Raw genomic sequence first — 68,404 nt, forward strand, 5'->3', positions numbered from 1 at the left:
CCATTAATAGGATTGAGGATGTAATAATCTAGAATGATATTTTATTCCTACACTCTATGCATTGGTTGGTTTTGCAGGTTCTTAGTGCTCCACATTGCCTATAACGGTCAGTGAGGAGGAGATCCTCTCTCCTCGTATCCTAGTCCTTGTCTAGTTCTCTTCTATATGAAGTTCCCATTAACAATTCATGTATTTCACATTACGGAGCATTCTGACAGATTAAGAACCAATTTTCAGATTCTATTAGCCATATTTATCTTAGTTTAATATATCCTGACTAGATTTTGAGTTAGGGACAGGTTTGGTATTTAATTCCATAACGGCCTTTTACTTACCACAGATGTTTATGACTCTGCGGTGCCGGGTTCCTCCATTGTGTCTGCCTGGCAAACTTCCCTCTTGCATTGATGGAGAAGGATGGTCTCACAGAGGGAGCAGGATGGAGGGATGCTCCATGGATGGTGAATTCCCGCTTATCTCTCCTGGAATAGGGAACTGCCCAGCAATGATGGATCTGCCTCTCTCTTCTCCATGCCCAAAGCAAAGGGTCTTCTGCCATGATCTGGAATTAAACAGTATATAAATCAGAATAACATTATCACCATAGAATCTTCACGATAGACTGTATTGTTGTTTTATTTTTACTAACCAGATCACAGGTGGCCCGGTCCACCCAAGCTTTATATTCCATCCGGAGGAGCAACAGGCTGCGCTTACGAAACAATCCTTCCCTCTTCACAGTCCAATGCCATCCTAAGGCCCAGGGGTAGATCTCCCTACAATACCGGTCTTCTTCCTCCTCATGCTGGTTGGCTAAGAACCTGGCAGAAAAAAGATAAACCAAATAAATGATGTAATATAACAGTGTAGATCCGAGTAGTTATATAAAAAGCAGAGACCTGGAAGGAAGGGGAGACCTACTAAACGCTAGTATAAGTAAATTACCACATTACTACTGATCTGAGAGGGGGTGATCTAAAGAAACATCTCTTGAAAAGAGAATGTAAATGGATTTGGAGGCTTCAAACTGTACATCCCAAGGGCTTAAACGAAACTACTGGGTTCTCTGCATTTCTCTGATTGTCAGATTATTTTAGTGGTGTTGAATGTGTAAATATACATATACTTTTATATTGTTTGTACTATTATTTGTTGTTATGATTTTAATTTATATATTTTTCTTTATACAGACTAGATTCATACTATTAAATTTACTGTAACTTCTGGAATCTGATTTTCCCTATTTTGGGATCTTCATATTGTGCCAGGGTATCTCTTTACGTCCGTCAGTCAAATTCATCGAAGCAAATGCGATATATCGAGGAATCACTTGATGTTATGTGAATTACAGCCTGATATGTGTCCATATGTCTATGTGTCTATATTTATATATGTATGTTATTTGCGTTATCAGAATAACTGTATGATTGGTCATGGTTTGCACAGATATATATTCATACATATTAATATTTTAAGGTATTATACTTGGCACTTTTTAAAAAAAATCTTCAATTCTTTATTCATGTGTTTTTTATCTCACTTTTTCACTTGTCTTCACCTTTATAATTTTTATACACTTTTGTCACATTGATTTTTTCGTTAATATAATTGTTTCATTCATTTATTCATTCATTCATCAAGTATTTTCATCTTATTTATATTTTTACCATACACTGGTACTTTTTTGATTATTCTGATTATTTAAACTCACATATAATTTTTATATTCATTATATGGCAATATTCAGTGCTTTTGCTGTTTATATATATATATATATATATATATATATGTATAACTATACCCTTTTTTAGTTTTATTTTTGTTTTTGCATGCTCTTGAAGGGTGGATGCATTATGCAGCTTTAATCCTTGGTATCTCTGTGATGTACTGATCATCAATGAAACGTAACATTTACGCTTTGTTCTGATGGGTTCCACTTACCTGTTCTAGCGTCTGTGCTCTCTGCTCACTGTGCCGCTCTGTCATTGGTGCGTGGTGACCAGCCTCCGTCTTCGTCACTCGCGACGCGCCGTTTACTGGATACACTTGACCGAGTCAGCAGACTCGGTAACGCGTTTCCGGTCTCGGCCCCTCGCGACTGACTACTTCGGAGGTGTGGTCGCTTCACTCTCCAGGAAACAGCGGCCGGTAAGTATACAGTGAAGCCGATTAATTATGACAGAGTTTTTTCAGCTGACGCTTTGACATGCAATTGGTCTGATTCCATTCAAATAGTACTTGTCTGTTGTTTAGCACCACCCCCAGATGAAGGCATTTGCGTCGAAACACGCATTGGGGTGGACTCTGACTGTGTTCTCTGCCGTATCTACCATGGGTATGATCTATCCTGCTTGATATGTTGCGTTAAACTCTGCAGATAATTGTTTTTTTCCTTCAGCCTTTATTGACCATATATTTGCTTAAACCTATGTCAATGTTGTACATGGCTTATTAATATTATCATATACAATTACTGTGTTTATATAGCACTTTGCTGCACTTATATTGGGTCATTACATCATCTTTACGCCCCCTTCTGGGATGTATTTGCACTTGCACTTTCTTGAAGGTCTTCTATGAGTGCAAATATGTACTCTGTATTCATTCAGTAGTTACACAGTCTTTTGTCCCGTTTTTAACTGTGGTTTATGGATTCCTCATTTTAAGCTATTGTCTATTGTTCTTCATTATGTATTTCAATAAAGTATTTTTCTATTATTCATTATCCTTTGTGTGTTGTGAGCATCTATTTATTTTAGGTAATATATAGTCAGTTTTGATGCTTTTGAGTATACACCCTTAAATCAGCCCATATAGATTATAATACTTTCACTTTTCACACCTTATATGTTTGGGCCATATTGATTCATGCTGCTTTTTCGGTTAGGCAATGTGTTACAATGTCTGATAAAAGCCAAAGGGCCATGGTTGTCCAGCAAGCTCAGCAGCCCTTCATTCTCATTGTCAGGGGGGTTCTCAGCGACCAGACCAGCACATAGTGATAGCATATCCTAGCTATGTCATTGATTAATATGTGCACAGAACCCCTATAAATCACATCTTACATTCACACACAGAAATAGAAGAAAGACTCAGACACAGTATGGAAAGTGTAATAATGTGAAATGTATTATAGGTATGTGAATGTGTTATTGTTTTTACCTCCCATCACTCACAAAGAGGGTACAGCAACACTCAGTACAGGAAAACCCCCAGTGGAGGAAACCTGCAGGGAAGCCATGGCCGCTGTACTGCCCTTCCTCTGGGCATACTAAGGGAGGTAAACGCTATAAAATGTATGTACTGCAAGGTGTATGACTACCTAGTGACTGCATGTGACTACCTACAGTGATTGTGTGTGTCTATATGTTTGTATTGTATGTGTGTGTGTGTATGTATGTGTGTTTGTATGACTATGTACATGAATGTGTGACAGTGTCTGTATGTGCATGCGTGTGCCAATGAAAAGGATATCTCCGGTCTTCATCCATCGAGGCTTCTAGATCTTCTTGCTGTCAGGCAGTTGTTGTCCCCATCCTGGCAGTAGTACATCTTAGTTATAAATGGAGAAATAAAGAAAGTTGTTGTACATGTCCATTATAGGAACCAAAACGTCAATGTTACCAAACACTCAGAGAGAAGCGATATGTCGATACTTTATCCAGAAACGAATACTTGGTAGGTAAAATATGATCTGGAGCAATGTGACCGCCGCCAGTGACAACGGATACAATGTGCAGAGAACCAGTTATTGGTGTAGAATGACAGCGGATCTAGTGTTATAGCATAGAAAGTAGATCATGGAGATTATATGTTCTGAATCATATAGTGATGACATTTAATAGATACTGATATCTCTATCATTTCTCCGTGTTTCCATTACTAGGATTGAGGATGTAATAATCTAGAATGATATTTTATTCCTACACTCTATGCATTGGTTGCTTTTGCAGGTTCTTAGTGCTCCACATTGCCTATAACGGTCAGTGAGGAGGAGATCCTCTCTCCTCGTATCCTAGTCCTTGTCTAGTTCTCTTCTATATGAAGTTCTCATTAACAATTCATGTATTTCACATTACAGAGCATTCTGACAGATTAAGAAACAATTTTCAGATTCTATTAGCCATATTTATCTTAGTTTAATATATCCTGACTAGATTTTGAGTTAGGGACAGGTTTAGTATTTAAGATTTTACTTAAAGCTCTTCTTCCGGCCTTTTACTTACCACAGACGTTTATTACTCTGCGGTGCCGGGTTCCTCCATTGTGTCTGCCTGGCAAACTTCCCTCTTGCATGGATGGAGAAGGATGGTCTCACAAAGGGAGCAGGATGGAGGGATGCTCCATGGGCCATGGATGGTGAATTCCCGCTTATCTCTCCTGGAATAGGGAGCTGCAATGATGTATCTGCCTCTCTCTTTTCCATTTCCAGTGCAAAGGGTCTTCTGCCATGATCTGGAATTAAACAGTATATAAATCAGAATAACATCACCACAGAATCTTCATGATAGACTATATTGTTGTTTTATTTTTACTAACCAGATCACAGATGGCCCGGTCCACCCAAGGTTTATATCCCATCCGGAGGAGCAACAGGTTGCGCTTACGAAATAATCCTTCCGTCTTCGTAATCCAATGCCGTCCTAAGGCCCAGGGGTAGATCTCTCGACGATACCGTTCTTCTTCCTCCTCATGCTGGTTGGCTAAGAACCTGGCAGAAAAACGATAAACCAAATAAATGATGTAATATTTCAGAACAGTGTAGATCCGAGTAGTTGTATAAAAAGCAGAGACCTGGAAGGAAGGGGAGGCCTACTAAACGCTAGTATAAGTAAATGCCATGGAGGCCTCGGTACATTCCCCACATCTCCCTTTCATATAAATACATATTGGTTAAAATAAAAGAAACTCACAATGTTGGAAAGAAGTTCTTTCTATATTCCTTGGTACATAATCCGGCTCTCCTGAAGTACACAAGGACCATCGCCAGGAGATACTAGGGGGATGAGAAGGACACTTAGAGGCTGGTAGTAAATTTACTTCTGAATAATATTTTATTATATATGAGGTCAATATATTCCTGTGATTACTAATAAGGAAACAATGTAACTGCACTGTATGTGGTTATATAATGTCACCTGTTATAGATGCAGCAGGTCTATCACAGCAGCATAAGCCCTTTTATTTAACCCCTTAAAGACGCAGGCAGTTTTGTTCTTAAGGACGCAGCTTTTGTTTTTATCGTTCTTTCATCTGTGCATTTTTATAGCCATAACTTTTTTACTTTTTTATCGACATATTTATATCAGGTTGGGTTTTTTGCAGGGCGAGTTTTTTTTATGGCACCATTTTGAAGTACATATAGAGTATTGTATAACTTTAAAAAAGTTAGAGGGGGGCTGGTTAAAAAAAAGTATTTACGCCATTGTTTGGAGGTTTTAATGGCGTTCCCTCTGTGGTATAAATAACACATTAACTTTATTCTGCAGATCAGTAGGATTATTGTCAAATTTGATAGTTTACTTTATGCTTTACTACATTCCAAAATAAAAATACTATTGAAAAAACAAACAAATATGTTTATGTGTCGCTGCTTTCCAAGGCCCATAATATTTTTATTTTTCCATCAACAGAGCTGTAAGAGAGATTTTGTTTCAGGGTGGTTTGTAGCATTGGTACCATTTTAGGGTACGTGTGACTTTTTGATCACTTTTTATACCTTTTTTTGGGAGGTGAGATAAACAAAATCAGCAATTCTGGCATTGGTTGTAAGGTTTGTTTTTTACGCCGTTCACTGTGCAACACAGATAACATGACAATTTTATAGTTTGAAGAAACATAAAAAAGATAAAATACGCAGCGCCTCATTGTGCAGGTCACCTAGTAGCAGCGAGGTGCAGGATACAGATATAGTTGTGCTCACTTAAGCAGGTTGTGCAAGCAAAAGTCACAACCCTGGTGTGTGCAAAAGCAGATGTGCGTCAGCTGCAGCTAGATTCTGACTGGCAGGCACAGCGCGCCCCCGCTGGTAGCAGGAGCAAGGTGCAGTAAAATCGTAAACCTCTATAACAGCGCTGCTGACTAGAAATGAGACGGTAGTAGTATTGAATATTTATTTATTGTCGCCCACAATAGCCACAATAAATATTCTATACTACTGTCTCATTTCTAGTCAGCAGCGCTGCTATAGAGGTTCCAATTCTCCTACACTTTGCTGCTCCTTCAAATTTAATAGTTTCAATAGTTACAGATGCGGCAATACCAAATGTGTATTTTTTAAAAATATTTTGTCATAAAAATTATGTAAAACTGCGTTTATTGGCTTGGCATTTTTAATTTTCCAAAAATTGTATTGTTCTTTTTTAAACATTTTTAGTAATGCCACCGTTGGATTTGGCCATGTAATTGTTTGACCGCTTTTATAATACACTGAAATACTTCTGTATAGCAGTGTATTATTCGTGTCTGTGATCCTATTAGGCCCTGACTCTGGCAGGGTCTAATAAGCGTAGAAAGATGGTAGACCTAAAGAGTTTCATGGAGACACCACGACACCCCTTTATCTAACCGTTTAAACGCTGTGGCATCTAAAGAGTTAAACAGCAAGGATCAGAGCTAACGCCAATCCCGGCCGTTGCAGCAGGGTATTAGCATATGTTACAGCTGACACTCACTGCTACATTGCAGGTTTTGATCCCGGTCCCCTTCATTTATTGTGCTGTGCATTACCTACCAGCTGCCAGTGCCATAAATGTGTGGCACAAGATGGGAAGGGGTTAATTATGGTGGATATTGTGTAATCTGGCAGATTTTCTGTTTCTTCTCTCAATGTTATAATACCTTGTCCGAGATCTTCAAGCAGCTGTCCCTGGCAAGAAACAGCCTGATGTGTTTATCCTCTAGAAAAAGAACAGAAATATCATTATTTCAATTTGATCTATTTATTCAGTAAATTTCAGGATATTAGATGGAAATACAGTAAAGTAATAAAATATTAATCCTCTGGGACATAACATTGAAATAAGCAGCAGAGGAGGACAGTGAACCAGTTCTGTATTTCTACAGTAGCTTTCCTAGAAAACATAGAGATCACAAGTGGTGACTGTCACAGAGACGGGTGATATGTCATTTATCTACGTCCATGAGGGGTGATGGATAATAGGGCTTGGATATATAGTCCTGGTTAGAATGAATGATAGAGAAGACAGTAAAGTGTCAATAGATGGCAGGTCTGATTGTTACATAAGAGGAGTGACACAAGGCACAACCTGGGTATAAACTTCTGTGGGGGGTGAAGACACTAAAAACACCAAATAGTTCTCATATATTAAATAATATAAATACGTAATGGAGGAGGACGGCTTCATGTGATTAACCCCTTCAGGACTGAGCCTGTTTTGGCCTTCAGGACGAAGCCGATTTTTCAAATCTGACATGTGTCACTTTATGTGGTAATACCTCCGGAATGCTTTTACCTATCCAAGCGATTCTGAGATAGTTTTTTCGTGACATATTGTACTTTTTGTTAGTGAAAAAATTTGGTTGATAAATTTAATATTTATTTGTAAAAAACACCAAGATTTGGAGAAAATGTGCAAAAATTAGCATTTATCTCAATTTAAATGTATCTGCTTGTAAAACCGATAGTAATACCACACAAAATAGTTACTAGTTAACATCCCCCATATGTCTACTTTATGTTTTCATCATTTTTTGAACATTCTTTTATTTTTCTAGGACGTTACAAGACTTAGAACTTTAGCAGCAATTTCTCATATTTTCAAGAAAATTTCAAAAGGCGATTTTTACAAGGACCAATTCAGTTCTGAAGTGGCTTTGAGGGCCTTATATATTAGAAAGTCCCCATAAATCACCCCTTTTTGAAAACTGCACCCCTCAAAGTATTCAAAACAGCATTCAGAAAGTGTATTAACCCTTTAGGCGTTTCACAGGAATTAAAGCAAAGTAGAGGTGAAAGTTACAAATTTCATTTTTTTTTTACAAAATTCATTTGTAATACATTTTTTTCTATACCACAGGAGGTTTTACCCGAGAAATTTAACTTAGTATTTATTGCCCAGATTCTGCAGTTTTTAGAAATACCCCACATGTGGCCCTAGTGCGGTCATGGACTGAAACACAGGCCTCAGAAGCAAAGGAGCACCTAGTGGATTTTTTTTAGCATATATTTTAGGTACCATGTCAGGTTTGAAGAGGTCTTGTGGGGCCAAAACAATAAAGACCCCCAAAACTGACCTCATTTTGGAAACTACACCCCTCAGGGAATTTATCTAGGGGTATAATTAGCATTTTGAACCCACAGTTTTTTTGCTAAATTTATTTGAATTAGTTTGTGAAGATGAAAATCTACTTTTTTTCTGAAAAAACGTAGAAATTTTAAATTTTTTCAAGGAATAAAAGAGAAAAAACACCCCAACATATGTAAAGCAATTTCTCCTGATCATAGCAATACCCCATATGTGGTAATAAACGGCTGTTTAGACCCACAGCAGGACTCAGAAGGGAAGGAGCACCATTTGGATTTTGAAATTCTGATTTTGCTGGTATAGTTTTCAGTGCCATGTCGCGTTTGAATTTCACTGGAGGGAACAAAATAGTGGAAACCCCCGGAAAGTGACCCCATTTTGAAAACTACACTCATCAAGGAATTTTTCTAGGGGTAAAGTTAGCCTTTTGACCCCACGGTTGTTTTGCTGAATTCATTGGTATTATTCTGTAAAGGTAAAAATCGACTTTTTTTCTGAAAAAAGGTAGCCATTTTTAATTTTTACAAGGAATAAAGGAGAAAAAGCACCCCAACATTTGTAAAACAATTTCTCCCGATTACGGAAATATGCCATATGTGGTAATAAACTGCTGTTTGGACCCACAGCAAGGCTTAGAAGGGAAGGAGCGAAATTTGGCTTTTGGAGCTCAAATTTAGCTGAAATGGTTTTTGGGTGCCATGTCGCATTTGCAAAGCCCCTGAGAGGCCAAAACAGTGGAAACCCCCCAAAAGTGGAAATTACACCACTTAAAGAATCTATCTAGGGGTATAGTGAGCATTTAGACCCCACAAGTCTGTTGCAGGATTTATTAGAATTAGGCCGTGAAAATGAATATCAACATTTCTTCCACTAAAATGTTGCATTTTTTTCAATTTCACAAAGGATAAAGGGGGAAAAAGCACCCCAACATTTGTAAAGCAATTTCTCCCGAGTACGGCAATACCCCACGTCTGGTCATAAATGGTTTTTCATTAGAAAGTAATTAACCCTTTCTGGACTGATCCATTTTTTTTCTTTTCCTTTTTAGTTTTTTCCTCCCCGCGTTCCAAGAGCCACAACTTTTTTATTTTTCAGTCAATAGAGCAGTATGAGGGCTTATTTATTGAGGGACGAGCGGTCGTTTTTATTGGTACCATTTTTTGGTACATACAACTTTTTGAGCACTTTTTATTACATTTTTAGGTAGAGCGAAGGTGACCAAAAAAACAGCGATTTTGCTGGTTTAAATTCTTTATTTTTCACGTGAGACGCTCCATACATCACCCCCCATACTACGACATGCTATGTTGTGGTGCGCGAAGGGGTTAATGCGCAGCGCATGGTGCGGAGTGAAAATTAAAATTTTCCACTCATATGCCATTTTAGTGCACTATATGTTATGCCCAGTTTGTGCCACTGAAGACAAATACCTCATAAAATATTAACCGGGTTCTCCCGGGTATGGCGATGCCATATCTGTGGACGTAAACTGGTGTTTGGGCACGCTGCAGGGCTCAGAAGGGAGGGACGCCATTTGGCTTTTGGGGCGCAGATGTAGCTTGGTAGTTGTTCTGTTTGGGGTTTTACTGGTGTTTCAGTTTATAATGTGGGGGCATATGTTATCTGTGCGGGGTACATCAGGGTACATGTTATCTGTGCGGGGTACATCAGGGTATGATAAGAGGGTATAATAATGCAGTAAATAAATAATAATCCGCAGATATGTGGCCGGTGTCGCACTGATAAATGGTGTCGGATCTTATCTGCTTTTGGAACACTGCACATTTTGCATCGCCATATTCTGGGAGCCAGAAGTTTTTTATTTTTTCATCACCGGAGCTGTGTGAGGGTTTATTCTTTGCGGGACAATCTGTAGGTTTTCATTGGTACCATTTTGGGGTACCAGAAATTTTTTTGATCACGTTTTATTCCATTTTTTGGCAAGCCAGGTGACCAAAAACCATCAATTCTGACAAAGTTTTTTATTCGTTTTTTTTATGGCCTTCACCCTGGGCTATAAATGACCATTATACTTTATTCTGCGGGTCGATACGATTACAGCGATACCAGATGTATATAATTTTTTTTATGTTTTGCAGCGTTTGTGCAATAAAATCACTTATTTATAAAATAAATACATTTTTGTGTCACCCTATTCTGAGAGCCATAACGTTTTTATTTTTCAGTCAAAAAAGCGCTGTAAGGGCTTGTTTTTTTGCGGGACGGGATGTAGTTTGTATTGGTACCATTTTGGCGTACATGCGACTTTTTGATCACTTTTTATTGTATATTTTGGGAGGGTTGGTAACCAAAAAATTGTGATTCGGGCACAGTTTTTCGTTTATTTTTTTCACGGTGTTCACCGTGCGGGAAAAATAATATTATAGTTTTATAGTTGGGGTCGTTACGAACGCGGCGATACCAAATATGTGTACTTTTTTTAACGTGTTCATTTTTTTCCTATAATAAAAGACTTATTATAGGAAAAAAAGCATTCTTTGTTTATGTCACTTATAACTTTTATTTTTACACTTTTTAAAAACATTTTTATTATCTTATTTTAACTTTTTTTACTTGTCCCACTAGGGGACACTTAGACTTGCAGCTCTGATCGCTGCTGGAACACATTACACTACACACGTAGTGTAATGTGTTCTAACTGTCATTGTAACGTAACTGTCACACTGACAGGAAGCATCGGAGGACCGGCCGGAGGCTGATCCTCCGAGGCTTCCGTACATGGAAACCCGGAGGTCATTGTCTGGCCTCTGGTTGCCATGATAAGGATCGCCAGCCCCCGCAAATACATGTGGGGGGCTGCCGATCCGCTGTAAACCTCTTCGATGTGGTGATCGCAATCGACCACCGCATCAAAGGGGTTAATTGCCAATTTCAGCGGCGACAGGCCGCTGAACGGCAACGGGGAGAGCAGGGCTGACACCCTGCACAGTTAACCGCCGCTGCGGTGTAGCGCCGCGTGGCGGTTAACTGTTAAAGCGCGGACGTAACTGCACGCCCAAGTGCGCAATGTTACTGCTCACCTGGACGTACAGTTACGCCAAGGTGCGGGAAGGGGTTAACTTGGATAGTGTGTACATGGTTCAAGGCTGGAACCACTGGAGAGCAATGAGTCTTACCAAAGAGACTGAAGAAAGCAGCCATCTCCTCCTGCTGCTGGGTCAGGTCGTCCTTCCTCCTCTTCTGGGTCTCTTCGGCGGCTGCAGATGGTGAATTGTGGAAGAAGTGTAAGATATTACAGTAATAACAGTCCAATGTTAAAAATCACCAATACAGATAAATCAATGCTAATAATAAAAATACACAATGTCACCTACAGAAAAAGACATGTTCTACAATATCTAGGCCTGCAGTAAGATAAGAACATGTCTCTATGACCTGTCTATTGGATTACTTTTGTCAGCAATCTTGAGTTATAGTAAATGAACAGAAGCCACGATGCATATGTGAACAGAGCCTTATCTAGAGTTTTTCAATAACCCATTTAAAATGTTATGACTGTGAAATGTTACTTTGACCCCTTCCCGCTTTGGCCGCTTTTGACCTTCCTGACAGAGCCTCATTTTTCAAATCTGACGTGTCACTTTATGTGGTAATAACTTTGTAATGCTTTTACCTATCCAAGCGATTCTGAGATTGTTTTCTCATTACACATTGGACTTTAAGTTAGTGATAAAATTTGGTTCATACATTCAGTTAATTGTGAAAAACACTAATATGTAGTGATAAATTTCAAAAATTAGCATTTCTAAATTTAAATGTATCTGCTTGTAAAAAAGATAGTAATACCACACAAAATAGTTGCTAATTAACATTTCCCATATTTTTCTAGGAGGTTACAAGAATTTTTGTAGCATTTTGTCACATTTAAAAAAAAAAATTCAAAGGGATATTTTTACAGTTCAGTTGTAAAGTATCTTTGAGGGGCCCATACAAATATAAATCACCCCATTTTAAAAACAGTACCCCTCAAAGTATTCAAAACAGGGTTTAGAAAGTTTCTTAACCCTTTAGACCTCATGCACGCTTCCATCACCGTTTTATCGGCCGTTTTTGACGGATCCGTGTGTCCGTTTTTGTTTCCGTGTGCACTCCGTTTCCGTTCCGTGTTTCCGTTTTACACGGACGTTGTGCTTCAGTTTTGCTTCCGTTGTTCCGTTTAAAAAACGGATGTGAACTTCATTTGAACTTGTCACATGTCCCAGGAAACTCTGCTTGGCTTACTTCGGTTTTTTGGGATTTTTGGAGTGAAAATATGAGCTCCAAACCTGTTGACCGTGTCCTTTTTGCCTGGCTTCTTTATCGATCCTTTGGACAGCAATCTGCTAGGTTGGAAGAAGAACCGAGGAGGAGAAGGAGGTATTGGGTTCATCCCATTGTCTCCCAATGGACTTCTAAAGGGTATTTCCATACCCTCTACCATGACCTGTGACCCTGAAAAATTTGTCAATTTCTGTCGTATGTCAGTCAGCACATTTGATTGTCTGCTGGAGGCTATGTGTCCTGGAATCACTCTCCAGAACACATATATGAGGCGCTGTATTTCTCCTGAGGAACGACTGCTCGTCACCTTATGGTAAATGCTCCATTTAAAAAAGCCGCCATGTCCCCCTGATACATGTCCCTTATTTTAAATTATTTTTTGTTTAAAAATGTTTTTCAGATTTCTGGCAACTGGCAACTCCATTGCCTCTCTTCGAGTTTCTGCTGGGGAACAGCACCATATCTCGTATTATCCAGTTGACATGCGAGGCAATCTGGGGTATACTCAGGGAGACGGTGATGCCACAGCCAACAGCAGAAGATTGGCTACGAATTGCCGATGGCTTTCTGGAAACCACACAATTTCCAAACTGCGTTGGGGCACTTGATGGGAAGCACATTCGTGTGTGGAAGCCGCCTCACTCAGGGTCCCAATACTACAATTATAAGCAGTATTTCTCTGTAGTATTGTTGGCCTTGGCTGACAGCAACTACAGGTTTATAATTGTAGATATTGGGGCCTATGGGAGCACTTCGGATGCTCACATTTTCAGGGCTTCCCGAATGGGTGAACGGCTCCAATTCAATCAGCTCTCCCTCCCGAAACCCAGATCACTACCGGGATCATCAGAACCTCCAGCCCCATTTGTCATTGTGGCAGTGCAAATCCTTCGTCCTTCTCCCCACGTCATGCGCCCATTCCCTCGTAGAAGTTTGGACAACAGGAGGCGCATTTTCAATTACCGCCTAACACGTGCACGTCGGTTTGTCGAGTGCGCCTTTGGAATTTTAACACATAAATGGAGAGTGCTGATGTCCGCCATACAAATGGATGCAGACAATGTGACCCTGGTGACACAAGCGTGTGTCCTATTACACAACTTCACCAGGGTTCACGATACCTGTTTGGACACGGATATTGATCAATACGCCATTTCCGCATAGGTCCCTCTTGATCTGACGTCACATAGAAGACCTGGATCGGCTGGCCTGGCTATCCGTGACATTTATGCCGCATATTTCCTGACCCCAGAGGGAGCAGTTCCCTGGCAGCAGGACTCTATTTCTTCTGCTCGTTAAACATGTAATTTGCTAGAATGTTTTTTGTTATTATTTAGTCTGTTTTAAAGTTAATATCTGTTTCGTTAGTTAGTGTAGGGACTCACAAGGCAATGACGACCCTTGACGTGGGCTTGTGAGCTTACATATTTTTGCAAATGTAATTTTAGATTTTGGAACCTAAATTTCAAAAATTAACCGAAAATAGTATTTGGGCAAGGCCAAAAACTTTGTCTATGATAAAAATTTAATTTGCAAAAATATAAACAAATACCTCATTATGTGTGAAATTAGCTGTCTGCAGATTATCTTACCCAAAAATGCCACACAATTTTATCATACAAAGTTATAGAAAAGAATAAAATTTTTAGTCAAACTAAAAAAGTTTTATTCCTGAACAACAAAATCACCAACATGGTGAATAACAATATAAACATTACACACTGATTACAAGTGAAAAACCTCTGGTCCACTTGCTCCTGCAGGAGAGGTTGGCAGTCAAGCGGGGACATGTCTCTCCTGTGATTCAGGCCCATGATGGTGCCCTTGGTAGGGGTGACCCACGTTCCCCTGGTCGGTTTGGCCGCTTGATGGCAGGTAGCTTGGTCCACTACCTGCCTGGTATCTTTGCGTGCTACTCGAGGGGCCATAAAAATCTGGACGTGTGTGTAGGCCTCTGTCTTGTGAGAATAAAGATTGGGAGGAGTCCAAAGAGGGCCTAAAATGATGCTGTTGGATTTGTGGTTGGGATTCATGCCATCGCTGCGCACCAACATCTAACAGCTCATTGTTATGCAGCCGCCACAAGTCAACTGCCCTAAATATGGGCCTTGGATCATTTGGGGGCTTGGCCGCCTCGAGCATCGCTATAACTGCTCCCTGGACACGAAGACGCGTTCAGGGAGACATGTAAGATGTGGGGTGAGGCTGCGGATTAAGGTCTCCTCAGGGCTCTCTGCATTACTTTTTTTTAAGTAGTCTATAACGTGGGACTTCACAACAGCCCTATTGTCCCCTGCAACAGACCCGCATTTGCGCCTTGCACCCCGGGCAGTTACTTCACCAGAAGCCATCGTAGAACTGGTAGACGCCTGCATCGAGTCGTCTGTGAGACACATTGATTCGTTGGGAGTAGACTGTGCCTCCGGCTCCTCCTGTTCTTGGACATCGCTGTCCTCCTCCTGTGTGTCCTCCAGATTGTCAATTGTTCTTCGATGTTGTGAAGGAAAACAGAAATTTGTAGTACAATAAAATTTGTGTGTGGAAAGTATTACTTTTTGCATTATTAAAATATTATACCCACATAGTAGGCCATCTACTGTACATCAAATTGGTGGGTGTTGCGACTACATGAACCCATGACTATCAGCTGTCAGGAACAGGGCATAGTGCTCGGACCGACGGTTTTTATGACCACAACCGTGTATAACTGGTTTGGACGGTCATTTTCCGAAACTTGGAGGGAAGTTGTTATAAAAAAAAGGGTAAGCAGCTCTTGTACAAGAGCAGCTGTCACCAAAAAACTAAATATGCATACAATTTGAAATAACAATAATATGCCTATGTCATGTAGAATATTTTAGTGTGACATGAATATATTAACTTGAAATCAAGCATAAACAAATTTACTTACAGACGAAGTTCCATTACTTGTTTCAGTGCTGTTAATATATCAGTTGATATACTGAATTGGATGAATGTAGATATGGTGCAAGCTAAATAAAATAAAATAAATGTACACAAGGCCCCGGGACCAGATGGGTTACACCCTAGAGTTCCTAAGGAGCTTAGTTCAGTTATTTCTGTCCCCCTCTTCATAATATTTAGAGAGTCTCGAATGACTGGTATAGTGCCAAGGGACTGGCGCAGGGCAAATGTGGTGCCTATTTTCAAAAAGGGCTCTAGGTCTTCGCCGGGTAATTATAGACCAGTAAGCTTTACATCAATTGTGGGGAAAATGTTTGAGGGGCTATTGAGAGACTATATACAGAATTATGTGACAATAAATAGTATTATAAGTGACAGCCAGCACGGTTTTACAAAGGACAGAAGCTGTCAAACCAACCTGATTTGTTTTTATGAAGAGGTAAGCAGAAGCCTAGACATAGGGGCCGCTGTGGATATAGTGTTTTTTGACTTTGCAAAGGCATTTGACACTGTCCCTCATAGACATCTAATGGGTAAATTAAGGACTATAGGTTTAGAAAGTATAGTTTGTAATTGGATTGAGAATTGGCTCAAGGACCGTACCAAGAGAGTTGTGGTCAATGATTCCTACTCTGAATGGTCCCCAGTTATAAGTGGTGTACCCCAGGGTTCAGTGCTGGGACCACTATTATTCAACTTATTTATTAATGATATAGAGGATGGGATTAATAGCACTATTTCTATTTTTGCAGATGATACCAAGCTATGCAATATAGTTCAGACTATGGAAGATGTTTGTGAATTGAAGGCAGATTTAAACAAACTAAGTGTTTGGGCGTCCACTTGGCAAATGAAATTTAATGTAGATAAATGTAAAGTTATGCACCTGGGTACGAACAACCTGCATGCATCATATGTCCTAGGGGGAGCTACACTGGGGGAGTCACTTGTTGAGAAGGATCTGGGTGTACTTGTAAATCATAAACTAAATAACAGCATGCAGTGTCAATCAGCTGCTTCAAAGGCCATCAAAATATTGTCGTGTATCAAAAGAGGCATGGATTCGCGGGACAGGGATGTAATATTACCACTTTACAAAGCATTAGTGAGGCCTCATCTAGAATATGCAGTCCAGTTCTGGGCTCCAGTTCATAGAAAAGATGCCCTGGAGTTGGAAAAAATACAAAGAAGAGCAACGAAGCTAATAAGGGGCATGGAGAATCTAAGTTATGAGGAAAGATTAAAAGAACTAAACCTATTTAGCCTTGAAAAAAAGACAACTAAGGGGGGACATGATTAACTTATATAAATATATGAATGGCACATACAAAAAATATGGTGAAATCCTGTTCCATGTAAAACCCCCTCAAAAAACAAGGGGGCACTCCCTCCGTCTGGAAAAAGAAAGGTTCAACCTGCAGAGGCGACAAGCCTTCTTTACTGTGAGAACGGTGAATTTATGGAATAGCGTACTGCAGGAGTTGGTCACAGCAGGGACAGTAGATGGCTTTAAAAAAGGCTTAGATAATTTCCAAGAACAAAAAAATATTAGCTCCTATGTGTAGAAATTTTTTACTTCCCCTTTCCCATCCCACTTCCCCTTTCCCATCCCTTGGTTGAACTTGATGGACATGTGTCTTTTTTCAACCGTACAAACTATGTAAGGAACATAAGATGTTTCGTATAAATGTACGTTTTTTTTTTGGCTGCCCGCCTGACCACTTTTGGATTTCTTCAACTGCTCACGTCTGTATTGGTCCCGACAAGAATTCCAGAGAGTTTTCACCTCCTGGACTTTGAAATTAAAAAACAAAAAACAAAAATTAATATTGCACTAGAAATAATACTGAATACAACTGTGCAAGGAGGGGCGGGGCCGGATGTCTGCCTGAGTAGACGTGCTTCACAGCACTCCTGAGCTCCCTGACTCCTTATCCTGCTGATATCCTTGCCATCCTGCGTCCTAAGTTGGCCAAGCGGGCAGGACAAGTGCATCTCTCACCCCTGTATCCTTACCTGTCGGTAGTTTTGGGGTCTTGTGTCGTGGGGCCCTCCTGGAGAGAGAAGCTGGTCAGCCGGCGGCACTTCCGGTGGAGCACGAGGCGGGCGGAAGTGAAAGGCTGTCTGCAGGAGTCTAGTTCTGTGTCGGTCGCTGCTGCTGGAGGCTGGTGTTACTGATTGCTGGCGGCGGGACTGTGGACCAGCTGGGAGGCAGAGCTGTGCAGCGGTGTGTGGTGGATGTCCCATTGCAGGCAGGAGGATCCGTCTAAGGAGTGCTTCCCAGGTATTTCACTGGACTGAGCTAGCTGTGCAGGTTCACTACTCACCCTGCATTGGGCCTGGCACTGGGTCCCCGGGATACCTCGCACCCTTGGCTTGTGGACTTGCTCCGTTTGGTGTATCAGACACCCTGCCAGTTCCTACATACCCTGCATCCCTCCGTTTGCATCATGGGAGGCAGTAAGACTGGAAAGAAGGGGAAAACGAGGTCCACGCAGGGCAGTTATATTCCCCCATCAGATAAGGAATCCCTAGATGAGTTGGAGGATGGAGCCTCTGGCTCGGCCCTGGCCAAAATCAAGGCTAATGCAGTAAAGAGGCTGGAGCAATTTACTAGGCCTGAACACCCCCCTGCTTCTCCGGACCCATCTTTATCCCTGTTTGAGGGCTTGCTGAGTGCTCCAAGACCAATTTCACCACAGGACCTGACTGTTTCTTCCTCTCATGTGGATACGAAATTTGCTGAGTTAATGTCTGCAATTACCTCCTGTCAAGCCTTTGTTACTAAGGTTGATGAACTCCGTCAGGACTTTGTTATCCTGGCATGATGTGCAAAAAGTGCGGGAACGTACTGCAGAGGCAGAGCGCAGGATATCGGAGGTGGAGGATACTTTACACCCTATTCCAGCTCAGATCGCTGATTTGAGGAGACAGGTGGAGACCTCGGTCGAACGGGCTGATGATTTTGAGAACAGATTACGCCGGAACAACATCCGCATAGTGGGGCTGCCATAAAAGTCAGAGGTGTGAGGGTTTAGCATCAGGAGAGGTTGGTACAGCGGTTTCTTAGTAGCCAGAGATAGGGACACCGTGCATTAAAGTTCATAACAGGGCTTTGCCTGTGTTTTATTCTTGTCAAAGAAACAGCCTCTTGTACAACAAGGCAAAATACAAAATAAATCCTGCTCGTCTGAGCACTAACTAAACAAGATATTATCTAACTATACCAAGTGCCTTCCTACCAGGCACTGGACACAAAGTAACACAGGTCTTTACTCACATAGAATACAGGCTACTCCAGACTTAGTAGTCTCCGGTCTGAGTCAGGGGTGAGACTCACACACACTGTGTCTGCACCTTTTTATACACAGGCTGCAGTTGCAGCTAATTGAGCAGCAGCCTTGTCCTACAAACAGAGATGGACTAGGGATTGGGGAACCCGCCCTGCTCTTCCCCAATCCAACTCCAGACCCTTTTTCCGGCTTTTCCTTAAGCCGAGATTGGAAAGCTAGAGCTTTCTATTGCAAAAAATACTCATTCCCTGGAGCCTAGGATACATATGACAGGATTCTAGGGGAAATGTACCTTCCCTCGATGACTTTACCTGTCACTGTCTCACAGGTGGTACAGATGCTGTTTCTTTCCTGGAAAAGTGGCTGAAGGAAACCTTTGATGACACTGTGTTTTCAGCATTCTTCACAATTGAACGCGCTCATCGGGTACCTGCTAGGCTCGGGCCGCCGGGAGGCCCCCCTCGGCCTATGCTGGCACGGCTTTTGCATTTCAGGGATAGAGATAGGGGGGATGGCGGCGCCCAACCTTTACTTATATTATTTGGCTTCGCAGCTGGTACTGGCTCACTGGTGGATTGACATTGACTTAAGTAATGCGGCCACGGCGTTGGCTGGAGCACTCATGACCTCCTATGAGAGTCTTACCAACCTCTTATATAGGTTTAAATCTTCGTGTCGGGAGCCATTACCGTTTAAAACTATTGCAAATGCCTGGAAGAAGGCACAGTTCTTACTAAAAGATACTGCGGATTCTTCTGTTTCCCCTAGGACTCCGTTATGGAACAATCCATGGCTGCCTCACCTGGTGTCCCTGCCGGGAGCGATGATGTGGGCTGGGGTAGGGGTTCGATTTGTAGGCGAAATATACTCTGTGGACAGTGGGTTTGGCTCCTTCTCTGAGCTAGAGGAGAGGTTTGGGGTCTCGAGGAAGGCTTTTTATCATTATCTCCAGTTGAGACATGCCTGCTCGGCTCAGTTCGGATCTCTCACGCCAGCTTTGGAGTTTTCAGGATTGGAGGACCTGCTCGGCACCCCAGCCCTGTTGCTGTCCTCTGTAAAACGACCCTTTGATAAGGCGTACCTGGGGTGGAAGAGAGATATCCCTGATTTGTCGGAGGAGGAGTGGAGGGAGGTGGTGCTTTCCTTCTTTGATTCAGTAGTTAGTGCTCGAGATTTTTTAATACAATCGCGGTTTCTACACAGAATTTACTATACTCCGGTTAGACTTCAGAGAATTGGGGCCTCTGGGTCGGACAGCTGTTTTAAGTGTCAGTCAGATGTTGGCATGTACCTCCACTGTGTATGGTCCTGTCCTAGGATTTTACTATTCTGGTCAAGGGTTGTAGAGTTTCTGCATGATAACTTTGAGTTTCCCCGGGTTCTCTCCCCTCAGGTGTGCTTTTTGGGCATTATGAATGAGTTAGTACAAGGCTATTATGACAAAATCTTTTTCCGATTTGTTTTGTTCTGTGCGCAGAAGGTTATAATTATGGAATGGAAGGCCACGGTGTGTCCTAGTATAGAACTTTGGTTGCAATTGGTAAATAAGTATATACAATTATATCAGAAGTTATACATTAGCAGAGGAAATCCCCGGAATTGGTTACTTGTGACAATATAGACGTGGTAGTCGTTTGGTCGTAGGCAAATGATTCAGACGACATCTGAGTAGGGTGCGCCTTATCAAGATAAAGCAATATCAATATAGAGATTTTAAAGATGCACTCCTAATTTAATCCTCGGCTTATCTTATGCAGGTTTGTTATGTCCACCGTTTATTCACACTGCTTCCTGGTTACGTTCCCCTCGACATTACCATCTCTCTGACGATTATTTCATATGTTTCTTCTATTATGTCCTCTCCTAACCGTTTTGACTGTCATCTATTCGCTCTGCTTTCTAGCTATGTTCCTCCCGGTATTATCGTCTCTCTGACGATTACTGATAACTATGCTCGTTCCCTTTATGTCCTCTCCTAGCCACTATTCCATATCTACCGGTACTTTATGGTATGGTCTTGAGGGGCATTTTGCTGATGCCCCTCTGGTAATTGCTGTATGTAATTCTTTCATCATGTAATCATTTCATGCATTACTGTATTTTTCTCATAAGTATACCCTGGTGATTTCACCATAATACCATATATGCCTTAGTGATCTCAGTTAGCTATATATTGCTTATGTACATTGATCGCAAATTATGTTTATATTCTGGATTATCTCTATGGCTATGTATTGATGGTATTTTTTTTTTGTTTTATTATGAAATTTGGTATGTCTATGTTTGATGTATCAGCTATTCTAACTGAGATGTCAAGTTCTAGTTTCTAAGTACTTTACATGTATATATTCTATTTTTAGTTGAGATACATATTATATCCTTATTTTGTTCTTATTTTCTACAGCGATTGTGAGAAAGGCTCAGGTTGGGCCGAAACGTTCAGTTTATCGCTTGCTTTTCCACAAATTACTACATTTCGGAATAAATAAAGAATAATTTCTTTAAAATCCTATAAATCAAGTTTTCCTGGAGTGCCTTTTTTGTTTAGGTTTTTATATACATGAATTTTAGTGGAGTTAGGCAGTGAAAATAAAAATATTTTTCTAGTAAAATATAGTTTTAGCTGAGATTATTCAATTTTTACAATAGATATAGGAAAAAAAAGCACCCAAAATTTGTAAAGCAAACTCTTCTGAGCACGGCAATACCCCATATGTGGTCATAAACGGCTTTTTTTTTTGTTAACATGGCTTAGCTTAGAAGGGAAGGAGCACCATTTGGCTTTTGGAGCTCAAATTTTGCTAGAATGGTTTGCGGCGCCATGTCACATTTGTAAAGCTTCTGCGGGACCAAATCAATGGAAACCCCCAAAAGTGACCGCATTTGGAAAACTGCATGCCTCAAGGAATTTATTGAGGGGTATAGTGAGCATTTTGACCCCACAGGTTTTTTGCTGAATGGTTTGCAAAAGCAAAAAGCAAAATAATAAATTGTTTTTCTTTTCATCGGACAACCCCTTTAGGTACATTTTTATATTTGGGTATACTTTGGCTATGGTTCATTTATAGAGATGGGTTTTTGGCAAGAATGGCAAGAGCAAAAATATCCAAGAAAATTTTGGCACACTAAATGTAAACGAAATCATATACTTGAATGTCTTAAATGGGACAAATTAATAAAGAGTTTCAAAACGTGACTCTACGTTGATGATTTTAAAGCAGTCAATGATATACAAGGCTGGGTGTGATGGGCAATCTGGGCAATAATAACAACGGGTGTCATACCTCATTCCTATCTTGGTACATACACAACATCTTCTCTGGGGGTACTTTTTTCACTCAGTTGATGGAATTACTGCAATGAAATGTCGCTCAGTAAGTCTTTTGACAGATCCAGATTCTAATGGATGAGAGGGGCCAACATTTTCAAAAACAAGGTCTTCATTTACCTTTTCCTGGTAATCAAGAAAAGTATCTGAAGTTCCTGCCTTTTTGTATAACACAAACGAGTTTTTGTTTGGCATCCTGAAATAGGTAAATAACACATTTTTTGTACCAGGTATATGATTTTCTTAAAACCTGGTATGGCTGTAGAACCTGGTCAACAAGTTCTACCCCCCCCCCCTCCTATGTATTTGTTGTAATCTATGATTGGCACAGGTTTTTGCTTTGGGGTAGCAGAACCTAGATCTACAACATCCATTGTTGCATCAGTGTGGAACGACCTGAGGATAAAAATATCCTTCTTATCTTTGTATTTTAGGGCAAGCAGCTCTCCGCTGCGAACACCGCCTGACTGCCCCTTTTTGTACTTTTCATTGACCAATGATTGTGGAAACCCCTGCCGGTTTTTACGAATGGTCATAAAAGCCCCTTTGTTATGTTCAACCAAACTTTTAAACGGGGTATGCTTGTGTAGTAATTACCTACATACAGGTAATGGTGCATTTCTAGAAATGGGCTAATCAGCTCTCAAACAATTTTTCCACTTGTCCCTAGTGGATTTAGTTGGCTATCTTGTCCCTCATAAATGTGAAAAGCTAATGTGTACCCTGTTGCACTCACGCACATTTTATAGAGCTTTATTCCAAACCTTGCTGAATGGATTTAAGATGGATTAAATTGTTTGAAGTGCAGTCTCCCTTTAAATTTTATAAGGGACTAAAAGGGACAAGGGTGTAAACCTTAAAAATGTGTCTGTCTGTCAGCGCTTTGATGATGGGTCTGATTTTGTAGATTCGGTCATAATCTGGGGCACTTCTAGGGAGGCACTAGCTATTATCGTTGAAATGCCAAAATCTCATGAGCATATCATGACGGGTTCTAGAAAGAATGGCAGAAAAGGCAGGGATGGTTAGAACAGGACGGGTGGATCAGTAAGTCTGAATGCTCAAGTTTTTACCAAGCCCCATGCAAATGTGAGGCCTAAAATTTTTTTATTTCATGAATATCTGTTGGCCTCCATAAATTTTGCCTGGCATAATAGGATCGGGGATACTGATAGATGAATTGGGAAGCATATAAATTTGTTTGGAAAATAATATGTTCCAGCAAATCATTTTGTTATAAATAAGTTAAAAAAATTAATTGGTCCAAAACCTTCCACCTCCACATTTGTACCTGGGATGGCAGTAAATTCAGGGATGGCATTAAATTCAGGGATTTAGCCCTCCATCTAGTAAATGCTACTTCTAGTGGCAAACTTCCTTGTAGGATGGCATGCGCCACTTCAGCTAGGCATGTTGCTTGGACTTGGTATCGTGCCCTGATTTGGAGATGTTTCTCCCACAGCCTTCTCTACCTCTCCAGTACTGGTCCTTGACATTTTTGAGGATGGACCAGAATGACTGTTAGATTCTGAGCTGTCACTTTCGCTGAGAACAAAACCCTCAAAATTGTCATCGCCTTCTGACAAGACACTTTCTTCACTGTCAGAACATAAAAGGGCATAAGCCTCCTCTGCAGAATAAAATTGATGGCCCATTTTATGACATTTAGATTTTGTATACGTAAACGTATATAAACGTAAATGATTAAAATTGCTGAACTAACAATGTATATCAAATTAATTAATTAATTTAATTTGAATAAATTAATTGGCACAACAAATTGATTGATTACTAATATAACCGGTTTTAAAAATTAATTGTAAATTTATCAATTTATTTAATGAAGTTAATTTGAACGAACTGGTATAGTATATATATATATATATATATATATATATATATATATATATATATATATATACACACACTACCGTTCAAAAGTTTGGGGTCACCCAGACAATTTTGTGTTTTCCATGAAAACTCACACTTATATTTATATTTATCAAATGAGTTGCAAAATGACTAGAAAATATAGTCAAAACATTGACAAGGTTAGAAATAATGATTTTTATTTGAAATAATAATTTTCTCATTCAAACTTTGCTTTCGTCAAAGAATGCTCCATTTGCAGCAATTACAGCATTGCAGACCTATAATTTGGAGGTGTGATTTGGGTCATTGTCCTGTTGTAGGATGAAATTGGCTCCAATCAAGCGCTGTCCACAGGGTATGGCATGGCATTGCAGAATGGAGTGATAGCCTTCCTTATTCAAAATCCCCTTTACCTTGTACAAATATCCCACTTTACCAGCACCAAAGCAACCCCAGACCATCACATTACCTCCACGATGCTTGACAGATGGCGTCAGGCACTCTTCCAGCATCTTTTCAGTTGTTCTGCGTCTCACAAATGTTCTTCTGTGTGATCCAAACACCTCAAACTTCGATTCGTCTGTCCATAACACTTTTTTCCAATCTTCCTCTGTCCAATGTCTGTGTGCTTTTGCCCATATTAATCTTTTCCTTTTATTAGCCAGTCTCAGATATGGCTTTTTCTTTGCCACTCTGCCCTGAAGGCCAGCATCCCGGAGTCGCCTATTCAGTGTAGACGTTGACACTGGCGTTCTGCGGGTACTATTTAATGAAGCTGCCAGTTGAGGACATGTGAGGCGTCTATTTCTCAAACTAGAGACTCTAATGTACTTGTCTTGTTGCTCCGTTGTGCAGCGGGGCCTCCCACTTCTCTTTCTACTCTGGTTAGAGCCTATGTGTGCTGTCCTCTGATGGGAGTAGTACACACCGTTGTAGGAAATCTTCAGTTTCTTGGCAATTTCTCGCATGGAATAGCCTTCATTTCTAAGAACAAGAATAGACTGTCGAGTTTCACATGAAAGCTCTCTTTTTCTAGCCATTTTGAGAGTTTAATTGAACCCACAAATGTAATGCTCCAGATTCTCAACTAGCTCAAAGGAAGGTCAGTTTTATAGCTCCTCTAAACAGCAAAACTGTTTACAGCGGTGCTAACATAATTGTGGAAAGGTTTTCAAGTGTTTTCTAATCATCCATTAGCCTTCTAACACAGTTAGCAAACACAATGTACCATTAGAACACTGAAGTGATGGTTGCTGAAAATGGGCCTCTATACACCTATGTAGATATTGCATTAAAAACCAGACGTTTGCAGCTAGAATAGTCATTTAGCACATTAAAAATGCATAGAGTGTATTTTTGATTAATTTAATGTTATCTTCATTGAAAAAAAACTGTGCTTTTCTTTCAAAAATAAGGAAATTTCTAAGTGACCCTAAACTTTTGAACGGTAGTGTATATATATATATATATATATATATATATATATATATATATATATATATATATAATGGAGCTGAGTCATACATTACAGACTCAGAACTGAGTTCACGATGAGTTCACAAATTGGTGACATTCTTAGGAACGACTGGAATGTATTGAGTAGAGCTTTTTTTTAAATAGTTGAGTTCCAGGAGAGACCTATGATGGCCTATAGAAGGGGCAAAACAATCAAAAATAGTGTAGTCAAGGCTGATATTGGGACAAACCGAAAGAGCCAAACCTTCTTGGCCCCTCTGAAACAGGGTTGTTACCCATGTCTAGGATGTAACATCTGTAATAATATGATTAAGGGTAGCTCTTTTAATCATCCACAAACTGGTAGATTATTGAACATCAAGGGTTTCTTTACATGTCAGACATCATTTGTTATCTACCTGTTGAGCTGCCCTTCTGGTCTTCACTATGTGGGTGAGACCACAACGGAAGTGCGTCTCAGGATGAGAAATCATAAATCCAATATTAACACAATGAGACTGGATTTACCAGTGTCAAGACACTTTTTGGAAAAAAAACATGGTGTGTCGAAACTAAAATTTAGATAGATATTTGTGGTATTATTTGTAGTCCACCACATAGACAATAATAATTTTGAATGCGTTCTCCGTAATATTATGGCAAAAAAAGCGATAGATCCGGAGTGTATATAAAATATTACTTTTACTGGGTTTTGTTAAGATTTGTAATTTACGACATATGCACATAAAGACTTTTCATATGCCAAAGTTGCATGCTGTTTTTCATGTATTTTTCGTGATATGCATTTTCAACATGATTTTAAAGACAGCAAATAAGTCCACCTGTATAAGGTTTCTTAATCTGTATTGTTTAGTTGTTATTCACTTCAGGTGTAATGGCAGGGGGTAGGGAGACGGACAAGTGAGCCCTAATCTACCCGCCACTCTGTCCCTGCCTACTTGCAACGACCCGCCCTAGGCGACGGGGTACAAATGGGCGGCGGTCCCTGCGCTCAGTAAGTGCACGACAAACATACAAAGGAACACAAGCAAGGAAAAGGGGCCGTTGCTCACGGCAACACCGTGAGCAACCAGAGTGGTGAACGAGCCGAGTCAAGCCAGGAGTGTGCGAGGTACAAAACGAAAAGCAGAAGAGTAGTCGGTAAGCCAGGGTCTGTATGGAGCAGGATCAAAAATAGCAGGAGCTGTAGCTTGGCAAGGAAACCACAAGGAAAGAAACACAAGCAATAACAAGCACCGAGGGACAGGAAGTGCAGGCTTAAATAGACCGAGGGCGGGAGCTAGCTGAGTCTGGCCAGGTTACGATAGGCTCTCCCACTCCTAAGCCTGCCAGCCTGAATGGTGGAAGCAGGAGTCAGTCTCAGGGATGTATTCTCAGGTGCTGACTGATTAGTTCTGGGAGTTAACCCCGAAGCTGTGCCTGGCAGATCCTTTACAGTACCCCCCCTTTTATGAGGGGCCACCGGACCCTTTCTAAGTGGACCTGGCTTACTGGGGAAACGCAGGTGGAACCTCCTGACCAATACCCCAGCGTGAACATCCCAGGCGGGTACCCAAGTCCTCTCCTCGGGCCCGTATCCTCTCCAATGGACCAGGTACTGGAGGGAGCCTTGGACCATCTTGCTGTCCACAATCCTGGCCACCTCGAATTCCACCCCCTCCGGGGTGAGGATGGGAACAGGAGGTCTCCTCGAGGGAGCCAAGGACGGGGAGCAGCGTTTGAGGAGGGAGGCATGAAACACGTCGTGTATCCGAAAAGACGGGGGTAACTCCAGCCGGAAGGAGACAGGATTGAGGACCTCAATGACCTTATACGGCCCAATAAACCGGGGAGCAAACTTCTTGGACGGAACCTTGAGACGCAAGTTCCTAGACGACAACCACACCAGATCCCCGACCATAAACAGGGGGTTAGCAGAACGTTTTTTATCAGCCTGAGTTTTTTGTACGCTCTGGGACACCTCTAGGTTTTTCTGAACCTGGGCCCAGACTGTGCACAGTTCCCGATGAACGACCTCTACCTCGGGATTGTTGGAACTACCAGGTGAAAGGGAGGAGAACCGTGGATTAAACCCAAAATTACAAAAAAAAGGAGAGACCCCTGACGAGTTACTGACCCGGTTATTAAGCGAAAATTCGGCGAGGGGAATGAAAGAGACCCAATCAAATTGACAGTCAGAGACAAAACACCTTAAGTATTGTTCTAGAGATTGATTAGTCCTCTCCGTTTGGCCATTGGTTTCAGGATGGAAGGCAGAGGAGAAGGACAGATCAATCCCCAACTTCATACGGAAGGCTCTCCAAAACATTGAAACAAATTGTACCCCTCTGTCCGAAACAATATTGACAGGGACCCCATGGAGACGCAGGATGTGTTTGACAAACAAGGTAGCCAACGTTTTGGTGTTGGGTAGTTTCTTGAGGGGCACAAAGTGGCACATCTTACTGAAGCGGTCCACCACCACCCACACCACCGACTTGCCTTGGGATGGAGGCAAATCGGTGATAAAATCCATGGAGATATGTGTCCAAGGTCTCTGGGGAATGGGCAACGAACGCAGTAAGCCCGCTGGTCGGGACCTGGGAGTCTTGGACCTAGCACAAACCTCACAAGCGGCGACGTAGGCCTTAACGTCTTTAGGCAACCCAGGCCACCAATAATTTCTGGTAATGAGGTGTTTGGTACCCAGGGTGCCTGGATGGCCAGATAGTGCGGAGTCATGATTTTCCCTAAGTACCCTTAGCCGGAATTGCAGGGGAACAAACAGCTTGTTCTCAGGAAGGTTCCCGGGAGCTGCACCTTGATCAGCAGCAATATCAGAGACTAAATCAGAATCGATCGAGGAAATGATTATACCTGGAGGCAAAATACAAGCAGGATCTTCCTCCGAAGGAGGGCTGGCCATGAAGCTACGCGACAGTGCATCAGCCTTAATATTTTTAGACCCAGCCCTATAGGTAACCAAAAAATTGAATCTGGTAAAAAATAACGCCCATCGAGCTGGTCTCGGGTTTAGCCTCCGGGCAGATTCTAGGAAAACCAGATTCTTGTGGTCGGTAAGGACCGTTACCTGGTGCCTAGCCCCCTCCAGGAAGTGGCGCCACTCTTCAAATGCCCATTTAATGGCTAAGAGTTCGCGGTTGCCAATATCATAGTTACTTTCAGTTGGCGAAAACTTCCTGGAGAAGTAGGCACAGGGGCGGAGATGGGTGAGGGACCTGGTACCCTGGGACAAGACAGCCCCCACTCCCACCTCAGATGCGTCAACTTCCACGATAAATGGCTCCATTTGGTTGGGCTGAACCAGCACCGGGGCCGAGACAAAACACTTCTTAAGGACCTCAAAAGCCTGGACAGCCTCAGTAGGCCAGTGGAGGAGATCAGCACCTTTGCGAGTGAGGTCCGTAAGGGGCTTAGCGATGACCGAGAAGTTAGCAATAAATCTCCTGTAATAATTAGCGAACCCCAAAAAACACTGTAACCCCTTCAGGAAGGCAGGTTGGACCCATTCCGCCACAGCCTGAACCTTGGCGGGGTCCATGCGAAATTCATGAGGAGTGAGGATTTGACCCAAAAATGGAATCTCCTGTACCCCAAACACACATTTTTCGGTTTTGGCAAACAGTTTATTTTCCCGAAGGACCTGGAGCACCTTCCTGACATGCTCAATGTGGGAGGACCAGTCCTTGGAAAACACCAGTATGTCATCAAGGTACACTACCAGAAAAATCCCCAGGTAATTTCTCAAAATCTCATTTATGAAATTCTGGAAGACCGCAGGGGCATTACACAACCCAAAGGGCATGACGAGGTATTCAAAATGGCCTTCGGGCGTGTTAAACGCAGTCTTCCACTCATCCCCCTCTTTGATGCGAATAAGGTTATACGCCCTCCGTAGATCCAATTTAGAAAACCATTGGGCCCCCTGAACCTGATTAAAGAGATCAGGAATCAAAGGAAGGGGATACTGGTTCCTTACCGTGACCTTATTCAGGCTACGGTAGTCAATGCATGGCCTAAGACCACCATCCTTCTGCCCCACGAAGAAGAAGCCAGCACCTACCGGAGAAGAAGAGGGACGAATGTAACCCTTGGCCAGGGATTCCTGGATATACACTCTCATAGCTTCACGTTCGGGACAAGAAAGATTAAATATCCTACCCTTAGGAAGCTTAGCTCCTGGTACCAATTCGATAGCGCAATCGTATTCTCTATGAGGAGGTAACACTTCGGAGGCCTCCCTAGAGAAAACATCAGCGAAGTCCTGAACAAACTCGGGTAGCGTATTCGCCTCCTTAGGGGGAGAAATAGAATTAACAGAAAAACATGACGTACAACATTCATTACCCCATTTGGTTAGCTCCCCAGTATTCCAGTCAAACGTAGGATTATGCAACTGCAACCAGGGAAGACCTAGAACCAAATCGTACGATAATCCCTGCATCAACAGTACAGAGCACTGCTCCAAATGCATGGAGCCAACAAGGAGTTCAAAAACAGGGGTATGCTGTGTAAAATAACCATTAGCAAGAGGAGTGGAGTCGATACCCACTACCGGGACAGGTTTAGGCAAATCTATCAGAGGCATAGCAAGGGACATAGCAAATTCCACAGACATGATATTAGTAGAGTACCCTGAATCCACGAAGGCACTGCCGGTAGCAGACCTACCACCAAAAGAGACCTGAAAGGGAAGCAAGATCTTAGTACGTTTCATATTTACGGGAAATACCTGTGCGCCCAAGTGACCTCCCCGATGATCACTTAGACGCGGAAGTTCTCTGGCTGCAATCTTACGCTTAGGACAGTTGTTCACTTGATGCTTGTCATCCCCACAGTAGAAGCAGAGACCATTCTTCCTGCGGAATTCTCTACGTTGTTGGGGGGACACGGAGGCCCCGAGTTGCATAGGTATCTCTGAATCTTTCGGGGAGGAACGAAGCAACGGAGCTTCGGGAGGCATCATGGGGGAGTCGGAGGAGAAAACACATAAACGTTCACGTTGTCGTTCCCTGAGACGTCGGTCAAGTCGTATCGCTAAAGCCATAACCTGGTCTAGGGAGTCAGAAGAGGGATAGCTAACTAGCAGGTCTTTCAGGGCATTCGACAGACCCAACCTAAACTGGCACCTTAAGGCAGGGTCATTCCACCGAGAAGCTACGCACCACTTCCGAAAGTCAGAGCAATACTCCTCAACAGGTCTCTTACCCTGACTTAAGGTCACCAGCTGACTCTCGGCAAAGGCAGTCCTGTCAGTCTCGTCATAAATAAGTCCGAGAGCAGAAAAGAAACAATCAACGGAGGAAAGTTCAGGGGCGTCAGGAGCCAAAGGGAAGGCCCACTCTTGGGGCCCTTCCTGGAGCCGGGACATAATTATACCCACCCGCTGGCTCTCAGAACCTGAGGAATGAGGCTTTAAACGAAAGTAAAGCCTACAACTCTCCCGAAAGGAGAGAAAAGCCCTCCGGTCCCCTGAGAACCGGTCGGGCAACTTGAGGTGGGGTTCAAGAGGTGTGGTGAGGGGAACTACCAGGGTAGCATCAGGCTGGTTGACCCTCTGAGCCAGGGCCTGGACCTGTAGGGAGAGACCCTGCATTTGCTGAGCCAGGGTCTCACGGGGATCCATAGTGGTGTCAGGGACCCGGGGTAGACTAGGTATGGGCTTGTTATTATGTAATGGCAGGGGGTAGGGAGACGGACAAGTTAGCCCTAATCTACCCGCCACTCTGTCCCTGCCTACTTGCAACGACCCGCCCTAGGCGACGGGGTACAACTGGGCGGCGGTCCCTGCGCTCAGTAAGTGCATGACAAACACGACAAACATACAAAGGAACACAAGCAAGGAAAAGGGGCCGTTGCCCACGGCAACACCGTGAGCAACCAGAGTGGTGAACGAGCCGAGTCAAGCCTGGAGTGTGCGAGGTACAAAACGAAAAGCAGAAGAGTAGTCGGTAAGCCAGGGTCTGTATGGAGCAGGATCAAAAATAGCAGGAGCTGTAGCTTGGCCAGGAAACCACAAGGAAAGAAACACAAGCAATAACAAGCACCGAGGGACAGGAAGTGCAGGCTTAAATAGACTGAGGGCGGGAGCTAGCTGAGTCTGGCCAGGTTACGATAGGCTCTCCCACTCCTAAGCCTGCCAGCCTGAATGGTGGAAGCAGGAGTTAGTCTCAGGGATGTATTCTCAGGTGCTGACTGATTAGTTCTGGGAGTTAACCCCGAAGCTGTGCCTGGCAGATCCTTTACATCAGGAGGTTCTCCCATAAATGTTTATTTTCTTTGCTTAGCGTGAAAGACATATAGGGGTGATAAAAAGATTTTTAGGGCAGTTGCCCTTCTACCCCTTTTTCGGATGTTAATAGTCCTTTAAGCGGTTGTCTTCAATGCCCTGGTAATTGGTTAACCTCTGATGTTAGATAGGTATTCTCTGAACGCGTTTCTTCCTGACCAAATGATTCCTCAATGGAGATAGGTCAAAGGTGCAGCTTTATCCAAGTTCGTAGGAAGCTGCATAAAGATTAGTGTAGCTGTCTAGCAGAAAATAATGCTTTTTTTTATAAAAGCATGCTTGCAGTGGCAAGAAATCTGACTTCCCGTCTGGGAGGTAGGTAGCAACGTCCGTTCCTTGCGTCTGCCGTCACTCAAATGAGGGATTCCCTGTCTCTTTTATGTCCGGTCCTTCCCCCGAATCCTCCCACTAATCACACACCCCCCTGTGACGTTTGGGGGCGTGTGTATTGTATGGAGCGATGACCCGCCGTGCGACCGCAGCCACACCGACACAAGGCATCACATCCATGCGTCAGCTGAGGCAGCGATCGCGCCGCAAGCCACCACCCCATCCACGTCAGGACCGAGCTCCCTACTGCCTCTCCAAAGGTGGAGATATACCCGGACTGCGGGCAGCGATTCTGTTCTTCGCTGCCTGCAGACGCGTAGTCTGGGAAACGGAGATAACTCCGCCCCTTCTAATGTGACGTTGCAGCCAGACATTGGCTGCGATGTTTCATCAGTTTCCCTACTGACTGTCAAGTCCCGAGCGTCTCATACAGACGCTGTGGACCTGCGTTAAAGTAGGTAATTAGACAGGAAAATCCTAAAATCTATCTATAAGAACAGAGGGCACGGCCGGTCAGCGGAGTAGGGGTGGATAAGGGGGAAAGGAGTTCTGTGAAGGACTGTGTTTGCGCCTGGGGCATGAATGCCTGGACAGAATAATCCTGTCCGGCACCCATGCATCCCCCACACAAAGACAAGTCCCCCAGATAACTACGGAAAAGACTTGTTTATTTTAAAGGAATTTATTTTGAGTACTATTTTTGGGATATTAAACAGCAAGAGTGCTAGTTGTAACACTATTTAGAAAGCAAGCATGGATTGCAAGGGTAGGGGTGTTGTTCTTGATTTTTGATTAATTAATTCAATGGGACTCATGGCGACTTTTTCGAGAGAGTCTGGTTAATTAATGAGAAGTGCGTACAAGATTGGCTTAGATGAAACATCCGAAATCCAGCTGTTCATTAAGCCCGTTTGGTACGGTTGATCCGAATTTAAAAATCCATTTTGACTTTCTCTGCAATAATATTCTATCGATATCCCCTCCTCTTATGGATGGTTGTAACCATTCTATTATTGTGAATTGGAGGCAACTTGGATCTCCTTTGTGGTTGAGATGAACATGACGAGAAATTGGTTTATCCCTTTCATGCAAAACATCACCTATGTGTTCGAGAACTCTCTTTTTTAGCTCCCTTATGGTCTTCCCGACATAATCTAAGGGGCATGGACAAGTGATTTTGTATATTAATTTTTTGTGCAACAGCTGGAGAAGCTTTTTATAGGGTAACTGATTACTGTGTGGGCGCTGTGAAAAACCTTTGTTACTTGTGTGTATGTACATGCTTTACAGTGCCCACATCTAAAGCATCCGTCTATTTTTCTATTTAGCCAACAACCTTCCTTTTTTAGGCTATTTAGATGACTGTGTGTGACTTGATCCCCTATACTTCTTCCTTTTCTATAGGTTATTTGTCCCTGGGTGTTATCGTTTCTCTTAAGTCTGCGTCCATGCAAAGAATTTTCCAGTGTTTTTCAAGTATGCCTTTTATCATATGATCTGCCATGTCGTATGTTCCGATTAGCCGTATGGGTTGTTTAATGGTTTCCTTCTTTTTGAGAATTAGTAGTTCTTCTCTTTTCTGGGAATATTCATGTTTGTATGATTCCTTTAGAACCTAAGAGGGGTAGCCTCTCAACGAATCGTGTCTCAAGATCTTTTGTCTGTTTCCTAAAGTCTCGTACATCCGAACAATTCCTTCTGAGGTGGAGATATTGTTCCTTCGGTATGCCTTTCTTTAGTGGGTAGGGATGATAACTCTCCCACCTCAGAAGACTGTTAGTGGTGGTGGGTTTTCTATAGATTGATGTTTTTAGTTTGCCATTGTCTTTAATGGATATAAGCACATCTAAGAATGGGAGTGTGCTGCAGTGAGATTCAAATGTGAATCTCAGTCCAATATTGTTTTGGTTGATAGCTTGAACAAACCCCTCGAAAATTTCAATAGGTTTAGTCCACAAAACAAAAATATCATTGATATAGCGCGCCCACATTGAAACCGGTAGATTAGTTAGATATCGTTCATCGGTGAAAACAATGGTTTCTTCCCACCAGCCCAGAAAAAGGTTGGCGTATGTGGGAGCACATGAGTTGCCCATAGCGGTGCCTCTGAGCTGGTGGTACATGCTTCCGTTGAACAAAAAATAATTCCTGGTTAAGACAAATTCTAGCAGTTTCAACATGAACGCGCTATGGTCCCTGAAGTGTGTCCCTCTCGTATGTAAGAAGTGCCGTACTGCCTCAAGTAGCATTTCATGGGGAATAGATGAGTATAGGGCCTCGACGTCTATACTACACAGGATGGTAACTAATTCGGTGGGTAGACCATAAATTTTGGCCAACAAATCCATCGTGTCTCTTGTGTAGGAAGGTAGAGTCTCTACATAGGTTCTTAAAACCCTATCAATATAGATAGATCCCCACATTTTGTGTCAATTCCCCAATACCGGATACAATAGTGTGCCCTTTTAAGGGGTTCGTGCCCTTATGTATCTTGGGGAGAGCATAAAATGTGGGGATCTTGGGTTTTTCGATTATCATGAACTTATATTCATGTTCATCAATAAGGTCATTTCTTTTTGCATCATTTAATATTTTCAAGAGGTCTTTTTTAAATTTCATAGTGGGGTCTTCTGTGAGAATTTTGTAGTTTACAGGGTAGTTTAGGATGTTATTGCATGTTTCTATATATTTTTTCCTTTCCAGGATCACTACGTTTCCCCCTTTGTCAGATGCCTTAATCACGATGTTCTCATCCCTTTCCAAGGAGACTAGTGCGTTGTTCTAGTTTCTGGCCAGATTGGTTAGTTTTCTCTGTATGTTGATTTTCATGAGGTCACTAATGACCATTTCTTGGAATACGTCTATGACCGAGGTTTCTCCGGTGGGAGGCATTTTCTGACTTTTTACTTTACAAGTTGTAAAGGAACCCGTCACTCTCTGTTTGTCATTCGAGGATAATAGATCTGCTAAATCTCTTGCATGTGGTAATTCGTTTAGCGTGATTCCCAGATCCTGACATTCTTTCTTGTCTTTAATTCTATATAGCTTATGCCATTTTAGTTTCCTTGTGAACAAGTGGATGTCCTTGACCCAATTGAAGATGTCAAAACCAGTGGTGGGTACGTATGACAGGTCTCTGCTGAGGATGGAGATTTCCGTGTTAGGTAATTTTCTTTCAGACAAATTGATTACCGTTAATTCATTCTTTTTTATTACTTCAGATTGCTCGGTTTGTTCCGTAACTGATATGGTATTCTTGGACCTTCCCTGTCTAAAAAAGGGGATGTTTCTAAGTTGAATCCAGAATTTTGACTGGTTCCTGAGTGGCTGGAGACGCCTGAGTTTTGCGACAAGTCCCATCTTTTTAGAGGATTTCTATTTCTTGAGTGACCTCTTCCTCTATTTGGTCTAATGGGATTTCTCCCTCTATTTCCTGTGGTCCAGTTCTGGTGATTTGATTCTTGATCAGTGTAATCAGTATCTGTTGAAGATTGGTCCATTTTGGTTTTTGATCTTGCTTTCTTGGTTTCAAACGTGTATATTTTGTTGTCCCTAAAGTCTTGTAGGTCCCGAACAAATTGATTGTGTTTCCTTTCTGTTAAGTTGAACTGAAATTTCTCAAAAATATTTTGCAGTGTGAGTTCTTTAGCGCTGTATTCTGGTTCCGTTTTAAACTTTAGGACTATTTCAATTTGCTCTTTTAATTTCTTGGTTGTAATGTCCAGGACTCGCTTCTCTTCATCCAGCAGGATCTGTATTAGTCTGAGAGAACTATTTGTGGCCTCTGTTTCCCACCGATGCATCAATTCGGGGGTCTGCAATCTTGTTGCAGGCATAAGCATAATTCTCAGTCCTCTCGGGACTATATTATGTTTAAGGTAGTTTTCGAACGATTGCACTTCCCACCATGATGTAGATTGTTCCTTATAACATTTCGTTAATTCAGAAAAAGCTGATTTTAAAGACGGCGTATATTTCTTCTGTGAAAACTCTTTCTCAGAGAACACTTCCCTAGCCTGATGCAACCATGCCTCCGTATTAATGGTCTTGCAATAAAGTTTGCCATATCCTTTTGAAAAATTCAGATAGATATTTGTGGTATTATTTGTAGTCCACCACATAGACAATAATAGTTTTGAATGCGTTCACCGTAATATTATGGCAAAAAAAGAGATAGTCTTTATGCGCATATGTCGTAAATTACAAATGTTTTAACAAAACCCAGTAAAAGTTATATTTTATATACACTCCGGATCTATCTCTTTTTTTGCAATTAAAATTTAGAATCATAGATTCAGTACCCCAAATGAGACATAGCGGCGATAGAGAGTTGTCCCTTAAAAGAAAGGAGCTGGAATAGATATGCAGCATGGAAACCATGCGCGCCCTGCGGGAAACAGTACGAGGACCCGGAAGAGAGTGCCGGCGTCTGCCAGGAGGAGGAGGACGCCGAGCAGAGAGATGGCTGGGATCGTCAGGGGGTGAGTTAGAACGGCGACCCCCGACCATGGACGTAACATTAATATTGAGTACCCTTGTGGCCCACATATTTAGAACGGTGGGGGGTAACTTGCCCCGATACCTGAGGGTTGTTATCGGTGGGCTTTCTCAAAGGTATAGTTTGTTCCATGTATATGTATAATTTGGGGTCTAATTTGGACTTCCTATACATATATTTTTTATCCGATTCTACTGTGTTTGTGCTTATAAATACTGTATATTAATTCTATTTTGTTTTTTCTATATTCTTTAGACACATACCTCTTTGTAAAGCAATTTGAGGGCTGTTGGAAAGTAGCAGAGGCCCGTTTTCTGGGATCGTAATGTCTCGAGTGGAAAGATGTACACTTGGTTCTTCAAATTTTTTTTTCCGGAATACAGCGATGTAGTGTATTGTGTTTTTTTTTATATCTTGGATTGTAAAGCTGTAGTGAACTATACAGTAGAGTTCCCCTTTCATCTGAACTATGTTCCATATAAGCAAAGTGAGCTCCCTTTCACTAAATAAAAAATGCATATTGATCGTATTTAAAATATACGTCTATCCCTTGATACTTTGGGTTTGTGTTTATTTGATATCCCTGGTAGGGATGATATTATCCTCGGTAATTGTGGGAGCTCATTATGTCCGGATGGTGACTTTAGTCACACGTGACAATATATTAAGATATCCCTTTTTTGGTATATTTTAGTTAATTAGTTGGGGGTCATATAATTGCTTGTTGTCAGCATGGATCAAAAAAGCAATCTGTTTCATCCATTCAGATGCTGTTCTGTGCATGTATTCAATTTTGCAGACTTCTCTACTTACATGTCCCTCTTTTTTTCTATATAAATCCTATATTTACACTATCGCCGCTGTTTGCAATAGTGATCTTCCTGTCATATGTGTTCTACTGGATTGAACTTCCGGTTTGGACGCCATCTTCGAGCATGCCCAGTAGATGCCAGCGGACGCTACATGCTTGATAGGTCTGGTACCGATGTTATACTATCTTGCACTTCTTGCGAACCATACGGTCAAGCTGCTCCCACAACAGCTCTATGGGGTTGAGATCTGGTGACTGCGCTGGCCACTCCATTACAGATAGAATACCAGCTGCCTGCTTCTTCCCTAAATAGTTCTTGCATAATTTGGAGGTGTGCTTTGGGTAATTGTCCTGTTGTAGGATGAAATTGGCTCCAATCAAGCGCTGTCCACAGGGTATGGCATGGCGTTGCAAAATGGAGTGATAGCCTTCCTTATTCAAAATCCCTTTTACCTTGTACAAATCTCCCACTTTACCAGCACCAAAGCAACCCCAGACCATCACATTACCTCCACCACATTACCTCAGGCACTCTTCCAGCATCTTTTCAGTTGTTCTGCATCTCACAAATGTTCTTCTGTGTGAACCAAACACCTCAAACTTCGATTCGTCTGTGCATAACACTTTTTTCCTATCTTCCTCTGTCCAATGTCTGTGTGCTTTTGCCCATATTAATCTTTTCCTTTTATTAGCCAGTCTCAGATATGGCTTTTTCTTTGCCTCTCTGTCCTGAAGGCCAGCATCCCGGAGTCGCCTCTTCACTGTAGACGTTGACACTGGCGTTTTGCGGGTATTATTTAATGAAGCTGCCAGTTGAGGACCTGTGAGGGGTCTATTTCTCAAACTAGAGACTCTAATGTACTTGTCTTGTTGCTCAGTTGTGCAGTGGGGCCTCCCACTCCTCTTTCTACTCTGGTAAGAGCCTGTTTGTGCTGTCCTCTGAAGGGAGTAGTACACACCGTTGTAGGAAATCTTCAGTTTCTTGGCAATTTCTCGCATCAAATAGCTTTCATTTCTAAGAACAAGAATAGACTGTCGAGTTTCACATGAAAGCTCTCTTTTTCTAGCCATTTTGAGAGTTTAATCGAACCCACAAATGTAATGCTCCAGATTCTCAACTAGCTCAAAGGAAGGTCAGTTTTATAGCTCCTCTAAACAGCAAAACTGTTTACAGCGGTGCTAACATAATTGCACAAGGGTTTTCAAGTGTTTTCTAATCATCCATTAGCCTTCTAACACAATTAGCAAACTCAATGTACCATTAGAACACTGGAGTGATGGTTGCTGGAAATGGGCCTCTATACACCTATGTAGATATTGCATTAAAAACCAGACGTTTGCAGCTAGAATAGTCATTTAGCACATTAACAATGTATAGAGTGTATTTCTGATTAATTTAATGTTATCTTCATTGGAAAAAACTGTGCTTTTCTTGCAAAAATAAGGAAATTGACCCTAAACTTTTGAACGGTAGTGTATATTAACTTATACTACCCTAACCTTCACCCTAAATTATTACTAACTATACCCTAATGCTTGTATATCCTGATCACCTAGCCTAACCTTAACCTAACCCTAAATTCTACCTAACAAAGCGGATTAATGGGATTGGGGGGATTTATTATATTGTGTATCTTATGTGTGTCTTATACTGTGATATTTGCAGATGTGACACGGTCTCTCCTCTGTTCGCTCTCTGATAGAACAGCATGGGAGAGACAGTGTTATATATACTAGATCCCCAGGATAGTTTGTTTCTGCAACAAATCTTTCCTGCGATGGCCATGATTGGTTACCGTGACAATCACATGATTGGGACCTAAACCAATCAGGTCCCGATCATGTCTCCACGATCAGAGGCAGGTCTCAACAGTAGTATCTGAGTGTCAGTGGCACTTTGAGACACCCGATTGCTCTGCTAACATCCACCGTAAATTCACATCAGCACTGCACAGAGCCTAGTGTCACGGACACAGGGTATGTGGACCCACTAGGCCGCTCCGCCGTAGCGGGGAGGTAGCTGACCAGGTCACAGTCTATACGGAAGTCAATGGCAGACAGTAATGCTGGGGTACCTGAAACAGTCCGGGCGGTGGCTGTGGCTCCAGCACGGATGGAGACTGGTGCGGCAGGTGGCGCCAGAAGTGGCGGGCAGTATCCGATGAAGCAGAAGACACTTGACGTGGCAGAAGACACTTGACGTGGCAGACGACACTGGACGTGGCAGACGACACTGGACGTGGCAGACGACACTGGACGTGGCAGACGACACTGGACGTGGCAGAAGACACTTGACGTGGCAGACGACACTGGACGTGGCAGACGACACTGGACGTGGCAGAATACACTTGACGTGGCAGACGACACTGGACGTGGCAGACGACACTGGACGTGGCAGACGACACTGGACGTGGCAGACGACACTGGACGTGGCAGAAGACACTTGACGTGGCAGACGACACTGGACGTGGCAGACGACACTGGACGTGGCAGAATACACTTGACGTGGCAGACGACACTGGACGTGGCAGACGACACTGGACGTGGCAGAAGACACTATTCCAATGCTGGTAGGCACAGGAACTGGAACAATACGGAATACAGGAACGGTAACAGGGCACGGGTAACAGCTGGAACGGGAGACACTAAGGGACCATTGCGAGACAGACTGGGAAAGACTAACAACGCTCAGGCATCGAACTAGGGCTGGACACCTCTTATAGCCCAGGGTACTGCGGGCTCCGGCGGAGGTGAGTGGATGCAAGCACTGGCGTCTCCTGAGGAGGAGGCTGGGGCCAGCGCTTGCCGACTCGTGGCTGCGGCTGTCAGCGGGAGGCTGGAGCTGACAGCCCGAAGCCACGGACATTACACCTAGCAAGTGCCGACGTGAATTTACAGTGAGCGGTTGGGAACTGGTTAAGCCCTACCGGAGGCTGAAAGAAAGCAGACCTGGGGCCTTCATTAAGCACCCGGTCTGTCATGTCAACCATCAGCACCCCGCGACTGCGTAACGGGGGGCGGACGGCCTGTCGGAAGGGGCTGCCCCCTTCTTTCTAATGGCTTAGATGCCACGGTCGCTATTGTCCATGGCATCTAAGTGGTAAAACGGGCAGGTTCAGAGCGATCTCTATTTCTAGCCATTAGTTTGAGGTATCAGCTGTAATACACAGCTGACACTCACAGCGTATGGAGAGGGCTGAGAGCTCAGGACGTACGGCACATTCTGGTACTTTACATATAGCTACATAGTTCGTACAGTTGAAAAAAGACACATGTCCATAAAGTTCAACCAAGGGATGGGAAAAGGGAAGTAAAAAATGTCTACACATAAGAGTTTATATTTTTTGTTCTAGGAAATTATCTAAGCCTTTTTTTTAAAGCCATCTACTGTCCCTGCTGTGACCAGCTCCTGCAGCAGACTATTCGATAGATTCACAGTTCTCACAGTAAAGAAGGCTTGTCATCTCTGCAGGTTGAACCTTTTTTTTTTCCAGACGGAGGGAGTGCCCCCTTGTTTTTTGAGGGAGTTTTACATGGAACAGGATTGCACCATATTTTTTGTATGTGCCATTAATATATATATATATATATATATATAAGTTAATCATGTCCCCCTTAGTCGTCTTTTTTCAAGGCTAAATAGGTTTAGTTCTTTAAATCTTTCCTCATAACTTAGATTCTCTATGCCCCTTATTAGCTTTGTTGCTCTTCTTTGTATTTTTTCTAACTACAGGGCATCCTTTCTATAAACTGGAGCCCAGAACTGAACTGCATATTCTAGATGAGGCCGCACTAATGCTTTGTAAAGTGGTAATATTACATCCCTGTCCCGTGAGTCCATGCCTCTTTTAATACGCGACAATATCTTGATGACCTTTGAAGCAGCTGATTGACATTGCATGCTGTTATTTCGTTTATGATCTACAAGTAGACCCAGATCCTTCTCAACAAGTGACTCCCGCAGTGAAGCTCCCCCTAGGACATATGATGCATGCAGGTTATTCGTACCCAGGTGCATAACTTCACATTTATCTACATTAAACCTAATTTGCCAAGTGTACGCCCAAACACTTAGTTTGTTTAAATCCGCTTGCAATTCAAGAACATCTTCCATAGTCTGAACTATATTACATAGCTTGGTGTCATCTGCAAAAATAGAAATAGTGCTATTAATCCCATCCTCTATATCATTAATAAATAAGTTGAATAATAATGGATCCATCACGGAACCCTGGGGTACACCACTTATAACCAGGGACTATTCAGAGTAGGAATCATTTACCACAACTCTCTGGATACGGTCCTTGAGCAAATTCTCAATCCAATTACAAACGATACTTTCTAAACCTATAGTCCTTAATTTACCCATTAGACGTCTATGAGGGACAGTGTCAAATGCCTTTGCAAAGTCCAAAAACACTACATCCAAAGCGGCCCCTCTGTCTAGGTTTCTGCTCACCTCTTCATAGAAACAAATCAGGTTGATTTGACAGCTTCTATCCTTAGTAAAACCGTGCTGGCTGTCACTTCTAATAATATTTTTTGTCACATAATTCTGTATATAGTCCCTCAATAGCCCCTCAATCATTTTCCCCACAATGGATGTTAAGCTTACTGGTCTATAATTACCCGGGGAAGACCTAGAGCCCTTTTTGAAATTAGGCACCACATTTGCCCTGTGCCAGTCCCTTGGCACTATTCCAGTCACTAGAGAATCTCTAAATATTATGAAGACGGGGATAGAAATAACTGAACTAAGCTCTTTAAGAACTCTAGGGTGTAACCCATCTGGTCCCGGGGCCTCGTGTACATTTATTTTATTTAACTTAGCTTGCACCATATCTACATTCATCCAATTCAGTATATCAACTGATCTATTAACAGCACTGGCAGCGGCTACATCAGCTGCTCTTTCTTCTGTTGTATATACAGAGCTCAAGAACCCATTTAGTAACTCTGCCTTCTCTTGATCCCCTGTGACCAACTCCCCATTACCACTCTCTAGGAGTCCTACATGTTCAGACCTTAGCTTTTTTGCATTTACATACTTGGAGAATTTTTTGGGATTTGTTTTACTATTCTTGGCCATCTGCCTTTCATTTTTGCTGATTTCATTACCTTTTTACAAACTTTATTAAGTTCTTTATATTTTACAAAGGCAACAGCTGTACCCTCAGATTAGTATTTTTCAAATGCCCTTTTTTGTCATGTATTGCCCTTTTTACAGAAGGTGTAAGCCATGTGGGGTTTAATTTTATTTGTTTATACTTGTTACCTATAGGAATACATTTTGCACTATAATTACCCAAAGTAGATTTGAAAATCTCCCATTTATCATTTGTACCATCATTTGACATTAGTTCTTCCCAGTCTATGTCCTGAATTGCAGTCCTCAACCTGGGGAAATCGACCTTCTTAAAATTAAGTGTTTTTGTCCTCCCAGCCTGTGTTTGTTTTTTACAGTATAGGTAAAATGTAACTATCTTGTGATCACTGTTACCGAGGTTTTCACGAACATTGACATTCCCAACAAGCTCTGCATTATTAGAAATGACCAGATCCGAAAGAGCTTCACCTCTAGTCGGGTCTTCCACAAACTGGCCCATAAAATTTTCCTGCTATAGGTTGAGGAAATATCTCCCCTTTGCAGTTGAAGCCGAACCATGACACCAATTAATATCCCGGTAATTAAAATCTCCCATTATTACTACCGTACCCGCCTGTGCAGCACGCTCCATCTGTTTATATAGCTGAACTTCCATCTCTTCAGTTATATTGGGGTGTCTATAAATTACACGAAAAGTAATTTTTTTCAGTGTTCACCTCCCTTTGTAATTCCACCCACAAGGTTTCAACCTCCTCACAATCTACACCCACTATTGTCTCTTTCACACTCGCCTTCATATCACTTCTCACATACAGACATACACCACCACCTTTCCTATTTGCCCTGTCTTTCCGAAACAGTGTGAAACCCTGTAAATTTACAACCCGAGTCATGTGAAGAGTCCAGCCATGTTTCAGCAACACCAACTATATCTATATTTTCTTCCAATACCAAGGCTTCCATTTTGCTTGCTAGGCTTCTGGCATTTGTGAATATACACTTTAACTTTAATATCAGAAATGTACTTTGACATTTGACATTATTTGGGCATTTTTATTTTCATTGCTTTTTTGTAACGAAAGGACCTCCTTATTCTGTTGCCTAGTCTTCTCCCCACAGTTTATTTCTCCCCCCACCAGTATAGTCTGACCCCTCTCTAACCTGACTACCCCTTTATTTTCTACATTGACCTCCCTCCTCAGCCCTAGTTTAAATACTTTGCCACCCCAGCTAGAATTCTCTCCCCCAGCAGAGCGGACCCCCTTCCATTTAGGTGCAAATCATCTGCAGAATAGAGTTTGTACCCCAATGTCAGCCCAGTGCTCTAGGAACCCAAAGCCTTCTCCTCTACACCAAGACTTAAGCCATGCATTTAACTCCCTGAGCTCCCGCTGTCTTTCCTGTGATGCGCATGGCACAGGCAATATACCTGAGAATACAACATTGGAGGTCCTTCCCTTCAGCTTGTAGCCCAGTTCTTTAAAATTATTCTTTAATGGGTTAATAAGATTACTTTTCTTGTTCTGATTGTTATTGAGCTATGATTTCGCACAGAAATGGAAATATTGTGGAAAAATTTAAAATATATGCAATATTTGATGTTTTATTCATCATTGATCACAATTTTACAACATTTTGATTATCCATGAGAATGACACTAGTAACCACACACTGACACTACCACACTTGTAACAACAAGAAAATATATTTTATTTAAATATTAAATGTTACACCTTTTGCGTACTTTTAATATAAATATTAAGACAGAAATAAAGCACATTATGTAGTGAAATGACATGATCTCCTTCTATATGGACCCATCACACATTTACATTCAGTTACATACATGTCTGACTGTTCACCCACAATCTCATACTGATCTCACAGAGATGGTGCGAGATATAATGGAAGGACAGAGGCTGGAGAAACATGGAAGGACAGTGTAATGCTGAGGGTAAATGGATGCGTGGCCGCTCTACGCTTATATCACATCGTTTCATATCTGCAATTACCATCAATATTACACTGACTTTATTTACCTATTTGTCATGTTCTCTTAAAGTGTCTGAACAAATCCATCATTGTATTATCAGTAGATACATAAAGCGCTAGATAAATGGGGAGAAAGGATGAAAGGTGGAAGGGGCTCAGAATCTGCCCAGCCACATCCTAGGTCACGGTTTTCAGGGTAACGTTCCTCATCCGTCTTTGTGTGAAATGTATTCATGACTGATGTCCTTGTGATGGGAGACGAGGGGCGGAATGACAGATCACGTTATCTTCTTCCTATAGTCATAGTCTCTTCTATGTCATCTGCAGGTCTTCATGTGGAGTAGTGTATGATGGATTATCAGGGAGTGTGATTGAAAGGCCAAAATCCATGGCAGTGGAAGCCCTGCCACATCTGAAACCACCCTGAAAGGGAACATGTAAACCAAACATGAAAAAGACACATTTTACCCTGTTTAATAAAGGAGTTCTGAACAGATAGTAATTGATGGCATATCACGACGAGGATGTGATATAAATATGTGCTTCAGACACTGGAATTTACCATCAATTTAGTAAAATCTTCCGTTCAAGTGAATGGCACAAAGCTGTAATCCCGGGCACAGAGTACAACTATGGAGTCCATTATCGTGGCTTCTTCAGTCAGCTGATCAGCGGTGGTGTCGGGAGTCGGACCCCCTCCGATCTGATATCGATGACCTATCCTAAGGAAAGGCCATCAATATAAAAGTCTCAGGGAACCCCTTTAATATTTGCACAGAAACTCTTTAAATTACAGTTTACATTCACACACAGAAATAGAAGAATGACTCAGACACAGTATGGAAAGTGTAATAATGTGAAATTTATTATATGTATGTGTATGTGAATGTGTTATTGTTTTTACCTCCCATCACTCACAAAGAGGGTACAGCAACACTCAGGGCAGGAAAAACCCCCAGTGGAGGAAACCTGCAGGGAAACCATGGCCGCTGTACTGCCCTTCCTCTGGGCATACTAAGGGATGTAAACACTATAAAATGTATGTACTGCAAGGTGTATGACTACCTAGTGACTGCATGTGACTACCTACAGTGATTGTGTGTGTCTATATGTTTGTATTGTATGTGTGTGTGTGTATGTATGTGTGTTTGTATGACTATGTACATGAATGTGTGACAGTGTCTGTGTGTGTATGCGTGTGACAATAAAAATGATATATCTCCGGTCTTCATCCATCGCGGCTTCTAGATCTTCTTGCTGTCAGGCAGTTGTTGTCCCCATCCTGGCAGTAGTACATCTTAGTTATGAATGGAGAAATAAAGAAAGTTGTTGTAAATGTCCATTATAGGAACCAAAACGTCAATGTTACCAAACACTCAGAGAGAAGCGATATGGCGATACTTTATCCAGAAACAAATACTTGGTAGGTAAAATATGATCTGGAGCAATGTGACCGCAGCCAGTGACAACGGATACAATGTACAGAGGACCAGTCATTGGTGTAGAATGACAGCGGATCTAGTGTTATAGCATAGAAAGTAAATCATGGAGATTATATGTTCTGTATCATATAGTGATGACATTTAATAGATACTGATATCTCTATCATTTCTCCGTGTTTCCATTACTAGGACTGAGGATGTAATAATCTAGAATGATATTTTATTCCTACACTCTATGCATTGGTTGCTTTTGCAGGTTCTTAGTGCTCCACATTGCCTATAACGGTCAGTGAGGAGGAGATCCTCTCTCCTCGTATCCTAGTCCTTGTCTAGTTCTCTTCTATATGAAGTTCTCATTAACAATTCATGTATTTCACATTACGGAGCATTCTGACAGATTAAGAAACAATTTTCATACTCTAGTAGCCATATTTATCTTAGCACAATATATCAGGCTAGATTTTTAGTTAGGGACAGGTTTGGTATTTAAGATTTTACTTAACCCCTTAATGACACGGCCAATTTTATTTTTTATTTCCGTTTTTTCCTACCCGCATTCCAAAAGCCATAACTTTTAATTTTTTTCGTCGACACATAGCCGTATGGGGGCTTGTTTTTTTTTTGTGGGACAAGTTGTCGTTTTTCATGCCACCATTTAATGTACCATATAATGTACTCGGAAACGAAAAACTTATATATTTGTTGGGGTGAAATGGGCAATTTAAATTTTATTTTTTTGGTACATTACTTTACAGTTTCTTTATTTTTTTTAGAAGTCCCCCTAGGGGACTTGATCCAGCGATCATTGGATCGCTTGCACCATATACTGAAATACTAATGTATAGCAGTATATAGAGATTTTGACAGGCTACTATTAAACCCTGCCAGAGGCAATTTTTTGCTTTTCGTTTTCGTTTCGTTTTTTGCGAAAGGAATTGAAGTTTCCATTTGCACTATTTAGAGTACCATATAATGTACTTGGAAAATGAAAAAAAAAATTGTGGGTTTGAATTGGACAAAACTGTGATTCCCCCATTATTTTTGGGGTTTTGCTTTTACGGATTTAACCGAGCGTTAAAAGGACAATGAAACATTATTTTGCAGCGATTCCGGTAATTTTTTTTATATTTTACTACTTTTACAAAGAAAAAAATAATTTGTTAAAAAAAATATTTGTTTGTTTCACCGCATTCTGAAAGCTATTAATTTTTTTGTCGATTGAGCAGTGGTGAGGGCTATTTTTTGGGGGCTGCAGTTTTTATTGGTTCCCTTTTTTAGTACATACAACTTTTTGATCACATTTTCTTACATTCTTTTTTAGAGCTAAGGTGACCAAAAAACAGGGATTTTGGTGTTTTTAATTTTTCGTTTTTAAAAAAAATTACACTTTTTATCAGTCCCCCCAGGGGATTTTAACCACTGATCAATACTAATATATTGCAGTACATTTTCAGAGGCAGTATGAAGGCAGTCCTGGAGTCTTTCATTAGCCCCCTGGGCTGCTATGATAACCTTCATGGGGCTGCCCTCTTTCTATTGGCTTAGATGACGCGGATTCTATTGACCGCGGCATGTAAGGGGTTGAACGGCCAGGAACAGATTGATCGCTGTTCCTTGCCATTAGTTCAGGGTGTCAGCTGTAATACACAGCTGATGCCCATAGCATATGGAGTGAGCTCAGCGCGTTAGCCTGCTCCATATTTTATGTTCAGGTGAGCTATTACATTCAGGTGAGCGAAGGGGCTAATGGCTGCCACGTACATGTATGTGGCATGTCATTAAGGGTTTAGCACTCTTCTTCCATACCAACTATTTACTTACCACAGATGTTTATGACTCTGCGGTGCCGGGTTCCTCCATTGTGTCTGCCTGGCAAACTTCCCTCTTGCATGGATGGAGAAGGATGGTCTCACAGAGGGAGCAGGATGGAGGGATGCTCCATGGGCCATGGATGGTGAATTCCCGCTTATCTCTCCTGGAATAGGGAACTGCCCAGCAATGATGGATCTGCCTCTCTCTTCTCCATGCCCAGTGCAAAGGGTCTTCTGCCATGATCTGGAATTAAACAGTATATAAATCAGAATAACATCACCACAGAATCTTCATGATAGACTATATTGTTGTTTTATTTTTACTAACCAGATCACAGGTGGCCCGGTCCACCCAAGCTTTATATCCCATCTGGAGGAGCAACAGGCTGCGCTTACGAAATAATTCTTCCGTCTTCCTAATCCAATGCCGTCCTAAGGCCCAGGGGTAGATCTCTCGACGATACCGGTCTTCTTCCTCCTCATGCTGGTTGGCTAAGAACCTGGCAGAAAAAAGATAAACCAAATAAATGATATAATTTTTAAGAAAAGTGTAGAGCCGAGTAGTTGTATAAAAAGCAGAGACCTGGAAGGAAGGGGAGGCCTACTAAACGCTAGTATAAGTAAATGACATGGAGGCCTCGGTACATTCCCCACATCTCCCTTTCATATAAATACATATTGGTTAAAATAAAAGAAACTCACAATGCTGGAAAGAAGTTCTTTCTATACTCCTTGGTACTTAATCCGGCTCTCCTGAAGTACACAAGGACCATCGCCAGGAGATACTAGGGGGATGAGAAGGACACTTAGAGGCTGGTAGTAAATTTACTTCTGAATAATATTTTATTATATATGAGGTCAATATATTCCTGTGATTACTAATAAGGAAACAATGTAACTGCACTGTATGTGGTTATATAATGTCCCCTCTTATAGATGGCAGCAGGTCTATCACAGCAGCATAAGCCCTTTTATTTAACCCCTTAAAGACGCAGGCAGTTTTGTTCTTAAGGACGCAGCTTTTGTTTTCATCGTTCCTTCATCTGTAAATTTTGAAAGCCATAACTTTTTTACTTTTTCGTCTACATATCTATATCAGGCCTGTTTTTTGCACGATGAGTTGTATTTTTAACCCCTTAAGGACCGAGCCATTTTTTTATTTTTTCGTCTTCGTTTTTCACTCCCCACGTTCCAAGAGCCATAACTTTTTTATTTTTCCATCAATCAAGTGGTGTGAGGGCTTATTATTTGCGGGAGGAGTTGTAGTTTCTAATAGCACCATTTAAAGTACCATATAATGTACTGTGAAACTGAAAAAAAAATCTTTGTGGGCTGAAATTGGAAAAAAATTTGATTCCTACCTTGTTTTTTGGGTTTTCGTTTTTACGGCTTTCACTGTGCGGTAAAAACGACAATTGAACTTTATTCTACGGGTCAATATGATTACGGTGATACCAAATTTATATAGTTTTTTTTAAATATATTACTACTAATGATCGCTGGTACAATATACTGCAATACTAATGTATTGCATATGACGTCATTTTCACAGGCTTCTGTTAAGCCGTGCCAGAGACACGTCTTAACAGAGGCAGACAAAAGGCAGCCCTGGGTGCCTTCATTAGAATCCCAGGTCGCCATGACGCCCACCGGTGCCCCCCGATCGCGGTGTGGGGGAGTCACAACCCTGGTGTGTGCAAAAGCAGATGTGCGTGAGCTGCAGCTAGATTCTGACCGGCAGGCACAGCGCGCCCCCGCTGGTAGCAGGAGCAAGGTGCAGGAAATTTGGAAACCTCTATAACAGCGCTGCTGACTAGAAAAGAGACGGTAGTAGTATTGAATATTTATTTATTGTCGCCCACAATAGCCACAATAAATATTCAATACTACTGTCTCATTCCTAGTCAGCAGCGCTGTTATAGAGGTTCCAATTCTCCTACACTTTGCTCCTCCATCCAATTTTATAGTTGATGATACCAAATGTGCAGGTTTTTTAACTTTTTTGCCATAAAAAGACATTATGTACAGAAAATAGTGTTTATTTACTTGGGATTTTTAGTTTTTTTTTTCTTTATTGATCTTTTTACGCATTTCTAGTAATGCCACTATTGGACTTGACCATGTAATTGTTTGACCATATTTATAATGCACTGCAATACTTCAGTATAACAGTATATTATGCCTGCCAGTGAAAACTGACAGTGATCCTATTAGGCCCGTACTCTGGTAAGGTCTAATAACAGTACATAAAGAGTTTAATGGAAACCCAACGGCACCCCACGACAACTCCCCTGTCTAACCGCTTAAACGCTGTGGCATATAAGGGGTAAAAGGCAAGAACCGCAACTAGCGCCGATCCCGGCCGTTGCAGCAGGGTATTAGCATATGTTACAGCTGACACCCACTGCTACATTGCAGGTTTAGATCCCAGACCCCTCCTTATTGTGCTGTGCATTACCTACCAGCTGCCAGTGCCATAAATGTGCACAAGATGGGAAGGGGTTAATTATGGTGGATATTGTATAATCTGGCAGATTTTCTGTTTCTTCTCTCAATGTTATATTACCTTGTCCGAGATCTTCAAGCAGCTGTCCCTGGCAAGAAAGAGCCTGATGTGTTTATCCTCTAGAAAAAGAACAGAAATATCATTATTATAATTTGATCTATTTATTCAGTAAATTTCATGATATTAGATGGAAATACAGTAAAGTAATAAAATATTAATCCTCTGGGACATAACATTGAAATAAGCAGCAGAGGAGGACAGTTAACCAGTTCTGTATTTCTACAGTAGCTTTCCTAGAAAACATAGAGATCACAAGTGGTGACTGTCACAGAGACGGGTGATATGTCATTTATCTATGTCCATGAGGGGTTATAGATAATAGGGCTTGGATATATAGTCCTGGTTAGAATGAATGATAGAGAAGACAGTAAAGTGTCAATAGATGGCAGGTCTGATTGTTACATAAGAGGAGTGACCCAAGGCACATCCTGGGTATAAACGTCTGTGGGGGGTGAAGACACTAAAAACACAAATAGTTCTCATATATTAAATAATATAAATACATAATGGAGGAGGACGGCTTCATGTGATTAAGTTGGATAGTGTGTACATGGTTCAAGGCTGGAACCACTGGAGAGCAATGAGTCTTACCAAGGAGTCTGAAGAAAGCAGCCATCTCCTCCTGCTGCTGGGTCAGGTCGTCCTTCCTCCTCTTCTGGGTCTCTTCGGCGGCAGCAGATGGTGAACTGTGGTAGAAGTGTAAGATATTACATTAATAACAGTCCGATGTTAAAAATCAACACAGAAGCCATGATGCATATGTGAACAGAGCCTTACCTAGAGTTTTACAATAATCCATTTATAATGATATAAATGTTTTGACATGTTATCTTAAAGGTTTTTTTCTCATGAAGACATCTACTTTTTAAAAGGAAGCTGGTGGTTCCTCTTACCCGTGCTGTTCTCACCCGGGAAGACATTTCTGGCTGTACATGTCCCCTGTAGCATTTGCTTGCCGTTGTAATGAATGGCTAACAATGTAATCCATGGACATAGGGCCTCTACATTACGCCTCTTAGAAGGGAGTCTCATGTGGGAGAACCCCTCTATGACTTCTAAACTTCTGAATATGGCATAAACAAGGGTTGTCTTTATGAAACAAATCCCTTAAAAGGCTATGTACATCTTTGAGGGCATGTTTCTTTAATAAATAGATTAGTCAGTGTGATTAGTGGGACTTTGTAAATAGTTTTTATTCAAAATTCGTTTTACTTTTGGAGATACAGCTGTTCTGTATTCTCTGTACAGAACAGCTGTATAGTTCGCTTTACACTGAATCAGTCCCGCGGACGTGACGGGTTCAGTGACGGTGGATCCACCTGTAATCGATCACAGTTCTTAGATGTGATCGAGTACAGGTGGACGGATTCAGTGTAAAGCGAACTATACAGCTGTTCTGTGTAGAGAATACAGAACAGCTGTTTATCCAAAAGTAAAACTAATTTTGAATAAAACTACTTACAAGGTTACACTAATCACACTGACTAGTCTATTTTTTTTTTTTAAAGCACCCTCAATGATGTACATAGCCTTTCAAGATTTGTCCCCTCTTCATAAAGAGCCACCCCAGTAGAAATAAGTTGCAAGGCTCATGCCACCCCTCCGTGATTGTGTGTCTAACTGGCATTGATATAGCACTCTGGGCGTTGTGCACTCATATGGGGCTATGGGTCTCTTTCTTTCATATAAGTTGTACAATACCATATAGAATGTATTAGGCGCTAGGCACGTGCAGTTTTCTACTTTTACTTTCTGTAGATGTTTTCATGAACATTGTTCTATGTGGATAATGTTTGAATTTTATTTTATTTCTTACTTATTTTTATATCTCCATCTTGCTTTAATGCTACAGCATATAAGATGTGTTGTATGATTTTCTCTTTATAATATAATCAGACTTTTGTTCTGGCGACATCGTATTGTTATTCTTTTGTAGGCCGCTTATATGTATCGAATTGTCCATGTTTGGATTATATTTTCATTTGTCATTTTGTATTTCTATAAAATTGTCTATACAAATTCAATATTGGAAAAAGAGCCACCCCAGTGACCAGCCACACGTGTCAATAAATGGGAGACCATGTAATACATTGTTGTGTTGTCTTCCACTTACGTCTCTTCTTCATAAAGAGCGATGAGCTCTCTCTTCCTCTTCCGGGCAGTCTCTCCTCTTCCTGGAAGTCTTAAAGAGAAGGAAATATTTTCATGAATATGTGAGAATATGGCTCCTTGTAAAGAAGATTGATATATGTGTATTTATTATACTAAAAGCTGCCGCTACCTAATACTAAAGCCCCAGACCCCTCCTGAATGCCCTAAACTAAAGATATTACACATTCCACTAAACTGGGGACATTATGTGACTACAAATTAAATACAGATGAATTCATTTCTATTTTATCATTTGTAAATGCTTCAGCCCTAATGACGCTACTATGACGTCCTTAATCCATAATAGGGGATATGGAAAGGGGTCACTCTGTTAGGACAAACACTTTATAGTTTACCTGACAATTATAACTAAATTGATCCTGTTTATAACATAAGATAGAAATGCTGCACTTGTATCTGCTATGGTGGATCACAGTCCACTCTCTATAGACCCTGTCATATCTGTATATGTCCTGTCCCTCCCTATATAGTAACTGAACCACTACAATATACTTCATAGCTTACCTGGAGCTCATGTCGTCTCTTCTAATCAAAAACAAATACACAAAGAAAATGTTAATAAAAATCTTCCATTCAAATACAACACATATAATGCAAGAAAAATAATGACAGGAGCGCTCCACTGACATATAATAGTAATGGTGACGTCACCTATATGCGTATACTATACATATTACATACAGAGTAATAATGGCAGGAGCACTCCACTGAGATATAATGGTAATGGTGACGTCGCCTATATGTGTATACTATACATATTACATACAGAATAATAATAACATGAGCGCTCCACTGAGATATAATGGTAACGGTGACGTCACCTATATGTGTATACTTTACATATTACCAGTGGCGGATTAGGTGTACCATGGGCCCTGGGCTGTTGACACAACTTGGGCCCCCTCCTTCCCCCTCACACGCAATTCAACCCCCCCAACTCGCTGACACTGTACCCGTCAGTGCCACCTATATGTGTATACTATACATGCTGCATACAGAATATTAATAACAGGAGCGCTCCACTGAGATATCATGGTAATGGTGACATCACCTATATGTGTATACTATACATATTACATACAGCATAATAATGACAGGAGCACTCCCCTGGGATATAATGGTAAGAGTGACGTCACCTATATGTGTATACTATACATATTACATACAGAATAATAATGACAGGAGCGCTCCACTGATATATAATGCTAATGGTGACATCACCTATATATGTATACTATACATATTACATACAGAATATTAATGACAGGAGCGCTCCACTGAGATATAATTATAATAGTGACGTTACCTATATACGTATACTATGTATATTACATACAGAATATTAATGACAGGAGCGCTCCACTGAGATATAATGGTAATGGTGACGTCACCTATATGTGTATACTATACATATTACATACAGAATATCAATGACAGGAGCGCTCCACTGAGATATGTTGGTAATAGTGACTTCACCTATATGTGTATACTATACATATTACATACAGAATAATAATAACAGGAGCGCTCCACTGACATATAATGGTAATGGTGACGTCACCTATATGTGTATACTATACATATTACATACAGAGTAATAATGACAGGAGTAATCCACTGAGATATAATGGTAATAGTGACGTTACCTATATGTGTATACTATACATATTACATACAGAATATCAATGACAGGAGCGCTCCACTGACATATATTGATAATAGTGATGTCACCTCTATGTGTATACTATACATATTACATACATAATAATAATAACAGGAGCGCTCCACTGAGATATAATGGTAATGGTGGCGTCACCTATATGTGTATGCTATACATATTACATACAGAATAATAATAACAGGAGCGCTCCACTGAGATATATTGGTAATGGTGACGTCACCTATATGTGTATACTATACATATTACATACAGAATAATAATGGCAGGAGCGCTCCACTGACATATAATGGTAATGGTGGCGTCACCTATATGTGTATACTATACATATTACATACAGAATAATAATGGCAGGAGCGCTCCACTGACATATAATGGTAATAGTGACAATACCTATATGTGTATACTATACATATTACATACAGAATAACAATGACAGGAACGCTCCACTGAGATATAATGGTAATAGTGACGTCACCTATATGTGTATACTATACATATTACATACAGAATAACAATGACAGGAACGCTCCACTGAGATATAATGGTAATGGTGACGTGATCTATATGTGTATACTATACATATTACATACAGAATAATAATGACAGGAGCGCTCCACCGAGATATAATGGTAATGGTGACGTCACCTATATGTGTATACTATACATATTACATACAGAATAACAATGACAGGAGAGCTCCACTGAGATATAATGGTAATGGTGGTCACCTATATGTGTATACTATACATATTACATACAGAATAATAATGGCAGGAGCGCTCCACTGATATATAATGCTAATGGTGACATCACCTATATGTGTATACTATACATATTACATACAGAATAATAATAACAGGAGCACTCCACTGACATATAATGGTAATAGTGACAATACCTATATGTGTATACTATACATATTACATACAGAATAACAATGACAGGAACACTCCACTGAGATATAATGGTAATAGTGACGTCACCTATATGTGTATACTATATATATTACATACAGAATAACAATGACAGGAACGCTCCACTGAGATATAATGGTAATGGTGACGTGATCTATATGTGTATACTATACATATTACATACAGAATAATAATGACAGGAGCGCTCCACCGAGATATAATGGTAATGGTGACGTCACCTATATGTGTATACTATACATATTACATACAGAATAACAATGACAGGAGAGCTCCACTGAGATATAATGGTAATGGTGGTCACCTATATGTGTATACTATACATATTACATACAGAATAATAATGGCAGGAGCGCTCCACTGATATATAATGCTGATGGTGACATCACCTATATGTGTATACTATACATATTACATACAGAATAATAATAACAGGAGCACTCCACTGACATATAATGGTAATAGTGACAATACCTATATGTGTATACTATACATATTACATACAGAATAACAATGACAGGAACACTCCACTGAGATATAATGGTAATAGTGACGTCACCTATATGTGTATACTATATATATTACATACAGAATAACAATGACAGGAACGCTCCACTGAGATATAATGGTAATGGTGACGTGATCTATATGTGTATACTATACATATTACATACAGAATAACAATGACAGGAGCGCTCCACCGAGATATAATGGTAATGGTGACGTCACCTATATGTGTATACTATACATATTACATACAGAATAACAATGACAGGAACGCTCCACTGAGATATATTGGTAATAGTGACAATACCTAAATGCGTTTACTATACATATTACATACAGAATAACAATGACAGGAACGCTCCACTGAGATATATTGGTAATAGTGACAATACCTATATGCGTTTACTATACATATTACATACAGAATAATAATGACCATGCATTTGTTGTTAGTATGGATAAGCTTTTATTTTTATGTTTTTTACATTCATTACAATGGTATGAGTGTTCTTATATTATTATTACAGAAATGTTACTCTTATCACTGGGCCCAATAATACTATGTGATACTATGTGACTTTATAACTAGTTGTCTTCTGTCACCACTGCAGTCCTGGTACAGATTCTTACCAATAACCATAGAATAATAGTTATATTAAGACCTCAAATCACTGTTGTCAGGTTGTAATATTGCAGTATATTGAGACATCACCCAAGTATCTCCAGCAGCTTTATCTATAGTCACCCAAGTTCCTCCATATTTATTTCTAGTCACCCAAGTTCCTCCATCTTTATTCCTAGTCATCCAAGTTCCTCCATATTTATTCCTAATCACTGAAGTTCCTCCATACTTTGGCTATTTTGGTTAAAGCCATTGATCAGTATCAGTTTTCTAACAATATGGAGGGACCAACTGTCGCTATCTGGGATGACATAAATCAGCAATTCCATTTATCAGATTAGGGTATTTTACCTTTCTGGTCCTGCAGTTGGCGGTAAATCTCCCAACGCGCTGATGTAGATCCGGGTCTCAATAGAAATAAACGTTATAAGTCGCTTTGAATCAATAAAAAGGAGCCTGTCCTATCTCTATAAAGAGCGTTCACAGACTGGCACCAACTGATGGTTTTTTTCCTACATTAAATTCAAATCCTGAGTTTCTATTGGTTGTTGTTTGTGGCACCTGCCATGATGATTCATACAGCAGAAAATTTAAAGGGCAATCACATTTTTATAACGTTATGCTACATTTTAATATATTCTATTTTAAATGACTGCTTAAAACTTTAAGATATTGTTATATTTATTATCCATATTTCATGTAGGACCATTTGTGGATGCTGGCATGTTGTTTGCTTGGGTTAAGTACAATTTGTTTTATAGTATTGATATATTCAGACCATATTCACACATGATAGTTTCCGTGCGTTTTTCCCGCAGCCTCTAAATGTTACATTGTAGTGAATAGAATACTACGGGGCAGATTTACTGATGGCGGCTTATCTTCAGATAGCTAAGAATTAGACTAGGTGCACCAAATTTATCACAGTGGCTCATGCTGGATGATAACTTTGGTGCACGTTCAGGCACTTGTGTCAACTTTATACCACCTTTTTAACCCCTTAACGACCAGGCCTATTTTGCCTTCAATCACCAAGCATTCGTTTTTATTATTCTCATCTTCACGTTCCAAGAGTTATAAACTTTTTTATTTTTCCGTCGACATAGGCGTATGAGGGCTTGTTTTTTGCAGGACGAATTGTGTTTTTCAATGGTGCCATTTTTTTTGCATATATTATATTGATTAACTTTTATTAATGTTTTTGGGGGGAGGGAATTGAAAAAAAACCCTATTCCTGCATAGTTTTACGCATTTTAAATTTATGCCGTTCACTATACGGCATAAATAACATGTTATCTTTATTCTATGGGTCGGTACGTTTACGACGATACTACATATGTATAGGTGTTTTATGTTTTACTACGTTTGCACAATAAGAAACCTTTTAAACAAAAATAATACATTTTTGCATAACTGCACCTTAAGAGCCATAACGTTATTATTTTTCTGTTGATATCGCCATATCAGGGCTTGTTTTTTGTGGGACAAGGTGTAGTTTTTATCGCTACTATTTTGGGGTGCATGGGAGTTATTGATTAACTTTTATTATGGTGGGGGTATGGAGAAAAAAGTAATTTTGCCATTGTTTTTTTGAAAAAAGACACATGTCCATCAAGTACAACCAAGGGATGGGGAAAAGGGAAGGGAAAAATTTCTACACACTTACATAGGAGCTAATATTTTTTTGTTCTAGGAAATTATCTAACCCTTTTTTAAAGCCATCTACTGTCCCTGCTGTGACGGCTCCTGCGGTAGGCTATTCCATAAATTCACTGTTCTCACAGTAAAGAAGGCTTGTCGCCTCTGCAGGTTGAACCTTTTTTTTTCCAGACGGAGGGAGTGCCCCCTTGTTTTTTGAGGGGGTTTTACGTGGAACAGGATTTCACCGTATTTTTTGTATGTGCCATTAATATATTTATATAAGTTAATCATGTCATCCGTTAGTCTTTTAATTTCAAGGCTAAACAGGTTTAGTTCTTTCAATCTTTCCTCATAACTTAGATTCTCCATGCCCCTTATTAGCTTCGTTGCTCTTCTTTGTATTTTTTCTAACTCCAGGGCATCCTTTCTATGAACTGGAGCCCAGAACTGAACTGCATATTCTAGATGAGGCCTCACTAATGCTTTGTAAAGTGGTAATATTACATCCCTGTCCGGCGAGTCCATGCCTCCTTTAATAATACATGACAATATCTTTGCTGGCCTTTGAAGCAGCTGATTGACATTACATGCTGTTATTTAGTTTATGATATACAAGTAGACCCAGATCCTTCTCAACAAGTGACTCCCCCAGTGTAGCTCCCCCTAGGACATATGATGCATGCAGGTTGTTGGTACCCAGATGCATAACTTTACATTTATCTACATTAAACCTCATTTGCCAAATGGACACCCAAACACTTAGTGTGTCCAAATAAGCTTGTAATATATGAACATCTTCCATAGTCTGAACTATATTACATAGCTTGGTGTCATCTGCAAAAATAGAAACAGTGCTATTAATCCAATCCAATATATCATTAATAAATAAGTTGAATAATAGTGGTCCCAGCACTGAACCCTGGGGTACACGACTAATAACATGTGACTATTCAGAGTAGGAATCATTGAGCACAACTTTTTGGTTATGGTCCTTGAGCCAATTCTCAATCCAATTACAAACTATACTTTCTAAACCTGTTGTCTAATTTACCCATTTAGACGTCTATGAGGGACAGTGTCAAATGCTTTTGCAAAGTCCCAAAAAACTATATCCACTTTGGCCCCTCTGTCTAGGCTTCTGCTTACCTCTTCATAAAAACAAATCAGTTTGGTTTGACAACTTCTGTCCTTAGTAAAACCGTGCTGGCTGTCACTTAAAATAGTATTTATTGTTACATAATCCTGTATATAGTCTCTCAAAAGCCCCTCAAACATTTTCCTCCCAATGGATGTTAAGCTTACTGGTCTATAATTACCCGGGGAAGACCTAGATCCCTTTTTTAAAATAGGCACCACATTAGCCCTGCGCCAGTCCCTTGCCACTATACCAGTCACTAGAGAATCTCTAAATATTATGAAGAGGGGGACATAAATAACTGAACTAAGCTCTTTAAGAACTCTAGGGTGTAACCCATCTGGTCCCGCACCTTGTGTACATTTATTTTATTTTATTTAGCTTGGACCATCTCTACATTCATCCAATTCAGTATATCAACTGATATATTAACAGCACTGGCACCGGCTACATCAGCTGCTCTTTCTTTTGTTGTATATACAGAGCTGAAGAACCCATTTAGTAACTCTGCCTTCTCTTGATCCCCTGTGACCAGAGGCGTAGCTAGGTTCTCCAGCACCCGGGGCAAAGATTCAATTTGGCGCCCCCCTCCCCAACTTCTTTCCCGACATCTCCTTTCCCTCGCCATGTTTGCTTTCTCTACAAATCAATGATGTGTAATTTTTTTAACATTTTTTTTTAATGTAACTCGAGCACAAAACCACTTGTTCATTTTACAAGTAATATAGTTATATAAGGTAGTTATCTTAACAATAAATAAAAAATAAAAAAATTAACGATGTCAGTGCTTGACTAAAACAGATTGTATAACTGAGGCTAATGAGACTATATGGTGACATAATGAACAGCCTCTATGTTCTACAACAGAACTGCTAAAACTTGACTTTTCGTGCTTTTTTTTGCCTGCCAAAGTTTTTATATTGTCCTAATAACAAATTTTTGTAGCCACCTCATGCCCTAGGGAAATAATGCTTACGTTTGTTAGTCTTTGTTGTCCCATGACACTTCGAATATGTGTTTTCAGAAGCTTTAACTTGCTAAAGCTTCTTTCCATGGAAGCAACAGATACTGTTAAAGTGAGGAAAACTCTCAAAGCTGTGGTTATATTGGGGTAAGCGTCTTGTAGTCCATTCTTGTAAATGGAGCTCAGGAGACTTGCAGGTGTGGCAGTTTTCATGCTTGAGTTGAAATCCAGAGCGTGATGTTTAAAACTCTCCACTTCTAGAATTATTTCATCTTTGTCAAGATCTTTTTGGTATACCTTGGCTGGTTTCATGGCCTGTTCCTTGAGCTCTTCTGTTGGTAATGAGTGAAACTGAGGCCCAGAAAGAAAACCAAACATTGTATTAACCTTATTTATAGCTTCAAATCGGGTTCTCATTTCAGAAATAATTTTGTCAATTATTTCAAGAAGTGAAATCCTGAATTTGTCTTCCTGTGACAATAGAACACTCTCATCTTCACATTGTTCATCAAACATCGTGTTGATCTTACGTTTCCTTGTGTCTCTGAACTGTGGATCGATGCCACACCTTTCAGCAATCTGCTTTGCTTCTTCTATGGCATCGGCGGCATTGCTTGTCCTAGTTGACTCTAACAGGTTTAAGAGACCATGAATATGCTTTGCAGACATATCCATTGTGATGATTTCATTTTGAAGAAGTTTGTTGACACGATCAATGCGACTTAGCACTTTGTACCAAAAGCAAGACATGACAACAAACTCAAACTTCTTGATATTGTCCATTAGAGAAGCAGTGTCAGCCATCGTCTCCTTGTATGCTACAGGGCTGGTTTTTAAATCATTTAAAGCGTCAATGATTTTGTGAAGGTGCAAATAAAAGGGTTTTACAGCTTCCAGCTTTGCTGACCACCTAGTTCTGCTTAGTGACTTGAGGGTAACAGTTACGTGTTTCTGTAAAACTTCCCATCTGAAGGTGGAGGCAACAAAGAACAAGTACAGACAATGTAGTGTCCCAAAGTAATTCTCTGCCTCTCGTGACACACTAGCAGCTTTTACACCAACCAGGTTTTGGGAGTGAGCTGCACAGGGAACAAAATATGCGAGATTATTTTCTTGAAGCAATCGTGCTTGAACCCCTTTATACTTCCCCGCCATGTTGGCCCCATTGTCATATGATTGTCCGCTGCAATTTTTTATATCTAAGCCATCCTTTTCTATTTTCTGTAAGATTATTTCAGTAAGGGCAAAGCCTGTCTTCTCACTCACAGTAAAGAAGTCTATGAAGCTTTCAACAATTTCAGGGCCACACTCTGTAACTTTGACATATCTACTGACTTCAGACATTTGCTCCATGATAGCCATGACTAAGAGCACTTGATGGCTCACTATACCTACCTGTTGCTGCCTTGCTACCAAGTCTGCCTGTTACCCTATTTTAAATATTTTTGATACCAATAAATTTAGGAACACGTTCCTTTTTAAAACACTCCTACAGCGCTGGATCAATTTTTTCTATTTTCTCTACTGCCCACCGTGGACCGTTATGGAGACCCGAGCGAAGTCGGAGTGTCAGGCGTTGGACTGGTGAGCTGGAGATTTCCTCCCCTTGTCTTATTTGCTCCAAATGGCTTATATCAGGTGTACAGTCAAACATTACAGAAAAATACTTAGCTTCTATGACATCATTAAGTATCTCTTCTCTTATTTTGTCTGCAGTTATGTCTAAAAATTCATTTTGAATATCAGGTGAGAAATAGCTCGCTTGTCCTTTTCTATGGCGTTGCAAATGTTCACGCAGAGGGACGTGATAGTGAGAAACAAGTTCAATTAGGTTTAGAAATTTTCCACTTTTAGGGTCTGCTAAATCTAGATTTTCTTGTGAACCTCGCAATGCACTACCCTGTCTAGCCAAATGCATCATTACTGCCAGAATTACACGAAGAACTTCCCTCCAGTGGTTTTCTTCCTGCACTATCTCATCTTGAAGTTCTTTGTCAATGCTTCCCTTACCTAATGAGGCCTCAAGTGTTTTCCATGAACAGAAACACATCTTATGGTGCAAAGAATTTTCGTGTTCAGGAATTCTCTCACTTAATTTTTTCCACTGCGTAAACCCTTCCTTCTTTGCCAAAAATGAGAGTTTTTCTGAATGAACATTTGTAAACATTCTGCAAGGTAAGCAGTATAAGGCATTTTTTAAGTTGCTGTATTCTAGCCAGGACCGGCGTACACTCTGCCCATTTGGCAGCTGTTTAAAAATACCAATCCATTGTGAGTTTTCTTCCATCTCTTAAACTATTTCTAATGTCAGGTTCATGTACCTTTTTTAGTCTCATGCTGGTAACAAAGCACCTTTGGCTATCTGAAAATTTGTCTGCCCATGTTCCTGGTTCATAAAAGTCAAAGTCTAAATTAGGCTCACTGTGTGAAGAAGATGATGATGAAAGGGTATTTACGTCCTGTTCTGGAGAATGTGTTGTACTGCTACAACATGGTGGGTCATCCATAAAGCGATCTTCACAGGTCTCTTGTGTAGGGGCATCTGCAGTCTGAAGCATTTCACGTTCTGTCACAGTTTCGCCTTCTTGACTCTCATGCTCAGAGATTCTTTCTTCACTCACATTTTCTCCACTTTCATCTAAAAAGCAAATAAAAAAAACAACAGTTGTAAGACAGGAGTCCAGTTAATTGATTGGTTATGTTAAACAAATGCTTGTACACGCCTACCTTCCCTATTGTCTTTTTTTTTAATTCAGCCATGATGACATAAAAGCTGAAATATGTTGAGCTTGTTTTTCTCTCTCCTTTTCTCTTTTTTGGAATTCTGCTCCTGATGGTTTTTTGGACATCACTCCGGTAGCAGCCCACTTGAAGAGTAACAAACACAATACCAATACATAACCAATACACTTGCATGTGGCAGTCGCTAGCACCGGGCCCCCCTGCTAGCGACACCACCAGGCATGTAATGTAAGCCCTGATAGGACTGCTGCAGAGGAGCTGAATCAAAACAGCTGATCGTTGCTGATAGGCACCCTGTATGCCGGACGGCTGCAGCAGTGATCAGCTTATATCTTCTTTGTGTTACTTTTCCTCACTTGGGTATAACATTTGCTCATCACGGCAGCAGCTGCAGGACAAACCAAAAGGCTGAGAACAATGAAAGTCAAGAGGGAGACCCTGTGGTTGATGACTTTTCAATTGACAGCTAGCAGAGTTACATGATGGGGATTTTTTTTCCTGTCGTGTAACTCTGCTACCTGCCAATTGAAAAATCATCCGCTAGAGGGAAAAATGTTTCCCAATGGAGAACAATGAATGTGTCAACTAGTAGTTAGACATGAGAGGGAAAAATAATTCCCCATTATGAAACTCTGCTACCTGTCAACTAAAAAAATGTTTCCTCATGGCGGAGAACCACAAAGAAACACTTGGGAATTAGACAGGATGGGGAAACATTTTTCCCTTTGGTGGATGACTTTTCAGTTGACAGGTAGCAGAGTTACATGAAGGGGAATTATTGTTCATTGACATCTAGTTTCTATTGTGGCGCAGGTGGGAAAATAGAAGACTGCTGTAGGTGAGTGTAAGTCTTTTTCATTTTTCATATTACTATATATATATTTTTTTTTTTAGGTTGCGCTGGACTGCTTGGAGTACGTCGTAGATTTGGTGGACTACTTCGATGATCTACTTTTAAAAAAAAAAAAAAAAATTGTCAAAGTGTGGGGCAGTTATTTCAATCAAAAAAAAAATTCGTATGTGTTTTTTTTAATACTTTATTAGAGGCTTAGTAATGGCTGCTTGACAATGTCCATTACTAAGGCAGGGCTTAGTGTTAGCCAGGAAAAAGGCTAGCACTAACCCCCCCCATTATTACTGCGTTACACACACACCACCAGGGGTGATGGGAAGAACCGGGTACAATCCGTTACCCGACCATCTGTAGTGATTATCGGGCAGTGGGGAGGCCGCAGGCTGGCATTATGAGGCTGGAAATGCCCAAAACAGTGCCCCTTCCTACGCTAATGCTAGGCTGCTGTTTCTGTGTTGTATATCTGGCTGGTTATGAAAAATGGGGGGAGGCAATGTCGGTTTCTTCGTTTATTTTTTATTTATTTTTAAAAAAAAACGATGTGGGATCCCCCCCATTTTTCATAACCAGCCAGATACAACATAACAGCAGCAGGCTAGCATTACAAGGGTGGGAAGGGCCACTGGTTTTGGCCCTTTCCAGCCTCATAATACCAGCCTTCCGCCGCCCTTGTACCCTGCCATCGTTACAAATGGTCGAGTACTGGATCGTACCCGGCTCTTCCCGACACCCCTGGTGGCGGTGGGTACCGGGGTAATAATGGTGGGTTAGTGCTAGCCTTTTTACTGGCTATCACTAAGCCCCGCCTTAGTTATGGACGTTGTCAATCAGACAACTGCCATTACTAAGGTGCTAATAAAGTATTAAAAACAACACAGACACATAAGAAAATATTTTTAATTAGAATAAGAACTCCCCCACACAATCCTCTTTGACCATTTTATTTTAAAAAATGGACATCATTGAAGTAGTCCACCGAATCTACGATGTAGTTCAACGCATCTCCGACATAGTCCAGCAGAACCTGCAAAACAAAAAAATTAAGTTAATAATATGAAAAATAAAAATACTTATACTCCCCTACAGCAGACGTCTGTCTTTTCCCCTGCGCCGCAATGGAAACTAGACGTCAATGAACTTCTAAAACGTCATATTACAAATTAAAAGTATTTTCCCAAACACATGTATCCCCTATCCACATGTGTGATCGCCCCCAGCGATGAGAATTAAGGACCGAAATTCCCCTGTAGTAGCCAGAGCTCCATTCATGTTCATGGGACAACTGTCTCCTGCAGCTCCATAAAAATAAATGAAGGAACTCCCATTCAGGGGAATTTCGGTCCCCTGTTCTCATCTCTGGGGGTCTGACCATTGATTGATGTATCCCCTATACGGTGGATGGGGGATACATGTGGTTGTGGGACAACCCCTTTATCGTTTCTAAAATCATAAAATGTCATTTATTTTATGACTTTAGAAACACTAGTGTTCCCAGGCACGAAGTTGCTTTTACTTTCTACTCACCACTGTGTTTGCTTTGCTCCGCTTGGTGCCGTGGTGCTCAACACCCTGCTCCGTCGCTCCACTCAGAATGCTGTTACGCCCAGCGTCATAGTGACGTGGTCCCGCTGTGCGCAGGCAGCTCACAGGACTGGCGGGGTCGTGGCTGGCTGGCGACCGGAAGCACAGCGGAAGATTTCTCAGACGCCCCTGGACAGCGGTCCGAAACCTGGACTGTCCCTCCTGATCCGGCGGTTAGGACTTGTAAGTAGCGGCAGCTGTCCCAGCGGCGCCCCCCCCCCCCCCGTTCCTAAAATGCCCGGCCTGCCCACCCCTAGCTACGCCCCTGCCTGTGACCAACTCCCCATTACCACTATCTAGGGGTCCTACATGTTCAGACCTTGGCTTTTTTGCATTTATATACTTGAAGAATTGTTTGGGATATGTTTTACTATCCTTGGCCACCTGCCTTTGGTTTGGATTTTTGCTGATTTTATTACCTTTTTACAAATTTGATAAAGCTTTTTAATAATTTAAAAAGGCTACAGCTTTACCCTCAGATTTGTATTTTTCAAATGCCCTTTTTAGTCATGTATTGCCCTTTTTACAGGAGGTGTAAGCCATGTGGGGTTTCATTTTAGTCGTTTATACTTGTTACCTATAGGAATAAATTTTGCACTATAATTACCCAAAGTACATTTGAAAATCTCCCATTTATCATTTGTCCCATTATTTGACATTAGTTCTTCCCAGTCTATATCCTGAATTGCCGCCCTCATCTTGGGGAAATTGGCCTTCTTAAAATTAAATGTTTTTGCCCTCCCAGCCTGTGTTTGTTTTTTACAGTATAGGGAAAATATAACTATATTGTGATCACTGTTACCGAGGTTTTCATGAACATTGACATTCCCAACAAGCTCTGCATTATTAGAAATGACCAGATCCAACAGAGCGTCACCTCTAGTCGGGTCTTGCACAAACTGGCCCTGAAAATTTTCCAGCAACAAGTTGGGGAAAATTCTCCCTTTTGCAGTTGAAGCCGAACCATGACACCAATTAATATCCCGGTAATCAAAATCTCCCATTACCACTACTGTACCCGCCAGTGCAGCCCGCTCCATTTGTTTATATAGCTGAACTTCCATCTCCTTAGTTATATTGGGGGGGGGGTCTATAGATTACACAAAAAGTTATTTTTTTCAGTGTTTAAATCCCTTTCTAGTTCCACCCACAAGGATACAACCTCCTCACAATCTTCACCCTCTAATGTCTCTTTCACATCCGCCTTCATATCACTTCTCACATACAGACATACACCACCACCTTTCCTATTTGTCCTGTATTTCCGAAACAGTGAAATAGTGTAAAACCCTATAAATTTACAACCCGAGTCATGTGAAGAGTCCAGCCATGTTTCAGCAACACCAACTATATCAATATTTTCTTCCAGTACCAAGGCCTCCAGCTCCCCCATTTTGCTTGCTAGACTTCTGGCATTTGTGAACATACACTTTAACTTGCCTTTAAATGTTTCACTTTCAGTATCAGAAATTTGATTATTTGACATTATTTGGGCATTTTTATTTGCATTGCTGTTTTGTAACGAAAGGATCTCCTTATCTTGTTGCCTAGTCCTCTCCCCACGGTTTATTTATCCCCCCACCAATATAGTCTGACACCTCTCTAACCTGACTACCCCTTTATTTTCTACATTTACCTCCCTCCTCAGCTCTAGTTTAAATACTCTGCCACCCCAGCTAGAATTCTCTCCCCCAGCCCAGCAGAACCCCTTCCATTTAAGTGCAAATCATCTGCAGAAAACTGTTTGTACCCCAATGAAAAGTCAGCCCAGTGCTCTAGGAACCCAAAGCCTTCTCCTCTACACCAAGACTTAAGCCATGCATTTAACTCCTTGAGCTCCCGCTGTCTTTCCTGTGATGCGCATGGCACAGGCAGTATTCCTGAGAATACAACCTTGGAGGTCCTTCCCTTCAGCTTGTAGCCTAGTTCTTTAAAATTATTCTTTAAGGGGTTAATAAGATTACTTTTCTTGTTCTGATTGTTATTGAGCTATGATTTCGCACAGAAATGGAAATATTGTGGAAAAATTGAAAATATATGCCATATTTGATGTTTTATTGACCATTGATCACAATTTTACAACATTTTGATTATCCATGAGAATGACACTAGTAACCACACACTGACACTACCACACTTGTAACAACAAGAAAATATATTTTATTTAAATATTAAATGTTACAAATTTTGTTGCCTTTTAATATAAAGATTAAGACAGAAATAAAGCACATTATGTAGTGAAATGACATGATCTCCTTCTATATGGACCCATCACACATTTACATTCAGTTACATACATGTCTGACTGTTCACCCACAATCTCATACTGATCGCACAGAGATGGGGCGAGATATAATGGAAGGACAGAGGCTGGAGAAACATGGAAGGACAGTGTAATGCTGAGGGTAAATGGATGCGTGGCCGCTCTACGCTTATATCACATCGTCTCATATCTGCACTAACATCAATATTACACTGACTTTATTTACCTATTCGTCATGTTCTCTTAAAGGGTCTGAACAAATCCATCATTGTATTATCAGTAGATACATAAAGTGCGAAATAAATGGGGAGATGAAATGTGGAAGGGGCTCAGAATCTGTCCAGCCACATCCTAGGTCACGGTTTTCATGGTAACGTTCCTCATCCGTCTTTGTGTGAAATGTATTCATGACTGATGCCCTTGTGATGGTAGACGAGGGGCAGAATGACAGATCACGTGATCTTCTTCCTATAGTCATAGTCTCTTCTATGTCACCTGCAGGTCTTCATGTGGAGTAGTATATGATGTATTATTAGGGAGTGTGATTGACAGGCCAAAATCCATGGCAGAAGATGCCCTGCCACATCTGAAACCACCCTGAAAGGGAACATGTAAACCAAACATGAAAAAAGACACATTTTACCCTAGTTAATAAAGGAGCTCTGAACAGATAGTAATTGATGGCATATCACGACGAGGATGTGATATAAATATTTGCTCCAGTTGCTGGATTTTACCATAAATTTAGCAAAATCTTCCGTTCAAGTGAATGGCACAAAGCTGTAATCCCGGGCACAGTGTACAACTATGGAGTTCATTGTCGTGGCTTCTTCAGTCAGCTGATCAGCGGTGGTGTCGGGAGACGGACCCCCTCCGATCTGATATTGATGACCTATCCTAAGGAAAGGCCATCAATATAAAAGCCTCAGGGAACCCCTTTAATATTTACACAGAAACTCTTTAAATTACAGTTTACATTCACACACATAAATAGAAGAATGACTCAGACACAGTATGGAAAGT

The 68,404-nt window shown here is 41.0% G+C and overlaps 2 long non-coding RNA genes across 2 annotated transcripts; both read right to left on the reverse strand.

Moving 5' to 3' along the window:
- Nucleotides 1–45,600: 45,600 nt before the first annotated feature.
- LOC142652751 (uncharacterized) lies at nucleotides 45,601–48,198 on the reverse strand. Its single transcript, XR_012847915.1, has 3 exons — nucleotides 48,051–48,198; nucleotides 47,733–47,966; nucleotides 45,601–45,766 (listed from the first exon to the last, which is right to left on the reverse strand). It is a non-coding gene; the product is annotated as an uncharacterized LOC142652751 (long non-coding RNA).
- Nucleotides 48,199–50,885: 2,687 nt separating this feature from the next.
- Nucleotides 50,886–56,610, reverse strand: LOC142652752 (uncharacterized). Its single transcript, XR_012847916.1, has 4 exons — nucleotides 56,554–56,610; nucleotides 52,965–52,985; nucleotides 52,402–52,470; nucleotides 50,886–50,974 (listed from the first exon to the last, which is right to left on the reverse strand). It is a non-coding gene; the product is annotated as an uncharacterized LOC142652752 (long non-coding RNA).
- Between the last annotated feature and the right edge of the window lie 11,794 nt (nucleotides 56,611–68,404).

The sequence above is a fragment of the Rhinoderma darwinii genome, chromosome 5, assembly GCF_050947455.1.
Source record: "Rhinoderma darwinii isolate aRhiDar2 chromosome 5, aRhiDar2.hap1, whole genome shotgun sequence".
NCBI lineage: Eukaryota > Metazoa > Chordata > Amphibia > Anura > Rhinodermatidae > Rhinoderma > Rhinoderma darwinii.